This window comes from Hydractinia symbiolongicarpus, chromosome 4 (genome assembly GCF_029227915.1).
Source record: "Hydractinia symbiolongicarpus strain clone_291-10 chromosome 4, HSymV2.1, whole genome shotgun sequence".
Classification (NCBI taxonomy): Eukaryota; Metazoa; Cnidaria; class Hydrozoa; order Anthoathecata; family Hydractiniidae; genus Hydractinia; species Hydractinia symbiolongicarpus.
The window spans coordinates 33,568,841-33,640,929 of record NC_079878.1 but is presented as its reverse complement, the minus strand read 5'-3'; positions in this window follow the sequence as shown (position 1 = coordinate 33,640,929).

The window sequence follows — 72,089 nt, the reverse complement described above, 5'->3', positions numbered from 1 at the left end:
ATTGGACTCCAAGAAATAATATTTTTCTTAATTTGACATGATTGCCGGACCTCAGGGATTACACTGGGCGCTGTGGTAGCGCTTCATTTTACAATTTAGATTTATAAGTCATTTTTTACTGTGGGACCAATCCTACCCGTTATCGCGCGCTGAAGAAATAGCGTCAGTTTCAAAAACTACATTTCATTGACTTTCTAACGGTGTCAGTCTGTTTGAGTTACAACGGTTGAGTCACATATTCGTACCAACATGTAATTAGCGATAATTTTCTGATATTACTAGGCTGCATCGCTTTTAACAATGAAACGATTGACTGTGGGACTTAATTGAACTAACTTTGGACTGTGACCTGATAAATGTGATAAATGAGACAATTGAACTCCAAGAAATAACATTCGTCTTAATTTGACGTGATTGCCGGAACTCAGCGATTACACTAGGCGCTGTGGTAGCGCTTCATTTAGAAGTTCAGATTTATAAGTCATTCTTTACTGTGGGACCAATCCTAGCCGTTATCGTCCGCTGAAAAATAGCAACAGTTTCAAAAGCTACATTTCATTGACTTTCTAATGGTGTCTGTCTGTTTGAGTTACAACGGTTGGGTCACATATTCGTACCAACATGTGGGTAGCGATATTGCCTGATATTACTAGGTTGCATCGCTTTTAACAGTGAAACGATTGACTGTGGGACTTAATTGAACTAACTTTGGAGTGTGACATGATAGATTGGATAAATGAGAAAATTGGACTCCAAGAAATAACATTCTTCTTAATTTGACATAATTGCCGGAACTCAGCGATTACACTGGGCGCTGTGGTACCGCTTCATTTAGAAGTTCAGATTTATAAGTCATTTTTTACTGTGGACCAATCCTATCCGTTATTGCCCGCTGAAGAAATAGCGATAGTTTCAAAAACTACATTTCATTGACTTTCTAACGGTGTCTGTCCATTTGAGTTACAACGGTTGGGTCACATATTCGTACCAACATGTGTGTAGTGATATTGCCTGATATTACTAGGTTGCATCGCTTTTAACAGTGAAACGATTGACTGTGGGACTTAATTGAACTAACTTTGGACTGTGACCTGATAAATGTGATAAATGAGAAAATTGGACTCCAAGAAATAATATTTTTCTTAATTTGACATGATTGCCTGACCTCAGGGATTACACTGGGCGCTGTGGTAGCGCTTCATTTTACAATTTAGATTTATAAGTCATTTTTTACTCTGGGACCAATCCTAGCCGTTATCGCGCGCTGAAGAAATAGCGTCAGTTTCAAAAACTACATTTCATTGACTTTCTAACGGTGTCAGTCTGTTTGAGTTACAACGGTTGGGTCACATATTTGTACCAACATGTAATTAGCGATAATTTTCTGATATTACTAGGCTGCATCGCTTTTAACAGTGAAACGATTGACTGTGGGACTTAAATGAACTAACTTTGGACTGTGACCTGATAAATGTGATAAATGAGAAAATTGGACTCCAAGAAATAATATTTTTCTTAATTTGACATGATTGCCGGACCTCAGGGATTACACTGGGCGCTGTGGTAGCGCTTCATTTTACAATTTAGATTTATAAGTCATTTTTTACTGTGGGACCAATCCTACACGTTATCGCGCGCTGAAGAAATAGCGTCAGTTTCAAAAACTACATTTCATTGACTTTCTAACGGTGTCAGTCTGTTTGAGTTACAACGGTTGGGTCACATATTCGTACCAACATGTAATTAGCGATAATTTTCTGATATTACTAGGCTGCATCGCTTTTAACAATGAAACGATTGACTGTGGGACTTAATTGAACTAACTTTGGACTGTGACCTGATAAATGTGATAAATGAGACAATTGAACTCCAAGAAATAACATTCGTCTTAATTTGACGTGATTGCCGGAACTCAGCGATTACACTGGGCGCTGTGGTAGCGCTTCATTTAAAAATTTATATAAATAAATCATTCTTTACTGTGGGACCAATCCTATCCGTTATCGCCCGCTGAAAAAATAGCAACAGTTTCAAAAACTACATTTCATTGACTTTCTAATGGTGTCTGTCCGTTTGAGTTTCAACGGTTGGGTCACATATTCGTACCAAAATGTGGGTAGCGATATTGCCTGATATTACTAGGTTGCATCGCTTTTAACAGTGAAACGATTGACTGTGGGACTTAATTGAACTAACTTTGGAGTGTGACCTGATAGATTGGATAAATGAGAAAATTGGACTCCACGAAATAACATTCTTCTTAATTTGACATAATTGCCGCAACTCAGCGATTACACTGGGCGCTGTGGTAGCGCTTCATTTAGAAGTTCAGATTTATAAGTCATTTTTTACTGTGGGACCAATCCTAGCCGTTATCGTCCGCTGAAAAATAGCAACAGTTTCAAAAGCTACATTTCATTGACTTTCTAATGGTGTCTGTCTGTTTGAGTTACAACGGTTGGGTCACATATTCGTACCAACATGTGGGTAGCGATATTGCCTGATATTACTAGGTTGCATCGCTTTCAACAGTGAAACGATTGACTGTGGGACTTAATTGAACTAACTTTGGAGTGTGACCTGATAGATTGGATAAATGAGAAAATTGGACTCCAAGAAATAACATTCTTCTTAATTTGACATAATTGCCGGAACTCAGCGATTTCACTGGGCGCTGTGGTACCGCTTCATTTAGAAGTTCAGATTTATAAGTCATTTTTTACTGTGGGACCAATCCTATCCGTTATCGCCCGCTGAAGAAATAGCGATAGTTTCAAAAACTACATTTCATTGACTTTCTAACGGTGTCTGTCCATTTGAGTTACAACGGTTGGGTCACATATTCGTACCAACATGTGTGTAGTGATATTGCCTGATATTACTAGGTTGCATCGCTTTTAACAGTGAAACGATTGACTGTGGGACTTAATTGAACAAATTTTGGACTGTGACCTGAAAAATGTGATAAATGAGAAAATTGGACTCCAAGAAATAACATTCTTCTTAATTTGACATAATTACCGGAAATCAGCGATTACACTGGGCGCTGTGGTAGCGCTTCATTTAAAAATTCAGATTTATAAGTCATTTTTTACTGTGGGACCAATCCTATCCGTTATCGCCCGCTGAAGAAATAGCGACAGTTTCAAAAACTACATTTCATTGACTTTCTAACGGTGTCTGTCCATTTGAGTTAAAACGGTTAGGTCATATATTCGTACCAACATGTGTGTAGTGATATTGCCTGATATTACTAGGTTGCATCGCTTTTAACAGTGAAACGATTGACTGTGGGATTTAATTGAACTAACTTTGGACTGTGACCTGATAAATGTGATAAATGAGAAAATTGGACTCCAAGAAATAACATTCTTCTTAATTTGACATAATTGCCGGAACTCAGCGATTACACTAGGCGCTGTGGTAGCGCTTCATTTAAAAATTCAGATTTATAAGTCATTTTTTACTGTGGGACCAATCCTATCCGTTATCGCGCGCTGAAGAAATAGCGACAGTTTCAAAAACTACATTTCATTGACATTCTAACGGTGTCTGTCCGTTTGAGTTACAACGGTTGGGTCACATATTCGTACCAACATTTATTTAGCGATATTTATCTGATATTACTAGGTTGCGTCGCTTTTAACAGTGAAACGATTGACTGTGGGACTTAAATGAACTAACTTTGAACTGTGACCTGATAAATGTGATAAATGAGACAATTGAACTCCAAGAAATAACATTCCTCTTAATTTGACGTGATTGCCGGAACTCAGCGATTACACTGGGCGCTGTGGTAGCGCTTCATTTAAAAATTTAGATAAATAAATCATTCTTTATTGAGGGACCAATCCTATCCGTTATCGCCCGCTGAAGAAATAGCGACAGTTTCAAAAATTACATTTCATTGACTTTCTAACGGTGTCAGTCCGTTTGAGTTACAACGGTTGGGTCACATATTCGTACCAACATGTATTTAGCAATAATTTTGTGATATTACTAGGCTGCATCGCTTTTAACGATGAAACGATTGACTGTGGGACTTAATTGAACTAACTTTGGACTGTGACCTGATAAATGTGATAAATGAGACAATTCAACTCCAAGAAATAACATTCGTCTTAATTTGACGTGATTGCCGGAACTCAGCGATTACACTGGGCGCTGTGGTAGCGCTTCATTTAAAAATTTAGATTAATAAATCATTCTTTATTGAGGGACCAATCCTATCCGTTATCGCCCGCTGAAGAAATAGCGACAGTTTCAAATACTACATTTCATTGACTTTCTAACGGTGTCAGTCCGTTTGAGTTACAACCGTTGGGTCACATATTCGTGCAAACATGTATTTAGCGATATTTTTCTCTTATTACTAGGTTGCATCGCTTCTAACAATGAAACGATTGACTGTGGGACTTAATTGAGCTAACTTTGGACCGTGACCTGATAAATGTGATAAATGAGACAATTGGACTCCAAGAAAAAACAGTCTTCTTCACTTGAAGTGATTGTCGGAACTCAGCGATAACACTGGGCGCTGTGGTTGCGCTTCGATTTAAAATTTAGATAAATAAGTCATTTTTTACTGTGGGACCAATCCTATCCGTTATTGCGCGCTGAAGAAACAGCGACAGTTTCAAAAACTACATTTCAATGACTTTTTAACGGTGTCAGTCCGCTTAAGGTACAACGGTTTGGTCACATATTCGTACCAACATGTATTTAGCGATATTTTTCTGATATTACTAGGTTGAATCAATTTAAAAATGAATCGACTGACTGTAGGACTTAATTGAGCTAACTTTGGACCGTGACCTAATAAATGTGATAAATGAGACAATTGGACACCAAGAAAAAACAGTCTTCTTCACTTGACGTGATTGCCGGAACTCAGCGATTACACTGGGCCGTGTGGTTGCGCTTCATTTAAAAATTTAGATTAATAAGTCATTTTTTACTGTGGGACCAATCCTATCCATTATAACGCGCTGAAGAAATAGCGACAGTTTCAAAAAATACATTTCAATGACTTTTTAACGGTGTCAGTCCGTTTGAGTTGCAACGATTGGGTCACTTATTCGTACCAACATGTAATTAGCGATATTTATCTGATATTACTAGGTTGCGTCGCTTTTAACAGTGAAACGATTGACTGTGGGACTTAAATGAACTAACTTTGAACTGTGACCTGATAAATGTTATAAAGGAGACAATTGGACTAAAAAAAAAACATTCTTCTTAAATTGACGTGATTGCCGGAACTCAGCGATTACGCTGGGCGCTGTGGTAGCGCTTCATATAAAAATTTAGATAAATAAGTCATTCTTTACTGTGGAACCAATCCTATCCGTTCTCGCACTGTGAAGAAATAGCGACAGCTTCAAAAACTACATTTCATTGACTTTCTAACGGTGTCAGTCTGTTTGAGTTACAACGGTTGGGTCACATATTCGTACCAACATGTAATTAACGATAATTTTCTGATATTACTAGGCTGCATCGCTTTTAACAATGAAACGATTGACTGTGGGACTTAATTGAACTAACTTTGGACTGTGACCTGATAAATGTGATAAATGAGACAATTGAACTCCAAGAAATAACATTCCTCCTAATTTGACGTGATTGCCGGAACTCAGCGATTACACTGGGCGCTGTGGTAGCGCTTCATTTAAAAATTTAGATAAATAAATCATTCTTTATTGAGGGACCAATCCTATCCGTTATCGCCCGCTGAAGAAATAGCGACAGTTTCAAAAATTACATTTCATTGACTTTCTAACGGTGTCAGTCCGTTTGAGTTACAACGGTTGGGTCACATATTCGTACCAACATGTATTTAGCGATAATTTTGTGATATTACTAGGCTGCATCGCTTTTAACGATGAAACGATTGACTGTGGGACTTAATTGAACTAACTTTGGACTGTGACCTGATAAATGTGATAAATGAGACAATTCAACTCCAAGAAATAACATTCGTCTTAATTTGACGTGATTGCCGGAACTCAGCGATTACACTGGGCGCTGTGGTAGCGCTTCATTTAAAAATTTAGATTAATAAATCATTCTTTATTGAGGGACCAATCCTATCCGTTATCGCCCGCTGAAGAAATAGCGACAGTTTCAAAAACTACATTTCATTGACTTTCTAACGGTGTCAGTCCGTTTGAGTTACAACCGTTGGGTCACATATTCGTGCCAACATGTATTTAGCGTTATTTTTCTCATATTACTAGGTTGCATCGCTTCTAACAATGAAACGATTGACTGTGGGACTTAATTGAGCTAACTTTGGACAGTGACCTGATAAATGTGATAAATGAGACAATTGGACTCCAAGAAAAAACAGTCTTCTTCACTTGACGTGATTGCCGGAACTTAGCGATAACACTGGGCGCTGTGGTTGCGCTTCAATTTAAAATTTAGATAAATAGGTCATTTTTTACTGTGGGACCAATCCTATCCGTTATTGCGCGCTGAAGAAATAGCGACAGTTTCAAGAACTACATTTCAATGACTTTTTAACGGTGTCAGTCCGCTTAAGGTACAACGGTTTGGTCACATATTCGTACCAACATGTATTTAGCGATATTTTTCTGATATTACTAGGTTGAATCACTTTAAAAATGAATCGATTGACTGTAGGACTTAATTGAGCTAACTTTGGACCGTGACCTAATAAATGTGATAAATGAGACAATTGGACTCCAAGAAAAAACAGTCTTCTTCACTTGACGTGATTGCCGGAACTCAGCGATTACACTGGGCCGTGTGGTTGCGCTTCATTTAAAAATTTAGATTAATAAGTCATTTTTTACTGTGGGACCAATCCTATCCATTATAACGCGCTGAAGAAATAGCGGCAGTTTCAAAAACTACATTTCAATGACTTTTTAACGGTGTCAGTCCGTTTGAGTTGCAACGATTGGGTCACTTATTCGTACCAACATGTAATTAGCGATATTTATCTGATATTACTAGGTTGCATCGCTTTTAACAGTGAAACGATTGACTGTTGGACTTAAATGAACTAACTTTGAACTGTGACCTGATAAATGTGATATAAAGGAGACAATTGGACTCAAGAAAACAAACATTCTTCTTAAATTGACGTGATTGCCGGAACTCAGCGATTACACTGGGCGCTGTGTTAGCGCTTCATTTAAAAATTTAGATAAATAAGTCATTCTTTACTGTGGAACCAATCATATCCGTACCGCGCTGTGAAGAAATAGCGACAGCTTCAAAAACTACATTTCATTGACTTTCTAACGGTGTCAGTCCGCTTAAGGTACAACGGTTTGGTCACATATTCGTACCAACATGTATTTGGCGATGTTTTTCTGATATTACTAGGTTGCATCACTTTAAAAATGAATCGATTGACTGTAGGACTTATTTGAACTAACTTTGGACTGTGCCCTGATAAATGTGATAAATGAGACAATTGGACTCCAAGAAATAACATTCAGCTTAATTTGACACGATTGCCGGAACTCAGCGATTACACTGCGCGCTGTGGTAGCGCTTTATTTAAAAATTTAGATTAATAAGTCACTTTTTACTGTGGGACCAATCCTAGCCGTTATTGCGCGCTAAAGAAATAGCAACAGTTTCAAAGACTACATTTCATTGACTTTCTAACGATGTCAGTCCGTTTGAGTTACAACGGTTGGGTCACATATTCGTACCAACATGTATTTAGCGATATTTATCTGATATTACTAGGTTGCGTGGCTTTTAACAGTGAAACGATTGACTGTGGGACTTAAATGAACTAACTTTGAACTGTGACCTGATAAATGTTATAAAGGAGACAATTGGACTAAAAAAGAAACATTCTTCTTAAATTGACGTGATTGCCGGAACTCAGCGATTACGCTGGGCGCTGTGGTAGCGCTTCATTTAAAAATTTAGATAAATAAGTCATTCTTTACTGTGGAACCAATCCTATCCGTTCTCGCACTGTGAAGTAATAGCGACAGCTTCGAAAACTACATTTCTTTGTCTTTCTAACGGTGTCAGTCCGCTTAAGGTACAACGGTTTGGTCACATATTCGTACCAACATGTATTTAGCGATATTTTTCTGATATTACTAGGTTGCATCACTTTAAAAATGAATCGATTGACTGTAGGACTTATTTGAACTAACTTTGGACTGTGCCCTGATAAATGTGATAAATGAGACAATTGGACTCCAAGAAAAAACAGTCTTCTTCACTTGACGTGATTGCCGGAACTCAGCGATTACACTGGGCGCTGTGGTAGCGCTTCATTTAAAAATTTAGATAAATAAGTCATTCTTTACTGTGGAACCAATCATATCCGTACCGCGCTGTGAAGAACAAGCGACAACTTCAAAAACTACATTTCATTGACTTTCTAACGGTGTCAGTCCGCTTAAGGTACAACGGTTTGGTCACATATTCGTACCAACATGTATTTGGCGATGTTTTTCTGATATTACTAGGTTGCATCACTTTAAAAATGAATCGATTGACTGTAGGACTTATTTAAACTAACTTTGGACTGTGCCCTGATAAATGTGATAAATGAGACAATTGGACTCCAAGAAATAACATTTAGCTTAATTTGACACGATTGCCGGAACTCAGCGATTACACTGGGCGCTGTGGTAGCGCTTTATTTCAAAATTTAGATTAATAAGTCATTTTTTACTGTGGGACCAATCCCAGCCGTTATTGCGCGCTGAAGAAATAGCAACAGTTTCAAATACTAAATTTCATTGACTTTCTAACGGTGTCAGTCCGTTTGAGTTACAACGGTTGGGTCACATATTCGTACCAACATGTATTTAGCGATATTTATCTGATATTACTAGGTTGCGTCGCTTTTAACAGTGAAACGATTGACTGTGGGACTGAAATGAACTAACTTTGAACTGTGACCTGATAAATGTTATAAAGGAGACAATTGGACTAAAAAAAAAACATTCTTCTTAAATTGACGTAATTGCCGGAACTCAGCGATTACGCTGGGCGCTGTGGTAGCGCTTCATATAAAAATTTAGATAAATAAGTCATTCTTTACTGTGGAACCAATCCTATCCGTTCTCGCACTGTGAAGAAATAGCAACAGCTTCGAAAACTACATTTCTTTGACTTTCTAACGGTGTCAGTCCGCTTAAGGTACAACGGTTTGGTCACATATTCGTACCAAAATGTATTTAGCGATATTTTTCTGATATTACTAGGTTGCATCACTTTAAAAATGAATCGATTGACTGTAGGACTTATTTGAACTAACTTTGGACTGTGCCCTGATAAATGTGATAAATGAGACAATTGGACTCCAAGAAAAAACAGTCTTCTTCACTTGACGTGATTGCCGGAACTCAGCGGTTACACTGGGCGCTGTGGTAGCGCTTCATTTAAAAATTTAGATAAGTAAGTCATACTTTACTGTGGGACCAATCCTAACCGTTATCGCGCGCTGAAGAAGTAGCAACAGTTTCAAAAACCGCATTTCATTGACTTTCTAACGGTATCAATCTGCTTCAGTTACAACGGTTGCGTCACATATTCGTACCAACATGTATTTAGCGATATTTTTTATATATTAATAGGTTGCATCGCTTGTAACAATGAAACGATTGACTGTGGGATTTAATTGAAGTAACTTTCGACTGTGACCTGATAAATGTGATAAATGAGACAATTGGACTCCAAGAAAAAACATTTTTCTTAATTTCACGTGATTGCCGGAACTCAGCGATTACACTGGGCGCTGTGGTAGCGCTTTATTTAAAAATTTAGATAAATAAGTCATTCTTTACTGTGGAACCAATCATATCCGTACCGCGCTGTGAAGAAATAGCGACAGCTTCAAAAACTACATTTCATTGACTTTCTAACGGTGTCAGTCCGCTTAAGGTACAACGGTTTGGTCACATATTCGTACCAACATGTATTTGGCGATGTTTTTCTGATATTACTAGGTTGCATCACTTTAAAAATGAATCGATTGACTGTAGGACTTATTTGAACTAACTTTGGACTGTGCCCTGATAAATGTGATAAATGAGACAATTGGACTCCAAGAAAAAACAGTCTTCTTCACTTGACGTGATTGCCGGAACTCAGCGGTTACACTGGGCGCTGTGGTAGCGCTTCATTTAAAAATTTAGATAAGTAAGTCATACTTTACTGTGGGACCAATCCTAACCGTTATCGCGCGCTAAAGAAATAGCAACAGTTTCAAAGACTACATTTCATTGACTTTCTAACGGTGTCAGTCCGTTTGAGTTACAACGGTTGGATCACATATTGGTATCAACATGTATTTAGCGATATTTTTCTGAGATTACTAGGTTGCATCGCTATTAACAATGAAACGATTGACTGTGGGACTTGATTGAGCTAACTTTGGACCGTGACCTGATAAATGTGATAAATGAGACAATTGGACTCCAAGAAAAAACATTCTTCTTAACTTGACGTGATTGCCGAAACTCAGCGATTACACTGGGCGCTGTGGTTAGGGTACTTTCTTTGTATACATTCGACTATACGTGCCAAGCCCGGGATTTACGGGAAATCGCGGGTTTTCGTTTGCCGGCGATTAAACTGCTTTTAATTAGCGTCTGATCAAAAATGAAAACATTCTTGAAAACTACAAGTCTCATGCGTTTTAGTGGTGAAATAATAATTTAAAAAATCGTTTGGGAAATGAGTTTACTCCCTGGGTACTTTCTTTGTATACTTTTGACTATACGGGCCGAGTCCAGGATTTACGGGAAATCGCAGGTTTTCGTTTGCCGACGATTAAACTTCTTTTATTCAGCGTCTCATCAAAAATGAAAACATTTTTAAAAACTACAAGTCTCATGCGTTTTAGTGGTGAAAAAATAATTTAAAAAATCGTTCTGGAAATGAGTTTACTCACAGGGTACTTTCTTTGTATACATTCGACTATACGGGCCAAGCCCGGGATTTACGGGAAATAGCGGGTTTTCGTTTGCCGGCGATTAAACTTCTTTTATTCAGCGTCTCATCAAAAATGAAAACATTTTTGAAAACTACAAGTCTCATGCGTTTTAGTGGTGAAAAATAATTTAAAAAATCGTTCGGGAAATGAGTTTACTCCCTGGGTACTTTCTTTGTATACTTTTGACTATACGGGCCAAGCCCGGGATTCACGGGAAATCGCGGGTTTTCGTTTGCCGGCGATTAAACTTCTTTTATTCAGCGTCTCATCAAAAATGAAAACATTTTTGAAAACTACAAGTCTCATGCGTTTTAGTGTTGAAAAAATAATTTAAAAAATCGTTCGGGAAATGAGTTTACTCCCTGGGTACTTTCTTTGTATACTTTTGACTATACGGGCCAAGCCGGGATTTACGGGAAATCGCGGGTTTTCGTTTGCCAGCGATTAAACTTCTTTTATTTAGCGTCTCATCAAAAATGAAAACATTTTTAAAAACTACAAGTCTTATGCGTTTTAGTGGTGAAAAAATAATTTAAAAAATCGTTCTGGAAATGAGTTTACTCACAGGGTACTTTCTTTGTATACATTCGACTATACGGGCCAAGCCCGGGATTTACGGGAAATCGCGGGTTTTCGTTTGCCGGCGATTAAACTTCTTTTATTCAGCGTCTCATCAAAAATGAAAACATTTTTGAAAACTACAAGTCTCATGCGTTTTAGTGTTGAAAAAATAATTTAAAAAATCGTTCGGGAAATGAGTTTACTCCCTGGGTACTTTCTTTGTATACTTTTGACTCTGCGGGCCAAGCCGGGATTTACGGGAAATCGCGGGTTTTCGTTTGCCGGCGATTAAACTTCTTTTATTCAGCGTCTCATCAAAAATGAAAACATTTTTAAAAACTACAAGTCTTATGCGTTTTAGTGGTGAAAAAATAATTTAAAAAATCGTTCTGGAAATGAGTTTACTCACAGGGTACTTTCTTTGTATACATTCGACTATACGGGCCAAGCCCGGGATTTACGGGAAATCGCGGGTTTTCGTTTTCCGGCGATTAAACCTCTTTCATTAAGCGTCTCATCAAAAATGAAAACATTTTTGAAAACTACAAGTCTCATGCGTTTTAGTGGTGAAAAAAAAATTTAAAAAATCGTTCGGGAAATGAGTTTACTCCCTGGGTACTTTCTTTGTATACATTCGACTATACGGGCCAAGCCCCGGATTTACGGGAAAACGCGGGATTTCGTTTGCCGGCGATTAAACTGCTCTTATTCAGCATCTCATCAAAAATAAAAACAATTTTGAAAACTACAAGTCTCATGCGTTTTAGTGGTGAAAAAGTAATTTAAAAAATCGTTCGGGAAATGAGTTTACTCCCTGGGTACTTTCTTTGTATACTTTTGACTATACGGGCCAAGCCCGGGATTCACGGGAAATCGCGGTTTTTCGTTTGCCGGCGATTAAACTTCTTTTATTCAGCGTCTCATCAAAAATGAAAACATTTTTGATAACTACAAGTCTCATGCGTTTTAGTGGTGAAAAAATAATTTAAAAAATCGTTCTGGAAATGAGTTTACTCCCTGGGTACTTTCTTTGTATACTTTTGACTATACGGGCCAAGCCGGGATTTACGGGAAATCGCGGGTTTTCGTTTGCCGGCGATTATACTGCTTTTATTCAGCGTCTCATCAAAAAAGAAAAAATTCTTGAAAACTACAAGTCTCGTGCGTTTTAGTGGTGAAATAATAATTTAAAAAATCGTTTGGGAAATGGGTTTACTCCCTGGGTACTTTCTTTGTATACTTTTGACTATACGGGCCGAGTCCAGGATTTACGGGAAATCGCAGGTTTTCGTTTGCCGGCGATTAAACTTCTTTTATTCAGCGTCTCATCAAAAATGAAAACATTTTTAAAAACTACAAGTCTCATACGTTTTAGTGGTGAAATAATAATTTAAAAAATCGTTCGGGAAATGAGTTTACTCCCTGGGTACTTTCTTTGTATACTTTTGACTATACGGGCCAAGCCCGGGATTTAAGGGAAATCGCGGGTTTTCGTTTGCCGGCGATTAAACTTCTTTTATTCAGCGTCTCATCAAAAATGAAAACATTTTTGAAAACTACAAGTCTCATGCGTTTTAGTGGTGAAAAAATAATTTAAAAAATCGTTCGGGAAATGAGTTTACTCCCTGGGTACTTTCTTTGTATACTTTTGACTCTGCGGGCCAAGCCGGGATTTACAGGAAATCGCGGGTTTTCGTTTGCCGGCGATTAAACTTCTTTTATTCAGCGTCTCATCAAAAATGAAAACATTTTTAAAAACTACAAGTCTTATGCGTTTTAGTGGTGAAAAAATAATTTAAAAAATCGTTCTGGAAATGAGTTTACTCACAGGGTACTTTCTTTGTATACATTCGACTATACGGGCCAAGCCCGGGATTTACGGGAAATCGCGGGTTTTCGTTTGCCGGCGATTAAACTTCTTTTATTCAGCGTCTCATCAAAAATGAAAACATTTTTGAAAACTACAAGTCTCATGCGTTTTAGTGTTGAAAAAATAATTTAAAAAATCGTTCGGGAAATGAGTTTACTCCCTGGCTACTTTCTTTGTATACTTTTGACTGTGCGGGCCAAGCCGGGATTTACGGGAAATCGCGGGTTTTCGTTTGCCGGCGATTAAACTTCTTTTATTCAGCGTCTCATCAAAAATGAAAACATTTTTAAAAACTACAAGTCTTATGCGTTTTAGTGGTGAAAAAATAATTTAAAAAATCGTTCTGGAAATGAGTTTACTCACAGGGTACTTTCTTTGTATACATTCGACTATACGGGCCAAGCCCGGGATTTACGGGAAATCGCGGGTTTTCGTTTGCCGGCGATTAAACTTCTTTTATTCAGCGTCTCATCAAAAATGAAAACATTTTTGAAAACTACAAGTCTCATGCGTTTTAGTGTTGAAAAAATAATTTAAAAAATCGTTCGGGAAATGAGTTTACTCCCTGGGTACTTTCTTTGTATACTTTTGACTATACGGGCCAAGCCGGGATTTACGGGAAATCGCGGGTTTTCGTTTGCCGGCGATTAAACTTCTTTTATTTAGCGTCTCATCAAAAATGAAAACATTTTTAAAAACTACAAGTCTTATGCGTTTTAGTGGTGAAAAAATAATTTAAAAAATCGTTCTGGAAATGAGTTTACTCACAGGGTACTTTCTTTGTATACATTCGACTATCCGGGCCAAGCCCGGGATTTACGGGAAATCGCGAGTTTTCGTTTTCCGGCGATTAAACCTCTTTCATTAAGCTTCTCATCAAAAATGAAAACATTTTTGAAAACTACAAGTCTCATGCGTTTTAGTGGTGAAAAAAAAATTTAAAAAATCGTTCGGGAAATGAGTTTACTCCCTGGGTACTTTCTTTGTATACATTCGACTATACGGGCCAAGCCCCGGATTTACGGGAAAACGCGGGATTTCGTTTGCCGGCGATTAGCTGCTCTTATTCAGCGTCTCATCAAAAATAAAAACATTTTTGAAAACTACAAGTCTCATGCGTTTTAGTGGTGAAAAAGTAATTTAAAAAATCGTTCGGGAAATGAGTTTACTCCCTGGGTACTTTCTTTGTATACATTCGACTTTCCACTTGTAGTTTTCAAAAATGTTTTCATTTTTGATGAGACGCTGAATAAAAGCAGTTTAATCGTCGGCAAACGAAATCCCGCGTTTTCCCGTAAATCCGGGGCTTGGCCCGTATAGTCGAATGTATACAAAGAAAGTACCCAGGGAGTAAACTCATTTCCCGAACGATTTTTTAAATTTTTTTTTTCACCACTAAAACGCATGAGACTTGTAGTTTTCAAAAATGTTTTCATTTTTGATGAGACGCTGAATAAAAGAAGTTTAATAGCCGGCAAACGAAACCCGCGATTTCCCGTAAATCCCGGGCTTGGCCCGTATAGTCAAAAGTATACAAAGAAAGTACCCAGGGAGTAAACTCATTTCCCGAACGATTTTTTAAATTACTTTTTCATCACTAAAATGCATGAGACTTGTAGTTTTCAAAAATGTTTTCATTTTGGATGAGACGCTAAATAAAAGCAGTTTAATCGCCGGCAAACGAAATCCCGCGTTTTCCCGTAAATCCGGGGCTTGGCCCGTATAGTCGAATGTAAACAAAGAAAGTACCCAGGGAGTAAACTCATTTCCCGAACGATTTTTTAAATTTTTTTTTCACCACTAAAACGCATGAGACTTGTAGTTTTCAAAAATGTTTTCATTTTTGATGAGACGCTTGATGAAAGAGGTTTAATCGCCGGAAAACGAAAACCCGCGATTTCCCGTAAATCCCGGCTTGGCCCGTATAGTCAAAAGTGTATAAAGAAAGTACCCAGGGAGTAAACTCATTTCCCGAACGATTTTTTGAATTATTTTTTCACCACTAAAACGCATGAGACTTGTAGTTTTCAAAAATGTTTTCATTTCTGACGAGACGCTGAATAAAAGAAGTTTAATCGCCGGCAAACGAAAACCCGCGATTTCCCGTAAATCCCGGGCTTGGCCCGTATAGTCAAAAGTAAACAAAGAAAGTACCCAGGGAGTAAACTCATTTCCCGAACGATTTTTTAAATTACTTTTTCACCACTAAAACGCATAAGACTTGTAGTTTTTAAAAATGTTTTCATTTTTGATGAGACGCTGAATAAAAAAAGTTTAATCGCCGGCAAACGAAAACCTGCGATTTACCGTAAATCCTGGACTCGCCCCGTATAGTCAAAAGTATACAAAGAAAGTACCCAGGGAGTAAACTCATTTCCCAAACGATTTTTTAAATTATTATTTCACCACTAAAACGCATGAGACTTGTAGTTTTCAAGAATGTTTTCATTTTTGATGAGACGCTGAATAAAAGCAGTTTAATCGCCGGCAAACGAAAACCCGCGATTTCCCGTAATTACCGGGCTGGGCACGTATAGGCGAATGTATACAAAGAAAGTACCCTGTGAGTAAACTCATTTACAGAACGACTTTTTAAATTATTTTTTCACCACTAAAACGCATAAGACATGTAGTTTTTAAAAATGTTTTCATTTTTGATGAGACGCTGAATAAAAGAAGTTTAATCGCCGGCAAACGAAAACCCGCGATTTCCCGTAAATCCCGGCTTGGCCCGTATAGTCAAAAGTATACAAAGAAAGTACCCAGGGAGTAAACTCATTTTCCGAACGATTTTTTAAATTATTTTTTCACCACTAAAACGCATGAGACTTGTAGTTTTCAAAAATGTTTTCATTTTTGATGAGACGCTGAATAAAAGCAGTTTAATCGCCGGCAAACGAAAACCTGCGATTTCCCTAAATCCAGGACTCGGCCCGTATAGTCAAAAGTATACAAAGAAAGTACCCAGGGAGTAAACTCATTTCCCAAACGATTTTTTAAATTATTATTTCACCACTAAAACGCATGAGACTTGTAGTTTTCAAGAATGTTTTCATTTTTGATGAGACGCTGAATAAAAGCAGTTTAATCGCCGGCAAACGAAAACCCGCGATTTCCCGTAAGTCCCGGGTTTGGCACGTATAGTCGAATGTATACAAAGAAAGTACCCTGTGAGTAAACTCATTTCAAGAACGATTTTTTAAATTATTTTTTCACCACTAAAACGCATAAGACTTGCAGTTTATAAAAATGTTTTCATTTTTGATAAGACGCTGAATAAAAGAAGTTTAATCGCCGGCAAACGAAAACCCGCGATTTCCCGTAAATCCCGGCTTGGCCCGTATAGTCAAAAGTATACAAAGAAAGTACACAGGGAGTAAACTCATTTCCCGAACGATTTTTTAAATTATTTTTTCACCACTAAAACGCATGAGACTTGTAGTTTTCAAAAATGTTTTCATTTTTGATGAGACGCTGAATAAAAGCAGTTTAATCGCCGGCAAACGAAAACCCGCGATTTCCCGTAAGTCCCGGGTTTGGCACGTATAGTCGAATGTATACAAAGAAAGTACCCTGTGAGTAAACTCATTTCAAGAACGATTTTTTAAATTATTTTTTCACCACTAAAACGCATAAGACTTGCAGTTTATAAAAATGTTTTCATTTTTGATGAGACGCTGAATAAAAGAAGTTTAATCGCCGGCAAACGAAAACCCGCGATTTCCCGTAAATCCCGGCTTGGCCCGTATAGTCAAAAGTATACAAAGAAAGTACCCAGGGAGTAAACTCATTTCCCGAACGATTTTTTAAATTATTTTTTCACCACTAAAACGCATGAGACTTGTAGTTTTCAAAAATGTTTTCATTTTTGATGAGACGCTGAATAAAAGCAGTTTAATCGCCGGCAAACGAAAATCCGCGATTTCCCGTAAATCTCACACTCGGCCCGTGTAGTCAAAAGTATACAAAAAAAGTACCCAGGGAGTAAACTCATTTCCCGAACGATTTTTTAAATTATTTTTTCACCACTAAAACGCATGAGACTTGTTGTTTTCAAAAATGTTTTCATTTTTGATGAGACGCTTAATGAAAGAGGGTTAATCGCCGGCAAACGAAATCCCGCGTTTTCCCGTAAATCCGGGGCTTGGCCCGTATAGTCGAATGTATACAAAGAAAGTACCCAGGGAGTAAACTCATTTCCCGAACGATTTTTTAAATTTTTTTTTCACCACTAAAACGCATGAGACTTGTAGTTTTCAAAAATGTTTTCATTTTTGATGAAACGCTGAATAAAAGAAGTTTAATCGCTGGCAAACGAAAACCCGCGATTTCCCGTAAATCCCGGGCTTGGCACGTATAGTCGAATGTATACAAAGAAAGTACCCTGTGAGTAAACTCATTTCCAGAACGATTTTTTAAAGTATTTTTTCACCACTAAAACGCATGAGACTTGTAGTTTTCAAAAATGTTTTCATTTTTGATGAGACGCTGAATAAAAGAAGTTTAATCGCTGGCAAACAAAAACCCGCGATTTCTCGTAAATCCCGGGCTTGGCACGTATAGTCGAATGTATACAAAGAAAGTACCCTGTGAGTAAACTCATTTCCTGAACGATTTTGTAAATTATTATTTCACAACTAAAGCCCATGAGACTTGTAGTTTTTAAAAATGTTTTCATTTTTGATGAGACGCTGAATAAAAGAAGTTTATTCGCCGCCAAACGAAAACCCGCGATTTCCCGTAAATCCCTGCTTGGCACGTATAGTCGAATGTATACAAAGAAAGTAACCTGTGAGTAAACTCATTTCCTGAACGATTTTGTAAATTATTATTTCACCACTAAAGCCCATGAGACTTGTAGTTTTTAAAAATGTTTTCATTTTTGATGGGACGCTGAATAAAAGAAGTTTATTCGCCGGCAAACGAAAACCCGCGATTTCCCGTAAATCCCTGCTTGGCCCGTATAGTCAAAAGTATATAAAGAAAGTACCCAGGGAGTAAAATCATTTCCCGAACGATTTTTTAAATTATTTTTTCACCACTAAAACGCATGAGACTTGTAGTTTTTAAAAATATTTTCATTTTTAATGAGACGCTGAATAAAAGCAGTTTAATCGCCGGCAAACGAAAACCTGCAATTTCCCTAAATCCCGGACTCGGCCCGTATAGTCAAAAGTATACAAAGAAAGTACCCTGGAAGTAAAGTCATTTCCAGAACGATTTTTTAAATTATATTTTCCCCACTAAAACGCATAAGACTTGTAGTTTTTAAAAATGTTTTCATTTTTGATGAGACGCTGAATAAAAGAAGTTTAATCGCCGGCAAACGAAAACCCGCGATTTCCCGTAAATCCCGGCTTGGCCCGTATAGTCAAAAGTATACAAAGAAAGTACCCAGGGAGTAAAATCATTTCCCGAACGATTTTTTAAATTATTTTTTCACCACTAAAACGCATGAGACTTGTAGTTTTCAAAAATGTTTTCATTTTTGATGAGACGCTGAATAAAAGCAGTTTAATCGCCGGCAAACGAAAACCTGCGATTTCCCTAAATCCCGGACTCGGCCCGTATAGTCAAAAGTATACAAAGAAAGTACCCAGGGAGTAAACTCATTTCCCGAACGATTTTTTAAATTATATTTTCCCTAATAAAACGCATAAGACTTGTAGTTTTCAAAAATGTTTTCATTTTTGATGAGACGCTTAATGAAAGAGGTTTAATCGCCGGAAAACGAAAACTCGCGATTTCCCGTAAATCCCGGGCTTGGCCCGTATAGTGGAATGTATACAAAGAAAGTACCATGTGAGTAAACTCATTTCCAGAACGATTTTTTGAATTATTTTTTCACCACTAAAACGCATCACACTAGTAGTTTTCAAAAATGTTTTCATTTTTGATGAGACGTTGAATAAAAGAGGTTTAATCGCCGGAAAACGAAAACTCGCGATTTCCCGTAAATCCCGGGCTTGGCCCGTATAGTCGAATGTATACAAAGAAAGTACCCTGTGAGTAAACTCCTTTCCAGAACGATTTTTTAAATTATTTTTTCACCACTAAAACGCACGAGACTTGTAGTTTTCAAAAATGTTTTCATTTTTGATGAGACGCAGAATAAAAGAAGTTTAATCGCCGGCAAACAAAAACCCGCGATTTCTCGTAAATCCCGGGCTTGGCACGTATAGTCGAATGTATACAAAGAAAGTACCCTGTGAGTAAACTCATTTCCTGAACGATTTTTTAAATTATTTTTTCACCACTAAAATGCATAAGACTTGTAGTTTTTAAAAATGTTTTCATTTTTGATGAGACGCTGAATAAAAGAAGTTTAATCGCCGGCAAACGAAAACCCGCGATTTCTTGTAAATCCCGGGCTTGGCACGTATAGTCGAATGTATACAAAGAAAGTACCCTGTGAGTAAACTCATTTCCAGAACGATTTTTTAAATTATTTTTTCACCACTAAAACGCATGAGACTTGTAGTTTTTAAAAATGTTTTCATTTTTGATGAGACGCTGAATAAAAGAAGTTTAATCGCCGGCAAACGAAAACCCGTGATTTCCCGTAAATCCCGGCTTGGCCCGTATAGTCAAAAGTATACAAAGAAAGTGCCCAGGGAGTAAACTCATTTCCCGAACGATTTTTTATATTATTTTTTTACCACTAAACGCATGAGACTTGTAGTTTTCAAAAATATTTTCATATTTGATGGGACGCTGAATTAAAGAAGTTTAATCGCCGGGAAACGAAAATCCGCGATTTCCCGTAAATCTCGGACTCGGCCCGTATAGTCAAATGTATACAAAGAAAGTACCCTGTGAGTAAACTCATTTCCAGAACGATTTTTTAAATTATTTTTTCACCACTAAAACGCATAAGACTTGTAGTTTTCAAAAATGTTTTCATTTTTGATGAGACGCAGAATAAATGAAGTTTAATCGCCGGCAAACGAAAACCCGCGATTTCTTGTAAATCCCGGGCTTGGCACGTATAGTCAAAAGTATACAAAGAAAGTACCCAGGGAGTAAACTCATTTCCCGAACGATTTTTTAAACTACTTTTTCACCACTAAAACGCATGAGACTTGTAGTTTTTAAAAATGTTTTCATTTTTGATGAGACGCTGAATAAAAGAAGTTTAATCGCCGGCAAACGAAAACCCGCAATTTCCCGTAAATCCCGGCTTGGCCCGTATAGTCAAAAGTATACAAAGAAAGTACCCAGGGAGTAAACTCATTTCCCGAACGATTTTTTATATTATTTTTTTACCACTAAACGCATGAGACTTGTAGTTTTCAAAAATATTTTCATATTTGATGGGACGCTGAATAAAAGAAGTTTAATCGCCGGGAAACGAAAATCCGCGATTTCCCGTAAATCCCGGACTCGGCCCGTATAGTCAAAAGTATACAAAGAAAGTTCCCAGGGAGTAAACTCATTTCCCGAACGATTTTTTAAATTACTTTTTCACCACTAAAACGCATGAGACTTGTAGTTTTCAAAAATATTTTCATTTTGGATGAAACGCTGAATAAAAGCAGTTTAATCGCCGGCAAACGAAAACCCGCGATTTCCCGTAAATACCGGGCTGGGCACGTATAGGCGAATGTATACAAAGAAAGTACCCTGTGAGTAAACTCATTTCCAGAACGATTTTTTAAATTATTTTTTCACCACTAAAACGCATAAGACTAGTAGTTTTTAAAAATGTTTTCATTTTTGATGAGACGCTGAATAAAAGAAGTTTAATCGCCGGCAAACGAAAACCCGCGATTTTCCGTAAATCCCGGCTTGGCCCGTATAGTCAAAAGTATACAAAGAAAGTACCCTGTGAGTAAACTCCTTTCCAGAACGATTTTTTAAATTATTTTTTCACCACTAAAACGCACGAGACTTGTAGTTTTCAAAAATGTTTTCATTTTTGATGAGACGCAGAATAAAAGAAGTTTAATCGCCGGCAAACAAAAACCCGCGATTTCTCGTAAATCCCGGGCTTGGCACGTATAGTCGAATGTATACAAAGAAAGTACCCTGTGAGTAAACTCATTTCCTGAACGATTTTTTAAATTATTTTTTCACCACTAAAATGCATAAGACTTGTAGTTTTTAAAAATGTTTTCATTTTTGATGAGACGCTGAATAAAAGAAGTTTAATCGCCGGCAAACGAAAACCCGCGATTTCTTGTAAATCCCGGGCTTGGCACGTATAGTCGAATGTATACAAAGAAAGTACCCTGTGAGTAAACTCATTTCCAGAACGATTTTTTAAATTATTTTTTCACCACTAAAACGCATGAGACTTGTAGTTTTTAAAAATGTTTTCATTTTTGATGAGACGCTGAATAAAAGAAGTTTAATCGCCGGCAAACGAAAACCCGTGATTTCCCGTAAATCCCGGCTTGGCCCGTATAGTCAAAAGTATACAAAGAAAGTGCCCAGGGAGTAAACTCATTTCCCGAACGATTTTTTATATTATTTTTTTACCACTAAACGCATGAGACTTGTAGTTTTCAAAAATATTTTCATATTTGATGGGACGCTGAATTAAAGAAGTTTAATCGCCGGGAAACGAAAATCCGCGATTTCCCGTAAATCTCGGACTCGGCCCGTATAGTCAAATGTATACAAAGAAAGTACCCTGTGAGTAAACTCATTTCCAGAACGATTTTTTAAATTATTTTTTCACCACTAAAACGCATAAGACTTGTAGTTTTCAAAAATGTTTTCATTTTTGATGAGACGCAGAATAAATGAAGTTTAATCGCCGGCAAACGAAAACCCGCGATTTCTTGTAAATCCCGGGCTTGGCACGTATAGTCAAAAGTATACAAAGAAAGTACCCAGGGAGTAAACTCATTTCCCGAACGATTTTTTAAACTACTTTTTCACCACTAAAACGCATGAGACTTGTAGTTTTTAAAAATGTTTTCATTTTTGATGAGACGCTGAATAAAAGAAGTTTAATCGCCGGCAAACGAAAACCCGCAATTTCCCGTAAATCCCGGCTTGGCCCGTATAGTCAAAAGTATACAAAGAAAGTACCCAGGGAGTAAACTCATTTCCCGAACGATTTTTTATATTATTTTTTTACCACTAAACGCATGAGACTTGTAGTTTTCAAAAATATTTTCATTTTGGATGAGACGCTGAATAAAAGCAGTTTAATCGCCGGCAAACGAAAACCCGCGATTTCCCGTAAATACCGGGCTGGGCACGTATAGGCGAATGTATACAAAGAAAGTACCCTGTGAGTAAACTCATTTCCAGAACGATTTTTTAAATTATTTTTTCACCACTAAAACGCATAAGACTAGTAGTTTTTAAAAATGTTTTCATTTTTGATGAGACGCTGAATAAAAGAAGTTTAATCGCCGGCAAACGAAAACCCGCGATTTTCCGTAAATCCCGGCTTGGCCCGTATAGTCAAAAGTATACAAAGAAAGTACCCAGGGAGTAAACTCATTTTCCGAACGATTTTTTAAATTATTTTTTCACCACTAAAACGCATGAGACTTGTAGTTTTCAAAAATGTTTTCATTTTTGATGAGACGCTGAATAAAAGCAGTTTAATCGCCGGCAAACGAAAACCCGCGATTTCCCGTAAATCCCGGGCTTGGCCCGTATAGTCAAAAGTATACAAAGAAAGTACCCAGGGAGTAAACTCTTTTCCCAAACGATTTTTTAAATTATTATTTCACCACTAAAACGCATGAGACTTGTAGTTTTCAAGAATGTTTTCATTTTTGATGAGACGCTGAATAAAAGCAGTTTAATCGCCGGCAAACGAAAACCCGCGATTTCCCGTAAGTCCCGGGTTTGGCACGTATAGTCGAATGTATACAAAGAAAGTACCCTGTGAGTAAACTCATTTCAAGAACGATTTTTTAAATTATTTTTTCACCACTAAAACGCATAAGTCTTGCAGTTTTTAAAAATGTTTTCATTTTTGATGAGACGCTGAATAAAAGAAGTTTAATCGCCGGCAAACGAAAACCCGCGATTTCCCGTATATCCCGGCTTGGCCCGTATAGTCAAAAGTATACAAAGAAAGTACCCAGGGAGTAAACTCATTTCCTGAACGATTTTTTAAATTATTTTTTCACCACTAAAACGCATGAGACTTGTAGTATGTTTTCATTTTTGATGAGACGCTGAATAAAAGCAGTTTAATCGCCGGCAAACGAAAATCCGCGATTTCCCGTAAATCCCGGACTCGGCCCGTATAGTCAAAAGTATACAAAGAAAGTACCCAGGGAGTAAACTCATTTCTAGAACGATTTTTTAAATTATTTTTTCACAACTAAAACGCATAAGATTTGTAGTTTTTAAAAATGTTTTCATTTTTGATGAGACGCTGAATAAAAGAAGTTTAATCGCCGGCAAACGAAAACCCGCGATTTCCCGTAAATCTCGGCTTGGCCCGTATAGTCAAAAGTATACAAAGAAAGTACCCAGGGAATAAACTCATTTCCCGAACGATTTTTTAAATTATTTTTTCACCACTAAAACGCATGAGACTTGTAGTTTTCAAAAATGTTTTCATTTTTGATGAGACGCTGAATAAAAGCAGTTTAATCGCCGGCAAACGAAAACCCGCGATTTCCCGTAAATACCGGGCTGGGCACGTATAGGCGAATGTATACAAAGAAAGTACCCTGTGAGTAAACTCATTTCCAGAACGATTTTTTAAATTATTTTTTCACCACTAAAACGCATAAGACTAGTAGTTTTTAAAAATGTTTTCATTTTTGATGAGACGCTGAATAAAAGAAGTTTAATCGCCGGCAAACGAAAACCCGCGATTTCCCGTAAATCCCGGCTTGGCACGTATAGTCGAATGTATACAAAGAAAGTACCCTGTGAGTAAACTCATTTCCCAAACGATTTTTTAAATTATTATTTCACCACTAAAACGCATGAGACTTGTAGTTTTCAAGAATGTTTTCATTTTTTATGAGACGCTGAATAAAAGAAGTTTAATCGCCGGCAAACGAAAACCCGCGATTTCCCGTATATCCCGGCTTGGCCCGTATAGTCAAAAGTATACAAAGAAAGTACCCAGGGAGTAAACTCATTTCCAGAACGATTTTTTAAATTATTTTTTCACCACTAAAACGCATAAGACTTGTAGTTTTCAAAAATGTTTTCATTTTTGATGAGACGCAGAATAAATGAAGTTTAATCGCCGGCAAACGAAAACCCGCGATTTCTTGCAAATCCCGGGCTTGGCACGTATAGTCAAAAGTATACAAAGAAAGTACCCAGGGAGTAAACTCATTTCCCGAACGATTTTTTAAACTACTTTTTCACCACTAAAACGCATGAGACTTGTAGTTTTTAAAAATGTTTTCATTTTTGATGAGACGCTGAATAAAAGAAGTTTAATCGCCGGCAAACGAAAACCCGCAATTTCCCGTAAATCCCGGCTTGGCCCGTATAGTCAAAAGTATACAAAGAAAGTACCCAGGGAGTAAACTCATTTCCCGAACGATTTTTTATATTATTTTTTTACCACTAAATGCATGAGACTTGTAGTTTTCAAAAATATTTTCATATTTGATGGGACGCTGAATAAAAGAAGTTTAATCGCCGGGAAACGAAAATCCGCGATTTCCCGTAAATCCCGGACTCGGCCCGTATAGTCAAAAGTATACAAAGAAAGTTCCCAAGGAGTAAACTCAATTCCCGAACGATTTTTTAAATTACTTTTTCACCACTAAAACGCATGAGACTTGTAGTTTTCAAAAATAATTTCATTTTGGATGAGACGCTGAATAAAAGCAGTTTAATCGCCGGCAAACGAAAACCCGCGATTTCCCGTAAATACCGGGCTGGGCACGTATAGGCGAATGTATACAAAGAAAGTACCCTGTGAATAAACTCATTTCCAGAACGATTTTTTAAATTATTTTTTCACCACTAAAACGCATAAGACTAGTAGTTTTTAAAAATGTTTTCATTTTTGATGAGACGCTGAATAAAAGAAGTTTAATCGCCGGCAAACGAAAACCCGCGATTTTCCGTAAATCCCGGCTTGGCCCGTATAGTCAAAAGTATACAAAGAAAGTACCCTGTGAGTAAACTCCTTTCCAGAACGATTTTTTAAATTATTTTTTCACCACTAAAACGCACGAGACTTGTAGTTTTCAAAAATGTTTTCATTTTTGATGAGACGCAGAATAAAAGAAGTTTAATCGCCGGCAAACAAAAACCCGCGATTTCTCGTAAATCCCGGGCTTGGCACGTATAGTCGAATGTATACAAAGAAAGTACCCTGTGAGTAAACTCATTTCCTGAACGATTTTTTAAATTATTTTTTCACCACTAAAATGCATAAGACTTGTAGTTTTTAAAAATGTTTTCATTTTTGATGAGACGCTGAATAAAAGAAGTTTAATCGCCGGCAAACGAAAACCCGCGATTTCTTGTAAATCCCGGGCTTGGCACGTATAGTCGAATGTATACAAAGAAAGTACCCTGTGAGTAAACTCATTTCCAGAACGATTTTTTAAATTATTTTTTCACCACTAAAACGCATGAGACTTGTAGTTTTTAAAAATGTTTTCATTTTTGATGAGACGCTGAATAAAAGAAGTTTAATCGCCGACAAACGAAAACCCGTGATTTCCCGTAAATCCCGGCTTGGCCCGTATAGTCAAAAGTATACAAAGAAAGTGCCCAGGGAGTAAACTCATTTCCCGAACGATTTTTTATATTATTTTTTTACCACTAAACGCATGAGACTTGTAGTTTTCAAAAATATTTTCATATTTGATGGGACGCTGAATTAAAGAAGTTTAATCGCCGGGAAACGAAAATCCGCGATTTCCCGTAAATCTCGGACTCGGCCCGTATAGTCAAATGTATACAAAGAAAGTACCCTGTGAGTAAACTCATTTCCAGAACGATTTTTTAAATTATTTTTTCACCACTAAAACGCATAAGACTTGTAGTTTTCAAAAATGTTTTCATTTTTGATGAGACGCAGAATAAATGAAGTTTAATCGCCGGCAAACGAAAACCCGCGATTTCTTGTAAATCCCGGGCTTGGCACGTATAGTCAAAAGTATACAAAGAAAGTACCCAGGGAGTAAACTCATTTCCCGAACGATTTTTTAAACTACTTTTTCACCACTAAAACGCATGAGACTTGTAGTTTTTAAAAATGTTTTCATTTTTGATGAGACGCTGAATAAAAGAAGTTTAATCGCCGGCAAACGAAAACCCGCAATTTCCCGTAAATCCCGGCTTGGCCCGTATAGTCAAAAGTATACAAAGAAAGTACCCAGGGAGTAAACTCATTTCCCGAACGATTTTTTATATTATTTTTTTACCACTAAACGCATGAGACTTGTAGTTTTCAAAAATATTTTCATTTTGGATGAGACGCTGAATAAAAGCAGTTTAATCGCCGGCAAACGAAAACCCGCGATTTCCCGTAAATACCGGGCTGGGCACGTATAGGCGAATGTATACAAAGAAAGTACCCTGTGAGTAAACTCATTTCCAGAACGATTTTTTAAATTATTTTTTCACCACTAAAACGCATAAGACTAGTAGTTTTTAAAAATGTTTTCATTTTTGATGAGACGCTGAATAAAAGAAGTTTAATCGCCGGCAAACGAAAACCCGCGATTTTCCGTAAATCCCGGCTTGGCCCGTATAGTCAAAAGTATACAAAGAAAGTACCCAGGGAGTAAACTCATTTTCCGAACGATTTTTTAAATTATTTTTTCACCACTAAAACGCATGAGACTTGTAGTTTTCAAAAATGTTTTCATTTTTGATGAGACGCTGAATAAAAGCAGTTTAATCGCCGGCAAACGAAAACCCGCGATTTCCCGTAAATCCCGGGCTTGGCCCGTATAGTCAAAAGTATACAAAGAAAGTACCCAGGGAGTAAACTCTTTTCCCAAACGATTTTTTAAATTATTATTTCACCACTAAAACGCATGAGACTTGTAGTTTTCAAGAATGTTTTCATTTTTGATGAGACGCTGAATAAAAGCAGTTTAATCGCCGGCAAACGAAAACCCGCGATTTCCCGTAAGTCCCGGGTTTGGCACGTATAGTCGAATGTATACAAAGAAAGTACCCTGTGAGTAAACTCATTTCAAGAACGATTTTTTAAATTATTTTTTCACCACTAAAACGCATAAGTCTTGCAGTTTTTAAAAATGTTTTCATTTTTGATGAGACGCTGAATAAAAGAAGTTTAATCGCCGGCAAACGAAAATCCGCGATTTCCCGTATATCCCGGCTTGGCCCGTATAGTCAAAAGTATACAAAGAAAGTACCCAGGGAGTAAACTCATTTCCTGAACGATTTTTTAAATTATTTTTTCACCACTAAAACGCATGAGACTTGTAGTATGTTTTCATTTTTGATGAGACGCTGAATAAAAGCAGTTTAATCGCCGGCAAACGAAAATCCGCGATTTCCCGTAAATCCCGGACTCGGCCCGTATAGTCAAAAGTATACAAAGAAAGTACCCAGGGAGTAAACTCATTTCTAGAACGATTTTTTAAATTATTTTTTCACAACTAAAACGCATAAGATTTGTAGTTTTTAAAAATGTTTTCATTTTTGATGAGACGCTGAATAAAAGAAGTTTAATCGCCGGCAAACGAAAACCCGCGATTTCCCGTAAATCCCGGGCTTGGCCCGTATAGTCAAAAGTATACAAAGAAAGTACCCAGGGAGTAAACTCATTTCCCAAACGATTTTTTAAATTATTATTTCACCACTAAAACGCATGAGACTTGTAGTTTTCAAGAATGTTTTCATATTTGATGAGACGCTGAATAAAAGCAGTTTAATCGCCGGCAAACGAAAACCCGCGATTTCCCGTAAGTCCCGGGTTTGGCACGTATAGACGAATGTATACAAAGAAAGTACCCAGGGAGTAAACTCATTTCAAGAACGATTTTTTAAATTATTTTTTCACCACTAAAACGCATAAGACTTGCAGTTTTTAAAAATGTTTTCATTTTTGATGAGACGCTGAATAAAAGAAGTTTAATCGCCGGCAAACGAAAACCCGCGATTTCCCGTAAATCCCAACTTGGCCCGTATAGTCAAAAGTATACAAAGAAAGTACCCAGGGAATAAACTCATTTCCCGAACGATTTTTTAAATTATTTTTTCACCACTAAAACGCATGAGACTTGTAGTTTTCAAAAATGTTTTCATTTTTGATGAGACGCTGAATAAAAGCAGTTTAATCGCCGGCAAACGAAAACCCGCGATTTCCCGTAAATACCGGGCTGGGCACGTATAGGCGAATGTATACAAAGAAAGTACCCTGTGAGTAAACTCATTTCCAGAACGATTTTTTAAATTATTTTTTCACCACTAAAACGCATAAGACTAGTAGTTTTTAAAAATGTTTTCATTTTTGATGAGACGCTGAATAAAAGAAGTTTAATCGCCGGCAAACGAAAACCCGCGATTTCCCGTAAATCCCGGCTTGGCACGTATAGTCGAATGTATACAAAGAAAGTACCCTGTGAGTAAACTCATTTCCCAAACGATTTTTTAAATTATTATTTCACCACTAAAACGCATGAGACTTGTAGTTTTCAAGAATGTTTTCATTTTTGATGAGACGCTGAATAAAAGAAGTTTAATCGCCGGCAAACGAAAACCCGCGATTTCCCGTATATCCCGGCTTGGCCCGTATAGTCAAAAGTATACAAAGAAAGTACCCAGGGAGTAAACTCATTTCCCGAACGATTTTTTAAATTATTTTTTCACCACTAAAACGCATGAGACTTGTAGTTTTCAAAAATGTTTTCATTTTTGATGAGACGCTGAATAAAAGAAGTTTAATCGCCGGCAAACGAAAACCCGCGATTTCCCGTAAATCCCGGCTTGGCACGTATAGTCGAATGTATACAAAGAAAGTACCCTGTGAGTAAACTCATTTCCCAAACGATTTTTTAAATTATTATTTCACCACTAAAACGCATGAGACTTGTAGTTTTCAAGAATGTTTTCATTTTTGATGAGACGCTGAATAAAAGAAGTTTAATCGCCGGCAAACGAAACCACGCGATTTCCCGTATATCCCGGCTTGGCCCGTATAGTCAAAAGTATACAAAGAAAGTACCCAGGGAGTAAACTCATTTCCCGAACGATTTTTTAAATTATTTTTTCACCACTAAAACGCATGAGACTTGTAGTTTTCAAAAATGTTTTCATTTTTGATGAGACGCTGAATAAAAGCAGTTTAATCGCCGGCAAACGAAAATCCGCGATTTCCCGTAAATCCCGGACTCGGCCCGTATAGTCAAAAGTATACAAAGAAAGTACCCAGGGAGTAAACTCATTTCTAGAACGATTTTTTAAATTATTTTTTCACAACTAAAACGCATAAGACTTGTAGTTTATAAAAATGTTTTCATTTTTGATGAGACGCTGAATAAAAGAAGTTTAATCGCCGGCAAACGAAAACCCGCGATTTCCCGTAAATCCCGGGCTTGGCCCGTATAGTCAAAAGTATACAAAGAAAGTACCCAGGGAAAAAACTCATTTCCCAAACGATTTTTTAAATTATTATTTCACCACTAAAACGCATGAGACTTGTAGTTTTCAAGAATGTTTTCATATTTGATGAGACGCTGAATAAAAGCAGTTTAATCGCCGGCAAACGAAAACCCGCGATTTCCCGTAAGTCCCGGGTTTGGCACGTATAGTCGAATGTATACAAAGAAAGTACCCAGGGAGTAAACTCATTTCAAGAACGATTTTTTAAATTACTTTTTCACCACTAAAACGCATAAGACTTGCAGTTTTTAAAAATGTTTTCATTTTTGATGAGACGCTGAATAAAAGAAGTTTAATCGCCGGCAAACGAAAACCCGCGATTTCCCGTAAATCCCAACTTGGCCCGTATAGTCAAAAGTATACAAAGAAAGTACCCAGGGAATAAACTCATTTCCCGAACGATTTTTTAAATTATTTTTTCACCACTAAAACGCATGAGACTTGTAGTTTTCAAAAATGTTTTCATTTTTGATGAGACGCTGAATAAAAGCAGTTTAATCGCCGGCAAACGAAAATCCGCGATTTCCCGTAAATCCCAGACTCGGCCCGTATAGTCAAAAGTATACAAAAAAAGTACCCAGGGAGTAAACTCATTTCCCGAAAGATTTTTTAAATTATTTTTTCACCACTAAAATGCATGAGACTTGTAGTTTTCAAAAATGTTTTCATTTTTGATGAGACGCTTAATGAAAGAGGGTTAATCGCCGGCAAACGAAATCCCGCGTTTTCCCGTAAATCCGGGGCTTGGCCCGTATAGTCGAATGTATACAAAGAAAGTACCCAGGGAGTAAACTCATTTCCCGAACGATTTTTTAAATTTTTTTTTCAACACTAAAACGCATGAGACTTGTAGTTTTCAAAAATGTTTTCATTTTTGATGAGACGCTGAATAAAAGAAGTTTAATCGCTGGCAAACGAAAACCCGCGATTTCCCGTAAATCCCGGGCTTGGCACGTATAGTCGAATGTATACAAAGAAAGTACCCTGTGAGTAAACTCATTTCCAGAACGATTTTTTAAATTATTTTTTCACCACTAAAGCCCATGAGACTTGTAGTTTTTAAAAATGTTTTCATTTTTGATGAGACGCTGAATAAAAGAAGTTTAATCGCCGGCAAACGAAAACCCGCGATTTCCCGTAAATCCCGGCTTGGCCCGTATAGTCAAAAGTATACAAAGAAAGTACCCAGGGAGTAAAATCATTTCCCGAACGATTTTTTAAATTATTTTTTCACCACTAAAACGCATGAGACTTGTAGTTTTCAAAAATGTTTTCATTTTTGATGAGACGCTGAATAAAAGAAGTTTAATCGCCGGCAAACGAAAACCCTTGATTTCCCGTAAATCCAGGGCTTGGCACGTATAGTCGAATTTATACAAAGAAAGTACCCTGTGAGTAAACTCCTTTCCAGAACGATTTTGTAAATTATTTTTTCACCACTAAAGCCCATGAGACTTGTAGTTTTTAAAAATGTTTTCATTTTTGATGAGACGCTGAATAAAAGAAGTTTATTCGCCGGCAAACGAAAACCCGCGATTTCCCGTAAATCCCTGCTTGGCCCGTATAGTCAAAAGTATACAAAGAAAGTACCCAGGGAGTAAAATCATTTCCCGAACGATTTTTTAAATTATTTTTTCACCATTAAAACGCATGAGACTTGTAGTTTTCAAAAATGTTTTCATTTTTAATGAGACGCTGAATAAAAGCAGTTTAATCGCCGGCAAACGAAAACCTGCAATTTCCCTAAATCCCGGACTCGGCCCGTATAGTCAAAAGTATACAAAGAAAGTACCCAGGGAGTAAACTCATTTCCAGAACGATTTTTTGAATTATATTTTCCCCACTAAAACGCACAAGACTTGTAGTTTTTAAAAATGTTTTCATTTTTGATGAGACGCTGAATAAAAGAAGTTTAATCGCCGGCAACCGAAAACCCGCGATTTCCCGTAAATCCCGGGCTTGGCCCGTATAGTCAAAAGTATACAAAGAAAGTACCCAGGGAGTAAAATCATTTCCCGAACGATTTTTTAAGTTATTTTTTCACCACTAAAACGCATGAGACTTGTAGTTTTCAAAAATGTTTTCATTTTTGATGAGACGCTGAATAAAAGCAGTTTATTCGCCGGCAAACGAAAACCTGCGATTTCCCTAAATCCCGGACTCGGCCCGTATAGTCAAAAGTATACAAAGAAAGTACCCAGGGAGTAAACTCATTTCCAGAACGATTTTTTAAATTATATTTTCCCCACTAAAACGCATAAGACTTGTAGTTTTTAAAAATGTTTTCATTTTTGATGAGACGCTGAATAAAAGAAGTTTAATCGCCGGCAAACGAAAACCCGCGATTTCCCGTAAATCCCGGGCTTGGCCCGTATAGTCGAATGTATACAAAGAAAGTACCCTGTGAGTAAACTCATTTCCAGAATGATTTTTTAAATTATTTTTTCACCACTAAAACGCATGAGACTTGTAGTTTTCAAAAATGTTTTCATTTTTGATGAGACGCAGAATAAAAGAAGTTTAATCGTCGGCAAACGAAAACCCGAGATTTCCCGTAAATCCCGGCTTGGCCCGTATAGTCAAAAGTATACAAAGAAAGTACCCAGGGAGTAAACTCATTTCCCGAACGATTTTTTAAATTATTTTTTCACCACTAAAACGCATGAGACTTGTAGTTTTCAAAAATGTTTTCATTTTTGATGAGACGCTGAATAAAAGAAGTTTAATCGCTGGCAAACGAAAACCCGCGATTTCCCGTAAATCCCGGGCTTGGCACGTATAGTCGAATGTATACAAAGAAAGTACCCTGTGAGTAAACTCATTTCCAGAACGATTTTTTAAATTATTTTTTCACCACTAAAGCCCATGAGACTTGTAGATTTTAAAAATGTTTTCATTTTTGATGAGACGCTGAATAAAAGAAGTTTAATCGCCGGCAAACGAAAACCCGCGATTTCCCGTAAATCCCGGCTTGGCCCGTATAGTCAAAAGTATACAAAGAAAGTACCCAGGGAGTAAAATCATTTCCCGAACGATTTTTTAAATTATTTTTTCACCACTAAAACGCATGAGACTTGTAGTTTTCAAAAATGTTTTCATTTTTGATGAGACGCTGAATAAAAGCAGTTTAATCGCCGGCAAACGAAAACCTGCGATTTCCCTAAATCCCGGACTCGGCCCGTATAGTCAAAAGTATACAAAGAAAGTACCCAGGGAGTAAACTCATTTCCCGAACGATTTTTTAAATTATTTTTTCACCACTAAAACGCATGAGACTTGTAGTTTTCAAAAATGTTTTCATTTTTGATGAGACGCTGAATAAAAGAAGTTTAATCGCTGGCAAACGAAAACCCGCGATTTCCCGTAAATCCCGGGCTTGGCACGTATAGTCGAATGTATACAAAGAAAGTACCCTGTGAGTAAACTCCTTTCCAGAACGATTTTGTAAATTATTTTTTCACCACTAAAGCCCATGAGACTTGTAGTTTTTAAAAATGTTTTCAGTTTTGATGAGACGCTGAATAAAAGAAGTTTATTCGCCGGCAAACGAAAACCCGCGATTTCCCGTAAATCCCTGCTTGGCCCGTATAGTCAAAAGTATACAAAGAAAGTACCCAGGGAGTAAAATCATTTCCCGAACAATTTTTTAAATTACTTTTTTCACCACTAAAACGCATGAGACTTGTAGTTTTCAAAAATGTTTTCATTTTTAATGAGACGCTGAATAAAAGCAGTTTAATCGCCGGCAAACGAAAACCTGCAATTTCCCTAAATCCCGGACTCGGCCCGTATAGTCAAAAGTATACAAAGAAAGTACCCAGGGAGTAAACTCATTTCCAGAACGATTTTTTGAATTATATTTTCCCCACTAAAACGCACAAGACTTGTAGTTTTTAAAAATGTTTTCATTTTTGATGAGACGCTGAATAAAAGAAGTTTAATCGCCGGCAACCGAAAACCCGCGATTTCCCGTAAATCCCGGGCTTGGCCCGTATAGTCAAAAGTATACAAAGAAAGTACCCAGGGAGTAAAATCATTTCCCGAACGATTTTTTAAATTATTTTTTCACCACTAAAACGCATGAGACTTGTAGTTTTCAAAAATGTTTTCATTTTTGATGAGACGCTGAATAAAAGCAGTTTAATCGCCGGCAAACGAAAACCTGCGATTTCCCTAAATCCCGGACTCGGCCCGTATAGTCAAAAGTATACAAAGAAAGTACCCAGGGAGTAAACTCATTTCCAGAACGATTTTTTAAATTATATTTTCCCCACTAAAACGCATAAGACTTGTAGTTTTTAAAAATGTTTTCATTTTTGATGAGACGCTGAATAAAAGAAGTTTAATCGCCGGCAAACGAAAACCCGCGATTTCCCGTAAATCCCGGGCTTGGCCCGTATAGTCGAATGTATACAAAGAAAGTACCCTGTGAGTAAACTCATTTCCAGAACGATTTTTTAAATTATTTTTTCACCACTAAAACGCATGAGACTTGTAGTTTTCAAAAATGTTTTCATTTTTGATGAGACGCAGAATAAAAGAAGTTTAATCGTCGGCAAACGAAAACCCGAGAGTTCCCGTAAATCCCGGCTTGGCCCGTATAGTCAAAAGTATACAAAGAAAGTACCCAGGGAGTAAACTCATTTCCCGAACGATTTTTTAAATTATTTTTTCACCACTAAAACGCATGAGACTTGTAGTTTTCAAAAATGTTTTCATTTTTAATGAGACGCTGAATAAAAGCAGTTTAATCGCCGGCAAACGAAAACCTGCAATTTCCCTAAATCCCGGACTCGGCCCGTATAGTCAAAAGTATACAGAGAAAGTACCCAGGGAGAAAACTCATTTCCAGAACGATTTTTTAAATTATATTTTCCCCACTAAAACGCATAAGACTTGTAGTTTATAAAAATGTTTTCATTTTTGATGAGACGCTGAATAAAAGAATTTTAATCGCCGGCAAACGAAAACCCGCGATTTCCCGTAAATCCCGGGCTTGGCCCGTATAGTCAAAAGTATACAAAGAAAGTACCCAGGGAGTAAAATCATTTCCCGAACGATTTTTTAAATTATTTTTTCACCACTAAAACGCATGAGACTTGTAGTTTTCTAAAATGTTTTCATTTTTGATGAGACGCTGAATAAAAGCAGTTTAATCGCCGGCAAACGAAAACCTGCGATTTCCCTAAATCCCGGACTCGGCCCGTATAGTCAAAAGTATACAAAGAAAGTACCCAGGGAGTAAACTCATTTCCAGAACGATTTTTTAAATTATATTTTCCCCACTAAAACGCATAAGACTTGTAGTTTTTAAAAATGTTTTCATTTTTGATGAGACGCTGAATAAAAGAAGTTTAATCGCCGGCAAACGAAAACCCGCGATTTCCCGTAAATCCCGGGCTTGGCCCGTATAGTCAAAAGTATACAAAGAAAGTACCCAGGGAGTAAAATCATTTCCCGAACGATTTTTTAAATTATTTTTTCACCACTAAAACGCATGAGACTTGTAGTTTTCTAAAATGTTTTCATTTTTGATGAGACGCTGAATAAAAGCAGTTTAATCGCCGGCAAACGAAAACCTGCGATTTCCCTAAATCCCGGACTCGGCCCGTATAGTCAAAAGTATACAAAGAAAGTACCCAGGGAGTAAACTCATTTCCAGAACGATTTTTTAAATTATATTTTCCCCACTAAAACGCATAAGACTTGTAGTTTTTAAAAATGTTTTCATTTTTGATGAGACGCTGAATAAAAGAAGTTTAATCGCCGGCAAACGAAAACCCGCGATTTCCCGTAAATCCCGGGCTTGGCCCGTATAGTCGAATGTATACAAAAAAAGTACCCTGTGAGTAAACTCATTTCCAGAACGATTTTTTAAATTATTTTTTCACCACTAAAACGCATGAGACTTGTAGTTTTCAAAAATGTTTTCATTTTTGATGAGACGCAGAATAAAAGAAGTTTAATCGCCGGCAAACGAAAACCCGCGATTTCCCGTAAATCACGGGCTTGGCCCGTATAGTCAAAAGTATACAAAGAAAGTACCCAGGGAGTAAAATCATTTCCCGAACGATTTTTTAAATTATTTTTTCACCACTAAAACGCATGAGACTTGTAGTTTTCTAAAATGTTTTCATTTTTGATGAGACGCTGAATAAAAGCAGTTTAATCGCCGGCAAACGAAAACCTGCGATTTCCCTAAATCCCGGACTCGGCCCGTATAGTCAAAAGTATACAAAGAAAGTACCCAGGGAGTAAACTCATTTCCAGAACGATTTTTTAAATTATATTTTCCCCACTAAAACGCATAAGACTTGTAGTTTTTAAAAATGTTTTCATTTTTGATGAGACGCTGAATAAAAGAAGTTTAATCGCCGGCAAACGAAAACCCGCGATTTCCCGTAAATCCCGGGCTTGGCCCGTATAGTCGAATGTATACAAAGAAAGTACCCTGTGAGTAAACTCATTTCCAGAACGATTTTTTAAATTATTTTTTCACCACTAAAACGCATGAGACTTGTAGTTTTCAAAAATGTTTTCATTTTTGATGAGACGCAGAATAAAAGAAGGTTAATCACCGGCAAACGAAAACCCGAGATTTCCCGTAAATCCCGGCTTGGCCCGTATAGTCAAAAGTATACAAAGAAAGTACCCAGGGAGTGAACTCATTTCCCGAACGATTTTTTAAATTATTTTTTCACCACTAAAACGCATGAGACTTGTAGTTTTCAAAAATGTTTTCATTTTTGATGAGACGCTGAATAAAAGAAGTTTAATCGCCGGCAAACGAAAACCCGCGATTTCTCGAAAATCCCGGGCTTGGCACGTATAGTCGAATGTATACAAAGAAAGTACCCTGTGAGTAAACTCATTTCCAGAACGATTTTTTAAATTATTTTTTCACCACTAAAACGCATAAGACTTGTAGTTTTTAAAAATGTTTTCATTTTTGATGAGACGCTGAATAAAAGAAGTTTAATCGCCGGCAAACGAAAACCCGCGATTTCCCGTAAATCCCGGCTTGGCCCGTATAGTCAAAAGTATACAAAGAAAGTACCCAGGGAGTAAACTCATTTCCCGAACGATTTTTTATATTATTTTTTTACCACTAAACGCATGAGACTTGTAGTTTTCAAAAATATTTTCATATTTGATTGGACGCTGAATAGAAGAAGTTTAATCGCCGGGAAACGAAAATCCGCAATTTCCCGTAAATCCCGGACTCGGCCCGTATAGTCAAAAGTATACAAAGAAAGTACCCAGGGAGTAAACTCATTTCCAGAACGATTTTTTAAATTATATTTTCCCCACTAAAACGCATAAGACTTGTAGTTTTTAAAAATGTTTTCATTTTTGATGAGACGCTGAATAAAAGAAGTTTAATCGCCGGCAAACGAAAACCCGCGATTTCCCGTAAATCCCGGGCTTGGCCCGTATAGTCGAATGTATACAAAGAAAGTACCCTGTGAGTAAACTCATTTCCAGAACGATTTTTTAAATTATTTTTTCACCACTAAAACGCATGAGACTTGTAGTTTTCAAAAATGTTTTCATTTTTGATGAGACGCAGAATAAAAGAAGTTTAATCGTCGGCAAACGAAAACCCGCGATTTCCCGTAAATCCCGGGCTTGACCCGTATAGTCGAATGTATACAAAGAAAGTACCCTGTGAGTAAACTCATTTCCAAAACGATTTTTTAAATTATATTTTTACCACTAAAACGCATGAGACTTGTAGTTTTCAAAAATGCTTTCATTCTTGATGAGACGCTGAATAAAAGAAGTTTAATCGCCGGCAAACGAAAACCTGCGATTTCCCTAAATCCCTGACTCGGCCCGTATAGTCAAAAGTATACAAAGAAAGTACCCAGGGAGTAAACTCATTTCCAGAACGATTTTTTAAATTATATTTTCCCCACTAAAACGCATAAGACTTGTAGTTTTTAAAAATGTTTTCATTTTTGATGAGACGCTGAATAAAAGAAGTTTAATCGCCGGCAAACGAAAACCCGCGATTTCCCGTAAATCCCGGGCTTGGCCCGTATAGTCGAATGTATACAAAGAAAGTACCCTGTGAGTAAACTCATTTCCAGAACGATTTTTTAAATTATTTTTTCACCACTAAAACGCATGAGACTTGTAGTTTTCAAAAATGTTTTCATTTTTGATGAGGCGCAGAATAAAAGAAGTTTAATCGTCGGCAAACGAAAACCCGCGATTTCCCGTAAATCCCGGGCTTGACCCGTATAGTCGAATGTATACAAAGAAAGTACCCTGTGAGTAAACTCATTTCCAAAACGATTTTTTAAATTATATTTTTACCACTAAAACGCATGAGACTTGTAGTTTTCAAAAATGCTTTCATTCTTGATGAGACGCTGAATAAAAGAAGTTTAATCGCCGGCAAACGAAAACCTGCGATTTCCCTAAATCCCTGACTCGGCCCGTATAGTCAAAAGTATACAAAGAAAGTACCCAGGGAGTAAACTCATTTCCAGAACGATTTTTTAAATTATATTTTCCCCACTAAAACGCATAAGACTTGTAGTTTTTAAAAATGTTTTCATTTTTGATGAGACGCTGAATAAAAGAAGTTTAATCGCCGGCAAACGAAAACCCGCGATTTCCCGTAAATCCCGGGCTTGGCCCGTATAGTCGAATGTATACAAAGAAAGTACCCTGTGAGTAAACTCATTTCCAGAACGATTTTTTAAATTATTTTTTCACCACTAAAACGCATGAGACTTGTAGTTTTCAAAAATGTTTTCATTTTTGATGAGACGCAGAATAAAAGAAGTTTAATCGTCGGCAAACGAAAACCCGAGATTTCCCGTAAATCCCGGCTTGGCCCGTATAGTCAAAAGTATACAAAGAAAGTACCCAGGGAGTAAACTCATTTCCCGAACGATTTTTTAAATTATTTTTTCACCACTAAAACGCATGAGACTTGTAGTTTTCAAAAATGTTTTCATTTTTGATGAGACGCTGAATAAAAGAAGTTTAATCGCTGGCAAACGAAAACCCGCGATTTCCCGTAAATCTCGGGCTTGGCACGTATAGTCGAATGTATACAAAGAAAGTACCCTGTGAGTAAACTCATTTCCAGAACGATTTTTTAAATTATTTTTTCACCACTAAAGCCCATGAGACTTGTAGTTTTTAAAAATGTTTTCATTTTTGATGAGACGCTGAATAAAAGAAGTTTAATCGCCGGCAAACGAAAACCCGCGATTTCCCGTAAATCCCGGCTTGGCCCGTATAGTCAAAAGTATACAAAGAAAGTACCCAGGGAGTAAAATCATTTCCCGAACGATTTTTTAAATTATTTTTTCACCACTAAAACGCATGAGACTTGTAGTTTTCAAAAATGTTTTCATTTTTGATGAGACGCTGAATAAAAGCAGTTTAATCGCCGGCAAACGAAAACCTGCAATTTCCCTAAATCCCGGACTCGGCCCGTATAGTCAAAAGTATACAAAGAAAGTACCCAGGGAGTAAACTCATTTCCCGAACGATTTTTTAAATTATTTTTTCACCACTAAAACGCATGAGACTTGTAGTTTTCAAAAATGTTTTCATTTTTGATGAGACGCTGAATAAAAGAAGTTTAATCGCTGGCAAACGAAAACCCGCGATTTCCCGTAAATCCCGGGCTTGGCACGTATAGTCGAATGTATACAAAAAAAGTACCCTGTGAGTAAACTCCTTTCCAGAACGATTTTGTAAATTATTTTTTCACCACTAAAGCCCATGAGACTTGTAGTTTTTAAAAATGTTTTCATTTTTGATGAGACGCTGATTAAAAGAAGTTTATTCGCCGGCAAACGAAAACCCGCGATTTCCCGTAAATCCCTGCTTGGCCCGTATAGTCAAAAGTATACAAAGAAAGTACCCAGGGAGTAAAATCATTTCCAAAACGATTTTTTAAATTATATTTTTACCACTAAAACGCATGAGACTTGTAGTTTTCAAAAATGCTTTCATTCTTGATGAGACGCTGAATAAAAGAAGTTTAATCGCCGGCAAACGAAAACCTGCGATTTCCCTAAATCCCGGACTCGGCCCGTATAGTTAAAAGTATACAAAGAAAGTACCCAGGGATTAAACTCATTTCCAGAACGATTTTTTAAATTATATTTTCCCCACTAAAACGCATAAGACTTGTAGTTTTTAAAAATGTTTTCATTTTTGATGAGACGCTGAATAAAAGAAGTTTAATCGCCGGCAAACGAAAACCCGCGATTTCCCGTAAATCCCGGGCTTGGCCCGTATAGTCGAATGTATACAAAGAAAGTACCCTGTGAGTAAACTCATTTCCAGAACGATTTTTTAAATTATTTTTTCACCACTAAAACGCATGAGACTTGTAGTTTTCAAAAGTGTTTTCATTTTTGATGAGACGCAGAATAAAAGAAGTTTAATCGTCGGCAAACGAAAACCCGAGATTTCCCGTAAATCCCGGCTTGGCCCGTATAGTCAAAAGTATACAAAGAAAGTACCCAGGGAGTAAACTCATTTCCCGAACGATTTTTTAAATTATTTTTTCACCACTAAAACGCATGAGACTTGTAGTTTTCAAAAATGTTTTCATTTTTGATGAGACGCTGAATAAAAGAAGTTTAATCGCTGGCAAACGAAAACCCGCGATTTCCCGTAAATCCCGGGCTTGGCACGTATAGTCGAATGTATACAAAGAAAGTACCCTGTGAGTAAACTCATTTCCAGAACGATTTTTTAAATTATTTTTTCACCACTAAAGCCCATGAGACTTGTAGTTTTTAAAAATGTTTTCATTTTTGATGAGACGCTGATTAAAAGAAGTTTATTCGCCGGCAAACGAAAACCTGCGATTTCCCTAAATCCCGGACTCGGCCCGTATAGTCAAAAGTATACAAAGAAAGTACCCAGGGAGTAAACTCATTTCCAGAACGATTTTTTAAATTATATTTTCCCCACTAAAACGCATAAGACTTGTAGTTTTTAAAAATGTTTTCATTTTTGATGAGACGCTGAATAAAAAAATTTAATCGCCGGCAAACGAAAACCCGCGATTTCCCGTAAATCCCGGGCTTGGCCCGTATAGTCAAATGTATACAAAGAAAGTACCCTGTGAGTAAACTCATTTCCAGAACGATTTTTTAAATTATTTTTTCACCACTAAAACGCATGAGACTTGTAGTTTTCAAAAATGTTTTCATTTTTGATGAGACGCTGAATAAAAGAAGTTTAATCGCCGGCAAACGAAAACCCGCGATTTCTCGTAAATCCCGGGCTTGGCACGTATAGTCGAATGTATACAAAGAAAGTACCCTGTGAGTAAACTCATTTCCAGAACGATTTTTTAAATTATTTTTTCACCACTAAAACGCATAAGACTTGTAGTTTTTAAAAATGTTTTCATTTTTGATGAGACGCTGAATAAAAGAAGTTTAATCGCCGGCAAACGAAAACCCGCGATTTCCCGTAAATCCCGACTTGGCCCGTATAGTCAAAAGTATACAAAGGAAGTACCCAGGGAGTAAACTCATTTCCAGAACGATTTTTTAAATTATTTTTTCACCACTAAACGCATGAGACTTGTAGTTTTCAAAAATATTTTCATATTTGATGGGACGCTGAATAGAAGAAGTTTAATCGCCGGGAAACGAAAATCCGCGATTTCCCGTAAATCCCGGCTTGGCCCGTATAGTCAAAAGTATACAAAGAAAGTACCCAGGGAGTAAACTCATTTCCCGAACGATTTTTTATATTATTTTTTTACCACTAAACGCATGAGACTTGTAGTTTTCAAAAATATTTTCATATTTGATGGGACGCTGAATAAAAGAAGTTTAATCGCCGGCAAACGAAAACCCGCGATTTCTCGTAAATCCCGGGCTTGGCACGTATAGTCGAATGTATACAAAGAAAGTACCCTGTGAGTATTCTCATTTCCAGAACGATTTTTTAAATTATTTTTTCACCACTAAAACGCATAAGACTTGTAGTTTTTAAAAATGTTTTCATTTTTGATGAGACGCTGAATAAAAGAAGTTTAATCGCCGGCAAACGAAAACCCGCGATTTCCCGTAAATCCCGGCTTGGCCCGTATAGTCAAAAGTATACAAAGAAAGTACCCAGGGAGTAAACTCATTTCCCGAACGATTTTTTATATTATTTTTTTACCACTAAACGCATGAGACTTGTAGTTTTCAAAAATATTTTCATATTTGATGGGACGCTGAATAAAAGAAGTTTAATCGCCGGCAAACGAAAACCCGCGATTTCTCGTAAATCCCGGGCTTGGCCCGTATAGTCGAATGTATACAAAGAAAGTACCCAGGGAGTAAAATCATTTCCCGAACGATTTTTTAAATTATTTTTTCACCACTAAAACGCATGAGACTTGTAGTTTTCAAAAGTGTTTTCATTTTTGATGAGACGCAGAATAAAAGAAGTTTAATCGTCGGCAAACGAAAACCCGAGATTTCCCGTAAATCCCGGCTTGGCCCGTATAGTCAAAAGTATACAAAGAAAGTACCCAGGGAGTAAACTCATTTCCCGAACGATTTTTTAAATTATTTTTTCACCACTAAAACGCATGAGACTTGTAGTTTTCAAAAATGTTTTCATTTTTGATGAGACGCTGAATAAAAGAAGTTTAATCGCTGGCAAACGAAAACCCGCGATTTCCCGTAAATCCCGGGCTTGGCACGTATAGTCGAATGTATACAAAGAAAGTACCCTGTGAGTAAACTCATTTCCAGAACGATTTTTTAAATTATTTTTTCACCACTAAAGCCCATGAGACTTGTAGTTTTTAAAAATGTTTTCATTTTTGATGAGACGCTGATTAAAAGAAGTTTATTCGCCGGCAAACGAAAACCTGCGATTTCCCTAAATCCCGGACTCGGCCCGTATAGTCAAAAGTATACAAAGAAAGTACCCAGGGAGTAAACTCATTTCCAGAACGATTTTTTAAATTATATTTTCCCCACTAAAACGCATAAGACTTGTAGTTTTTAAAAATGTTTTCATTTTTGATGAGACGCTGAATAAAAAAATTTAATCGCCGGCAAACGAAAACCCGCGATTTCCCGTAAATCCCGGGCTTGGCCCGTATAGTCAAATGTATACAAAGAAAGTACCCTGTGAGTAAACTCATTTCCAGAACGATTTTTTAAATTATTTTTTCACCACTAAAACGCATGAGACTTGTAGTTTTCAAAAATGTTTTCATTTTTGATGAGACGCTGAATAAAAGAAGTTTAATCGCCGGCAAACGAAAACCCGCGATTTCTCGTAAATCCCGGGCTTGGCACGTATAGTCGAATGTATACAAAGAAAGTACCCTGTGAGTAAACTCATTTCCAGAACGATTTTTTAAATTATTTTTTCACCACTAAAACGCATAAGACTTGTAGTTTTTAAAAATGTTTTCATTTTTGATGAGACGCTGAATAAAAGAAGTTTAATCGCCGGCAAACGAAAACCCGCGATTTCCCGTAAATCCCGACTTGGCCCGTATAGTCAAAAGTATACAAAGGAAGTACCCAGGGAGTAAACTCATTTCCAGAACGATTTTTTAAATTATTTTTTCACCACTAAACGCATGAGACTTGTAGTTTTCAAAAATATTTTCATATTTGATGGGACGCTGAATAGAAGAAGTTTAATCGCCGGGAAACGAAAATCCGCGATTTCCCGTAAATCCCGGCTTGGCCCGTATAGTCAAAAGTATACAAAGAAAGTACCCAGGGAGTAAACTCATTTCCCGAACGATTTTTTATATTATTTTTTTACCACTAAACGCATGAGACTTGTAGTTTTCAAAAATATTTTCATATTTGATGGGACGCTGAATAAAAGAAGTTTAATCGCCGGCAAACGAAAACCCGCGATTTCTCGTAAATCCCGGGCTTGGCCCGTATAGTCGAATGTATACAAAGAAAGTACCCAGGGAGTAAAATCATTTCCCGAACGATTTTTTAAATTATTTTTTCACCACTAAAACGCATGAGACTTGTAGTTTTCAAAAATGTTTTCATTTTTGATGAGACGCTGAATAAAAGCAGTTTAATCGCCGGCAAACGAAAACCCGCGATTTCCCGTAAATCCCTGCTTGGCCCGTATAGTCAAAAGTATACAAAGAAAGTACCCAGGGAGTAAAATCATTTCCAAAACGATTTTTTAAATTATATTTTTACCACTAAAACGCATGAGACTTGTAGTTTTCAAAAATGCTTTCATTCTTGATGAGACGCTGAATAAAAGAAGTTTAATCGCCGGCAAACGAAAACCTGCGATTTCCCTAAATCCCGGACTCGGCCCGTATAGTCAAAAGTATACAAAGAAAGTACCCAGGGAGTAAACTCATTTCCAGAACGATTTTTTAAATTATATTTTCCCCACTAAAACGCATAAGACTTGTAGTTTTTAAAAATGTTTTCATTTTTGATGAGACGCTGAATAAAAAAATTTAATCGCCGGCAAACGAAAACCCGCGATTTCCCGTAAATCCCGGGCTTGGCCCGTATAGTCAAATGTATACAAAGAAAGTACCCTGTGAGTAAACTCATTTCCAGAACGATTTTTTAAATTATTTTTTCACCACTAAAACGCATGAGACTTGTAGTTTTCAAAAATGTTTTCATTTTTGATGAGACGCTGAATAAAAGAAGTTTAATCGCCGGCAAACGAAAACCCGCGATTTCTCGTAAATCCCGGGCTTGGCACGTATAGTCGAATGTATACAAAGAAAGTACCCTGTGAGTAAACTCATTTCCAGAACGATTTTTTAAATTATTTTTTCACCACTAAAACGCATAAGACTTGTAGTTTTTAAAAATGTTTTCATTTTTGATGAGACGCTGAATAAAAGAAGTTTAATCGCCGGCAAACGAAAACCCGCGATTTCCCGTAAATCCCGACTTGGCCCGTATAGTCAAAAGTATACAAAGGAAGTACCCAGGGAGTAAACTCATTTCCAGAACGATTTTTTAAATTATTTTTTCACCACTAAACGCATGAGACTTGTAGTTTTCAAAAATATTTTCATATTTGATGGGACGCTGAATAGAAGAAGTTTAATCGCCGGGAAACGAAAATCCGCGATTTCTCGTAAATCCCGGCTTGGCCCGTATAGTCAAAAGTATACAAAGAAAGTACCCAGGGAGTAAACTCATTTCCCGAACGATTTTTTATATTATTTTTTCACCACTAAAACGCATGAGACTTGTAGTTTTCAAAAATGTTTTCATTTTTGATGAGACGCTGAATAAAAGCAGTTTAATCGCCGGCAAACGAAAACCCGCGATTTCTCGTAAATCCCGGGCTTGGCACGTATAGTCGAATGTATACAAAGAAAGTACCCTGTGAGTAATCTCATTTCCAGAACGATTTTTTAAATTATTTTTTCACCACTAAAACGCATAAGACTTGTAGTTTTTAAAAATGTTTTCATTTTTGATAAGACGCTGAATAAAAGAAGTTTAATCGCCGGCAAACGAAAACCCGCGATTTCCCGTAAATCCCGGCTTGGCCCGTATAGTCAAAAGTATACAAAGAAAGTACCCAGGGAGTAAACTCATTTCCCGAACGATTTTTTATATTATTTTTTTACCACTAAACGCATGAGACTTGTAGTTTTCAAAAATATTTTCATATTTGATGGGACGCTGAATAAAAGAAGTTTAATCGCCGGCAAACGAAAACCCGCGATTTCCCGTAAATCCCGACTTGGCCCGTATAGTCAAAAGTATACAAAGGAAGTACCCAGGGAGTAAACTCATTTCCAGAACGATTTTTTAAATTATTTTTTCACCACTAAACGCATGAGACTTGTAGTTTTCAAAAATATTTTCATATTTGATGGGACGCTGAATAGAAGAAGTTTAATCGCCGGGAAACGAAAATCCGCGATTTCCCGTAAATCCCGGCTTGGCCCGTATAGTCAAAAGTATACAAAGAAAGTACCCAGGGAGTAAACTCATTTCCCGAACGATTTTTTATATTATTTTTTTACCACTAAACGCATGAGACTTGTAGTTTTCAAAAATATTTTCATATTTGATGGGACGCTGAATAAAAGAAGTTTAATCGCCGGCAAACGAAAACCCGCGATTTCTCGTAAATCCCGGGCTTGGCACGTATAGTCGAATGTATACAAAGAAAGTACCCTGTGAGTAATCTCATTTCCAGAACGATTTTTTAAATTATTTTTTCACCACTAAAACGCATAAGACTTGTAGTTTTTAAAAATGTTTTCATTTTTGATAAGACGCTGAATAAAAGAAGTTTAATCGCCGGCAAACGAAAACCCGCGATTTCCCGTAAATCCCGGCTTGGCCCGTATAGTCAAAAGTATACAAAGAAAGTACCCAGGGAGTAAACTCATTTCCCGAACGATTTTTTATATTATTTTTTTACCACTAAACGCATGAGACTTGTAGTTTTCAAAAATATTTTCATATTTGATGGGACGCTGAATAAAAGAAGTTTAATCGCCGGCAAACGAAAACCCGCGATTTCTCGTAAATCCCGGGCTTGGCACGTATAGTCGAATGTATACAAAGAAAGTACCCTGTGAGTAAACTCATTTCCAGAACGATTTTTTAAATTATTTTTTCACCACTAAAACGCATAAGACTTGTAGTTTTTAAAAATGTTTTCATTTTTGATGAGACGCTGAATAAAAGAAGTTTAATCGCCGGCAAACGAAAACCCGCGATTTCCCGTAAATCCCGGCTTGGCCCGTATAGTCAAAAGTATACAAAGAAAGTACCCAGGGAGTAAACTCATTTCCCGAACGATTTTTTATATTATTTTTTTACCACTAAACGCATGAGACTTGTAGTTTTCAAAAATATTTTCATATTTGATGGGACGCTGAATAGAAGAAGTTTAATCGCCGGGAAACGAAAATCCGCGATTTCCCGTAAATCCCGGACTCGGCCCGTATAGTCAAAAGTATACAAAGAAAGTACCCAGGGAGTAAACTCATTTCCAGAACGATTTTTTAAATTATATTTTCCCCACTAAAACGCATAAGACTTGTAGTTTTTAAAAATGTTTTCATTTTTGATGAGACGCTGAATAAAAGAAGTTTAATCGCCGGCAAACGAAAACCCGCGATTTCCCGTAAATCCCGGGCTTGGCCCGTATAGTCGAATGTATACAAAGAAAGTACCCTGTGAGTAAACTCATTTCCAGAACGATTTTTTAAATTATTTTTTCACCACTAAAACGCATGAGACTTGTAGTTTTCAAAAATGTTTTCATTTTTGATGAGACGCAGAATAAAAGAAGTTTAATCGTCGGCAAACGAAAACCCGAGATTTCCCGTAAATCCCGGGCTTGGCCCGTATAGTCAAAAGTATACAAAGAAAGTACCCAGGGAGTAAAATCATTTCCCGAAGGATTTTTTAAATAATTTTTTCACCACTAAAACGCATGAGACTTGTAGTTTTCTAAAATGTTTTCATTTTTGATGAGACGCTGAATAAAAGCAGTTTAATCGCCGGCAAACGAAAACCTGCCATTTCCCTAAATCCCGGACTCGACCCGTATAGTCAAAAGTATACAAAGAAAGTACCCAGGGAGTAAACTCATTTCCAGAACGATTTTTTAAATTATATTTTCCCCACTAAAACGCATAAGACTTGTAGTTTTTAAAAATGTTTTCATTTTTGATGAGACGCTGAATAAAAGAAGTTTAATCGCCGGCAAACGAAAACCCGCGATTTCCCGTAAATCCCGGGCTTGGCCCGTATAGTCGAATGTATACAAAGAAAGTACCCTGTGAGTAAACTCATTTCCAGAACGATTTTTTAAATTATTTTTTCACCACTAAAACGCATGAGATTTGTAGTTTTCAAAAATGTTTTCATTTTTGATGAGACGCAGAATAAAAGAAGTTTAATCGCCGGCAAACGAAAACCCGAGATTTCCCGTAAATCCCGGCTTGGCCCGTATAGTCAAAAGTATACAAAGAAAGTACCCAGGGAGTGAACTCATTTCCCGAACGATTTTTTAAATTATTTTTTCACCACTAAAACGCATGAGACTTGTAGTTTTCAAAAATGTTTTCATTTTTGATGAGACGCTGAATAAAAGAAGTTTAATCGCCGGCAAACGAAAACCCGCGATTTCTCGTAAATCCCGGGCTTGGCACGTATAGTCGAATGTATACAAAGAAAGTACCCTGTGAGTAAACTCATTTCCAGAACGATTTTTTAAGTTATTTTTTCACCACTAAAACGCATAAGACTTGTAGTTTTTAAAAATGTTTTCATTTTTGATGAGACGCTGAATAAAAGAAGTTTAATCGCCGGCAAACGAAAACCCGCGATTTCCCGTAAATCCCGGCTTGGCCCGTATAGTCAAAAGTATACAAAGAAAGTACCCAGGGAGTAAACTCATTTCCCGAACGATTTTTTATATTATTTTTTTACCACTAAACGCATGAGACTTGTAGTTTTCAAAAATATTTTCATATTTGATGGGACGCTGAATAGAAGAAGTTTAATCGCCGGGAAACGAAAATCCGCGATTTCCCGTAAATCCCGGACTCGGCCCGTTTAGTCAAAAGTATACAAAGAAAGTACCCAGGGAGTAAACTCATTTCCCGAACGATTTTTTATATTATTTTTTTACCACTAAACGCATGAGACTTGTAGTTTTCAAAAATATTTTCATATTTGATGGGACGCTGAATAAAAGAAGTTTAATCGCCGGCAAACGAAAACCCGCAATTTCCCGTAAATCCCGGCTTGGCCCGTTTAGTCAAAAGTATACAAAGAAAGTACCCAGGGAGTAAACTCATTTCCCGAACGATTTTTTAAATTATTTTTTCACCACTAAAACGCATGAGATTTGTAGTTTTCAAAAATGTTTTCATTTTTGATGAGACGCTGAATAAAAGCAGTTTAATCGCCGGCAAACGAAAATCCGCGATTTCCCGTAAATCCCGGACTCGGCCAGTATAGTCAAAAGTATACAAATAAAGTACCCAGGTAGTAAACTCATTTCCCGAACGATTTTATAAATTATTTTTTCACCACTAAAACGCATGAGACTTGTAGTTTTTAGAAATGTTTTCATTTTTGATGAAACGCTGATTAAAAGGAGTTCAATCGCCGGCAAACGAAAACCCGCGATTTCCCGTAAATCCCGGGCTTGGCCCGTATAGTCAAAAGTATACAAAGAAAGTACCCAGGGAGTAAACTCATTTCTCGAACGATTTTTTATATTATTTTTTTACCACTAAACGCATGAGACTTGTAGTTTTCAAAAATATTTTCATATTTGATGGGACGCTGAATAGAAGAAGTTTAATCGCCGGGAAACGAAAATCCGCGATTTCCCGTAAATCCCGGACTCGGCCCGTATAGTCGAATGTATACAAAGAAAGTACCCTGTGAGTAAACTCATTTCCAGAACGATTTTTTAAATTATTTTTTCACCACTAAAACGCATGAGACTTGTAGTTTTCAAAAATGTTTTCATTTTTGATGAGACGCAGAATAAAAGAAGTTTAATCGCCGGCAAACGAAAACCCGAGATTTCCCGTAAATCCCGGCTTGGCCCGTATAGTCAAAAGTATACAAAGAAAGTACCCAGGGAGTGAACTCATTTCCCGAACGATTTTTTAAATTATTTTTTCACCACTAAAACGCATGAGACTTGTAGTTTTCAAAAATGTTTTCATTTTTGATGAGACGCTGAATAAAAGAAGTTTAATCGCCGGCAAACGAAAACCCGCGATTTCTCGTAAATCCCGGGCTTGGCACGTATCGTCGAATGTATACAAAGAAAGTACCCTGTGAGTAAACTCATTTCCAGAACGATTTTTTAAATTATTTTTTCACCACTAAAACGCATAAGACTTGTAGTTTTTAAAAATGTTTTCATTTTTGATGAGACGCTGAATAAAAGAAGTTTAATCGCCGGCAAACGAAAACCCGCGATTTCCCGTAAATCCCGGCTTGGCCCGTATAGTCAAAAGTATACAAAGAAAGTACCCAGGGAGTAAACTCATTTCCCGAACGATTTTTTATATTATTTTTTTACCACTAAACGCATGAGACTTGTAGTTTTCAAAAATATTTTCATATTTGATGGGACGCTGAATAGAAGAAGTTTAATCGCCGGGAAACGAAAATCCGCGATTTCCCGTAAATCCCGGACTTGGCCCGTATAGTCAAAAGTATACAAAGAAAGTACCCAGGGAGTAAACTCATTTCCCGAACGATTTTTTATATTATTTTTTTACCACTAAACGCATGAGACTTGTAGTTTTCAAAAATATTTTCATATTTGATGAGACGCAGAATAAAAGAAGTTTAATCGCCGGCAAACGAAAACCCGAGATTTCCCGTAAATCCCGGCTTGGCCCGTATAGTCAAAAGTATACAAAGAAAGTACCCAGGGAGTGAACTCATTTCCCGAACGATTTTTTAAATTATTTTTTCACCACTAAAACGCATGAGACTTGTAGTTTTCAAAAATGTTTTCATTTTTGATGAGACGCTGAATAAAAGAAGTTTAATCGCCGGCAAACGAAAACCCGCGATTTCTCGTAAATCCCGGGCTTGGCACGTATCGTCGAATGTATACAAAGAAAGTACCCTGTGAGTAAACTCATTTCCAGAACGATTTTTTAAATTATTTTTTCACCACTAAAACGCATAAGACTTGTAGTTTTTAAAAATGTTTTCATTTTTGATGAGACGCTGAATAAAAGAAGTTTAATCGCCGGCAAACGAAAACCCGCGATTTCCCGTAAATCCCGGCTTGGCCCGTATAGTCAAAAGTATACAAAGAAAGTACCCAGGGAGTAAACTCATTTCCCGAACGATTTTTTATATTATTTTTTTACCACTAAACGCATGAGACTTGTAGTTTTCAAAAATATTTTCATATTTGATGGGACGCTGAATAGAAGAAGTTTAATCGCCGGGAAACGAAAATCCGCGATTTCCCGTAAATCCCGGACTTGGCCCGTATAGTCAAAAGTATACAAAGAAAGTACCCAGGGAGTAAACTCATTTCCCGAACGATTTTTTATATTATTTTTTTACCACTAAACGCATGAGACTTGTAGTTTTCAAAAATATTTTCATATTTGATGGGACGCTGAATAAAAGAAGTTTAATCGCCGGCAAACGAAAACCCGCAATTTCCCGTAAATCCTGGCTTGGCCCGTTTAGTCAAAAGTATACAAAGAAAGTACCCAGGGAGTAAACTCATTTCCCGAACGATTTTTTAAATTATTTTTTCACCACTAAAACGCATGAGACTTGTAGTTTTTAAAAATGTTTTCATTTTTGATGAGACGCTGAATAAAAGAAGTTTAATCGCCGGCAAACGAAAACCCGCGATTTCCCGTAAATCCCGGCTTGGCCCGTATAGTCAAAAGTATACAAAGAAAGTACCCAGGGAGTAAACTCATTTCCCGAACGATTTTTTATATTATTTTTTTACCACTAAACGCATGAGACTTGTAGTTTTCAAAAATATTTTCATATTTGATGGGACGCTGAATAGAAGAAGTTTAATCGCCGGGAAACGAAAATCCGCGATTTCCCGTAAATCCCGGACTTGGCCCGTATAGTCAAAAGTATACAAAGAAAGTACCCAGGGAGTAAACTCATTTCCCGAACGATTTTTTATATTATTTTTTTACCACTAAACGCATGAGACTTGTAGTTTTCAAAAATATTTTCATATTTGATGGGACGCTGAATAAAAGAAGTTTAATCGCCGGCAAACGAAAACCCGCAATTTCCCGTAAATCCTGGCTTGGCCCGTTTAGTCAAAAGTATACAAAGAAAGTACCCAGGGAGTAAACTCATTTCCCGAACGATTTTTTAAATTATTTTTTCACCACTAAAACGCATGAGACTTGTAGTTTTCAAAAATGTTTTCATTTTTGATGAGACGCTGAATAAAAGCAGTTTAATCGCCGGCAAACGAAAATCCGCGATTTCCCGTAAATCCAGGACTCGGCCAGTATAGTCAAAAGTATACAAAGAAAGTACCCAGGGAGTAAACTCATTTCCCGAACGATTTTTTATATTATTTTTTCACCACTAAAACGCATGAGACTTGTAGTTTTCAAAAATGTTTTCATTTTTGATGAGACGCTGAATAAAAGCAGTTTAATCGCCGGCAAACGAAAATCCGCGATTTCCTGTAAATCCCGGACTCGGCCAGTATAGTCAAAAGTATACAAATAAAGTACCCAGGTAGTAAACTCATTTCCCGAACGATTTTTTAAATTATTTTTTCACCACTAAAACGCATGAGATTTGTAGTTTTCAAAAATGTTTTCATTTTTGATGAGACGCTGAATAAAAGCCGTTTAATCGCCGGCAAACGAAAATCCGCGATTTCCCGTAAATCCCGGACTCGGCCAGTATAGTCAAAAGTATACAAATAAAGTACCCAGGTAGTAAACTCATTTCCCGAACGATTTTTTAAATTATTTTTTCACCACTAAAACGCATGAGACTTGTAGTTTTTAGAAATGTTTTCATTTTTGATGAAACGCTGATTAAAAGGAGTTCAATCGCCGGCAAACGAAAACCCGCGATTTCCCGTAAATCCCGGGCTTGGCCCGTATAGTCAAAAGTATACAAAGAAAGTACCCAGGGAGTAAACTCATTTCTCGAACGATTTTTTATATTATTTTTTTACCACTAAACGCATGAGACTTGTAGTTTTCAAAAATATTTTCATATTTGATGGGACGCTGAATAGAAGAAGTTTAATCGCCGGGAAACGAAAATCCGCGATTTCCCGTAAATCCCGGACTCGGCCCGTATAGTCGAATGTATACAAAGAAAGTACCCTGTGAGTAAACTCATTTCCAGAACGATTTTTTAAATTATTTTTTCACCACTAAAACGCATGAGACTTGTAGTTTTCAAAAATGTTTTCATTTTTGATGAGACGCAGAATAAAAGAAGTTTAATCGCCGGCAAACGAAAACCCGAGATTTCCCGTAAATCCCGGCTTGGCCCGTATAGTCAAAAGTATACAAAGAAAGTACCCAGGGAGTGAACTCATTTCCCGAACGATTTTTTAAATTATTTTTTCACCACTAAAACGCATGAGACTTGTAGTTTTCAAAAATGTTTTCATTTTTGATGAGACGCTGAATAAAAGAAGTTTAATCGCCGGCAAACGAAAACCCGCGATTTCTCGTAAATCCCGGGCTTGGCACGTATCGTCGAATGTATACAAAGAAAGTACCCTGTGAGTAAACTCATTTCCAGAACGATTTTTTAAATTATTTTTTCACCACTAAAACGCATAAGACTTGTAGTTTTTAAAAATGTTTTCATTTTTGATGAGACGCTGAATAAAAGAAGTTTAATCGCCGGCAAACGAAAACCCGCGATTTCCCGTAAATCCCGGCTTGGCCCGTATAGTCAAAAGTATACAAAGAAAGTACCCAGGGAGTAAACTCATTTCCCGAACGATTTTTTATATTATTTTTTTACCACTAAACGCATGAGACTTGTAGTTTTCAAAAATATTTTCATATTTGATGGGACGCTGAATAGAAGAAGTTTAATCGCCGGGAAACGAAAATCCGCGATTTCCCGTAAATCCCGGACTTGGCCCGTATAGTCAAAAGTATACAAAGAAAGTACCCAGGGAGTAAACTCATTTCCCGAACGATTTTTTATATTATTTTTTTACCACTAAACGCATGAGACTTGTAGTTTTCAAAAATATTTTCATATTTGATGGGACGCTGAATAAAAGAAGTTTAATCGCCGGCAAACGAAAACCCGCAATTTCCCGTAAATCCTGGCTTGGCCCGTTTAGTCAAAAGTATACAAAGAAAGTACCCAGGGAGTAAACTCATTTCCCGAACGATTTTTTAAATTATTTTTTCACCACTAAAACGCATGAGACTTGTAGTTTTTAAAAATGTTTTCATTTTTGATGAGACGCTGAATAAAAGAAGTTTAATCGCCGGCAAACGAAAACCCGCGATTTCCCGTAAATCCCGGCTTGGCCCGTATAGTCAAAAGTATACAAAGAAAGTACCCAGGGAGTAAACTCATTTCCCGAACGATTTTTTATATTATTTTTTTACCACTAAACGCATGAGACTTGTAGTTTTCAAAAATATTTTCATATTTGATGGGACGCTGAATAGAAGAAGTTTAATCGCCGGGAAACGAAAATCCGCGATTTCCCGTAAATCCCGGACTTGGCCCGTATAGTCAAAAGTATACAAAGAAAGTACCCAGGGAGTAAACTCATTTCCCGAACGATTTTTTATATTATTTTTTTACCACTAAACGCATGAGACTTGTAGTTTTCAAAAATATTTTCATATTTGATGGGACGCTGAATAAAAGAAGTTTAATCGCCGGCAAACGAAAACCCGCAATTTCCCGTAAATCCTGGCTTGGCCCGTTTAGTCAAAAGTATACAAAGAAAGTACCCAGGGAGTAAACTCATTTCCCGAACGATTTTTTAAATTATTTTTTCACCACTAAAACGCATGAGACTTGTAGTTTTCAAAAATGTTTTCATTTTTGATGAGACGCTGAATAAAAGCAGTTTAATCGCCGGCAAACGAAAATCCGCGATTTCCCGTAAATCCAGGACTCGGCCAGTATAGTCAAAAGTATACAAAGAAAGTACCCAGGGAGTAAACTCATTTCCCGAACGATTTTTTATATTATTTTTTCACAACTAAAACGCATGAGACTTGTAGTTTTCAAAAATGTTTTCATTTTTGATGAGACGCTGAATAAAAGCAGTTTAATCGCCGGCAAACGAAAATCCGCGATTTCCTGTAAATCCCGGACTCGGCCAGTATAGTCAAAAGTATACAAATAAAGTACCCAGGTAGTAAACTCATTTCCCGAACGATTTTTTAAATTATTTTTTCACCACTAAAACGCATGAGACTTGTAGTTTTTAGAAATGTTTTCATTTTTGATGAAACGCTGAATAAAAGAAGTTCAATCGCCGGCAAACGAAAACCCGCGATTTCCCGTAAATCCCGGGCTTGGCCCGTATAGTCAAAAGTATACAAAGAAAGTACCCAGGGAGTAAACTCATTTCTCGAACGATTTTTTATATTATTTTTTTACCACTAAACGCATGAGACTTGTAGTTTTCAAAAATATTTTCATATTTGATGGGACGCTGAATAGAAGAAGTTTAATCGCCGGGAAACGAAAATCCGCGATTTCCCGTAAATCCCGGACTCGGCCCGTATAGTCAAAAGTATACAAAGAAAGTACCCAGGGAGTAAACTCATTTCCCGAACGATTTTTTATATTATTTTTTTACCACTAAACGCATGAGACTTGTAGTTTTCAAAAATATTTTCATATTTGATGGGACGCTGAATAAAAGAAGTTTAATCGCCGGCAAACGAAAACCCGCAATTTCCCGTAAATCCCGGCTTGGCCCGTTTAGTCAAAAGTATACAAAGAAAGTACCCAGGGAGTAAACTCATTTCCCGAACGATTTTTAAAATTTTTTTTTCACCACTAAAACGCATGAGACTTGTAGTTTTCAAAAATGTTTTCATTTTTGATGAGACGCTGAATAAAAGCAGTTTAATCGCCGGCAAACGAAAATCCGCGATTTCCCGTAAATCCCGGACTCGGCCAGTATAGTCAAAAGTATACAAATAAAGTACCCAGGTAGTAAACTCATTTCCCGAACGATTTTTTAAATTATTTTTTCACCACTAAAACGCATGAGACTTGTAGTTTTCAAAAATATTTTCATATTTGATGGGACGCTGAATAGAAGAAGTTCAATCGCCGGGAAACGAAAATCCGCGATTTCCCGTAAATCCCGGACTCGGCCCGTATAGTCAAAAGTATACAAAGAAAGTACCCAGGGAGTAAACTCATTTCCCGAACGATTTTTTATATTATTTTTTTACCGCTAAACGCATGAGACTTGTAGTTTTCAAAAATATTTTCATATTTGATGAGACGCTGAATAAAAGAAGTTTAATCGCCGGCAAACGAAAACCTGCAATTTCCCGTAAATCCCGGCTTGGCCCGTTTAGTCAAAAGTATACAAAGAAAGTACCCAGGGAGTAAACTCATTTCCCGAACGATTTTTTAAATTATTTTTTCACCACTAAAACGCATGAGACTTGTAGTTTTCAAAAATGTTTTCATTTTTGATGAGACGCTGAATAAAATCAGTTTAATCGCCGGCAAACGAAAACCCGCGATTTCCCGTAAATCCCGGGCTTGGCCCGTATAGTCAAAAGTATACAAAGAAAGTACCCAGGGAGTAAACTCATTTCTCGAACGATTTTTTATATTATTTTTTTACCACTAAACGCATGAGACTTGTAGTTTTCAAAAATATTTTCATATTTGATGGGACGCTGAATAGAAGAAGTTTAATCGCCGGGAAACGAAAATCCGCGATTTCCCGTAAATCCCGGACTCGGCCCGTATAGTCAAAAGTATACAAAGAAAGTACCCAGGGAGTAAACTCATTTCCCGAACGATTTTTTATATTATTTTTTTACCACTAAACGCATGAGACTTGTAGTTTTCAAAAATATTTTCATATTTGATGGGACGCTGAATAAAAGAAGTTTAATCGCCGGCAAACGAAAACCCGCAATTTCCCGTAAATCCCGGCTTGGCCCGTTTAGTCAAAAGTATACAAAGAAAGTACCCAGGGAGTAAACTCATTTCCCGAACGATTTTTTAAATTATTTTTTCACCACTAAAACGCATGAGACTTGTAGTTTTTAAAAATGTTTTCATTTTTGATGAGACGCTGAATAAAAGCAGTTTAATCGCCGGCAAACGAAAATCCGCGATTTCCCGTAAATCCCGGACTCGGCCAGTATAGTCAAAAGTATACAAATAAAGTACCCAGGTAGTAAACTCATTTCCCGAACGATTTTTTAAATTATTTTTTCACCACTAAAACGCATGAGACTTTTAGTTTTAAACAATGTTTTCATTTTTGATGAGACGCTTAATGAAAGAGGTTTAATCGCCGGCAAACGAAATCCCGCGTTTTCCCGTAAATCCGGGGCTTGGCCCGTATAGTCGAATGTATACAAAGAAAGTACCCAGGGAGTAAACTCATTTCCCAAACGATTATTTAAATTTTTTTTTCAACACTAAAATGCATCAGACTTGTAGTTTTTAAAAATGTTTACATTTTTGATGAGACGCTGAATAAAAGAGGTTTAATCGCCGGAAAACGAAAACTCGCGATTTCCCGTAAATCCCGGGCTTGGCCCGTATAGTCGAATGTATACAAAGAAAGTACCCTGTGAGTAAACTCATTTCCAGAACGATTTTTTAAACTATTTTTTCGCCACTAAAACGCATCAGACTTGTAGTTTTTAAAAATGTTTACATTTTTGATGAGACGCTGAATAAAAGAAGTTTAATCGCCGGCAAACGAAAACCCGCGATTTCCCGTAAATCCCGGCTTGGCCCGTATAGTCAAAAGTATACAAAGAAAGTACCCAGGGAGTAAACTCATTTCCCGAACGATTTTTTAAATTATTTTTTCACCACTAAAACGCATGAGACTTGTAGTTTTAAAAAATGTTTTCATTTTTGATGAGACGCTTAATGAAGAAGGTTTAATCGCCGGCAAACGAAATCCCGCGTTTTTCTTTAAATCCGGGGCTTGGCCCGTATAGTCGAATGTTTACAAAGAAAGTACCCAGGGAGTAAACTCATTTCCCGAACGATTTTTTAAATTTTTTTTTCAACACTAAAACGCATGAGACTTGTAGTTTTCAAAAATGTTTTCATTTTTGATGAGACGCTTAATGAAAGAGGTTTAATCGCCGGAAAACGAAAACTCGCGATTTCCCGTAAATCCCGGGCTTGGCCCGTATAGTCGAATGTATACAAAGAAAGTACCCTGTGAGTAAACTCATTTCCAGAACGATTTTTTAAACTATTTTTTCACCACTAAAACGCATCTGACTTGTAGTTTTTAAAAATGTTTACATTTTTGATGAGACGCTGAATAAAAGAAGTTTAATCGCCGGCAAACGAAAACCCGCGATTTCCCGTAAATCCCGGCTTGGCCCGTATAGTCAAAAGTATACAAAGAAAGTACCCAGGGATTAAACTCATTTCCCGAACGATTTTTTAAATTATTTTTTCACCACTAAAACGCATGAGACTTGTAGTTTTAAAAAATGTTTTCATTTTTGATGAGACGCTTAATGAAGAAGGTTTAATCGCCGGCAAACGAAATCCCGCGTTTTCCCGTAAATCCGGGGCTTGGCCCGTATAGTCGAATGTTTACAAAGAAAGTACCCAGGGAGTAAACTCATTTCCCGAACGATTTTTTAAATTTTTTTTTCAACACTAAAACGCATGAGACTTGTAGTTTTCAAAAATGTTTTCATTTTTGATGAGACGCTTAATGAAAGAGGTTTAATCGCCGGAAAACAAAAACTCGCGATTTCCCGTAAATCCCGGGCTTGGCCCGTATAGTCGAATGTATACAAAGAAAGTACCCTGTGAGTAAACTCATTTCCCGAACGATTTTTTAAATTATTTTTTCTCCACTAAAACGCATCAGACTTGTAGTTTTCAAAAATGTTTTCATTTTTGATGAGACGCTGAATAAAAGCAGTTTAATCACCGGCAAACTAAAATCCGCGATTTCCCGTAAATCCCTGACTCGGCCCGTATAGTCAAAAGTATACAAATAAAGTACCCAGGGAGTAAACTCATTTCCCGAACGATTTTTTAAATTATTTTTTCACCACTAAAACGCATGAGACTTGTAGTTTTAAAAAATGTTTTCATTTTTGATGAGACGCTTAATGAAGAAGGTTTAATCGCCGGCAAACGAAATCCCGCGTTTTCCCGTAAATCCGGGGCTTGGCCCGTATAGTCGAATGTTTACAAAGAAAGTACCCAGGGAGTAAACTCATTTCCCGAACGATTTTTTAAATTTTTTTTCAACACTAAAACGCATGAGACTTGTAGTTTTCAAAAATGTTTTCATTTTTGATGAGACGCTGAATAAAAGAAGTTTAATCGCCGGCAAACGAAAACCCGCGATTTCCCGTAAATCCCGGCTTGGCCCGTATAGTCAAAAGTATACAAAGAAAGTACCCAGGGATTAAACTCATTTCCCGAACGATTTTTTAAATTATTTTTTCACCACTAAAACGCATGAGACTTGTAGTTTTAAAAAATGTTTTCATTTTTGATGAGACGCTTAATGATAGAGGTTTATTCGCCCGCAAAAGAAATCCCGCGTTTTCCCGTAAATCCGGGGCTTGGCCCGTATAGTCGAATGTATACAAAGAAAGTACGCAGGGAGTAAACTCATTTCCCGAACGATTTTTTAAATTTTTTTTTCAACACTAAAACGCATGAGACTTGTAGTTTTCAAAAATGTTTTCATTTTTGATGAGACGCTTAATGAAAGAGGTTTAATCGCCGGAAAACGAAAACTCGCGATTTCCCGTAAATCCCGGGCTTGGCCCGTATAGTGGAATGTATACAAAGAAAGTACCCTGTGAGTAAACTCATTTCCAGAACGATTTTTTGAATTATTTTTTCACCACTAAAACGCATCACACTAGTAGTTTTCAAAAATGTTTTCATTTTTGATGAGACTTTGAATAAAAGAGGTTTAATCGCCGGAAAACGAAAACTCGCGATTTCCCGTAAATCCCGGGCTTGGCCCGTATAGTCGAATGTATACAAAGAAAGTACCCTGTGAGTAAACTCATTTCCAGAACGATTTTTTAAACTATTTTTTCACCACTAAAACGCATCAGACTTGTAGTTTTTAAAAATGTTTACATTTTTGATGAGACGCTTAATGATAGAGGTTTATTCGCCGGCAAAAGAAATCCCGCGTTTTCCCGTAAATCCGGGGCTTGGCCCGTATAGTCGAATGTATACAAAGAAAGTACCCAGGGAGTAAACTCATTTCCTGAACGATTTTTTAAATTTCTTTTTCAACACTAAAACGCATGAGACTTGTAGTTTTCAAAAATGTTTTCATTTTTGATAAGACGCTTAATGAAAGAGGTTTAATCGCCGGAAAACGAAAACTCGCGATTTCCCCTAAATCCCGGGCTTGGCCCGTATAGTCGAATGTATACAAAGAAAGTACCCTGTGAGTAAACTCATTTCCAGAACGATTTTTTGAATTATTTTTTCACCACTAAAACGCATCACACTTGTAGTTTTTAAAAATGTTTACATTTTTGATGAGACGTTGAATAAAAGAAGTTTAATCGCCGGCAAACGAAAACCCGCGATTTCCCGTAAATCCCGGCTTGGCCCGTATAGTCAAAAGTATACAAAGAAAGTACCCAGGGAATAAACTCATTTCCCGAACGATTTTTTAAATTATTTTTTCACCACTAAAACGCATGAGACTTGTAGTTTTCAAAAATGTTTTCATTTTTGATGAGACGCTGGATAAAAGCAGTTTAATCGTCGGCAAACTAAAATCCGCGATTTCCCGTAAATCCCGGACTCGGCCCGTATAGTCAAAAGTATACAAATACAGTACCCAGGGAGTAAACTCATTTCCCGAACGATTTTTTAAATTATTTTTTCACCACTAAAACGCATGAGACTTGTAGTTTTAAAAAATGTTTTCATTTTTGATGAGACGCTTAATGATAGAGGTTTAATCGCCGGCAAACAAAATCCCGCGTTTTCCCGTAAATCCGGGGCTTGGCCCGTATAGTCGAATGTATACAAAGAAAGTACCCAGGGAGTAAACTCATTTCCCGAACGATTTTTTAAATTTTTTTTTCAACACTAAAACGCATGAGACTTGTAGTTTTCAAAAATGTTTTCATTTTTGATGAGACGCTTAATGAAAGAGGTTTAATCGCCGGAAAACGAAAACTCGCGATTTCCCGTAAATCCCGGGCTTGGCCCGTATAGTCGAATGTATACAAAGAAAGTACCCTGTGAGTAAACTCATTTCCAGAACGATTTTTTGAATTATTTTTTCACCACTAAAACGCATCACACTTGTAGTTTTTAAAAATGTTTACATTTTTGATGAGACGCTGAATAAAAGAAGTTTAATCGCCGGCAAACGAAACCCGCGATTTCCCGTAAATGCCGGCTTGGCCCGTATAGTCAAAAGTATACAAAGAAAGTACCCAGGGAATAAACTCATTTCCCGAACGATTTTTTAAATTATTTTTTCACCACTAAAACGCATGAGACTTGTAGTTTTCAAAAATGTTTTCATTTTTAATGAGACGCTGAATAAAAGCAGTTTAATCGCCGGCAAACGAAAACCAGCAATTTCCCTAAATCCCGGACTCGGCCCGTACAAAAGTATACAAAGAAAGTACCCAGGGAGAAAACTCATTTTCAGAACGATTTTTTAAATTATATTTTCCCCACTAAAACGCATAAGACTTGTAGTTTTTAAAAATGTTTTCATTTTTGATGAGACGCTGAATAAAAGAAGTTTAATCGCCGGCAAACGAAAACCCGCGATTTCCCGTAAATCCCGGGCTTGGCCCGTATAGTCAAAAGTATACAAAGAAAGTACCCAGGGAGTAAAATCATTTCCCAAACGATTTTTTAAATTACTTTTTCACCACTAAAACGCATGAGACTTGTAGTTTTCAACAATGTTTTCATTTTTGATGAGACGCTGAATAAACGCAGTTTAATCGCCGGCAAACGAAAACCCGCGATTTCCCGTAAATCCCGGCTTGGCCCGTATAGTCAAAAGTATACAAAGAAAGTACCCAGGGAGTAAACTCATTTCCAGAACGATTTTTTAAATTATATTTTCCCCACTAAAACGCATAAGACTTGTAGTTTTTAAAAATGTTTTCATTTTTGATGAGACGCTGAATAAAAGAAGTTTAATCGCCGGCAAACGAAAACCCGCGATTTCCCGTAAATCCCGGGCTTGGCCCGTATAGTCGAATGTATACAAAGAAAGTACCCTGTGAGTAAACTCATTTCCAGAACGATTTTTTAAATTATTTTTTCACCACTAAAACGCATGAGACTTGTAGTTTTCAAAAATGTTTTTATTTTTGATGAGACGCAGAATAAAAGAAGTTTAATCGCCGGTAAACGAAAACCCGCGATTTCTCGTAAATCCCGGGCTTGGCACGTATAGTCGAATGTATACAAAGAAAGTACCCTGTGAGTAAAGTCATTTCCAGAACGATTTTTTAAATTATTTTTTCACCACTAAAACGCATAAGACTTGTAGTTTTTAAAAATGTTTTCATTTTTGATGAGACGCTGGATAAAAGAAGTTTAATCGCCGGCAAACGAAAACCCGAGATTTCCCGTAAATCCCGGCTTGGCCCGTATAGTCAAAAGTATACAAAGAAAGTACCCAGGGAGTAAACTCATTTCCCGAACGATTTTTTAAATTATTTTTTCACCACTAAAACGCATGAGACTTGTAGTTTTCAAAAATGTTTTCATTTTTGATGAGACGCTGAATAAAAGAAGTTTAATCGCCGGCAAACGAAAACCTGCGATTTCCCGTAAATCCCGGGCTTGGCCCGTATAGTCAAAAGTATACAAAGAAAGTACCCAGGGAGTAAACTCATTTCCCGAACGATTTTTTAAATTATTTTTTCACCACTAAAACGCATGAGACTTGTAGTTTTCAAAAATGTTTTCATTTTTGATGAGACGCTGAATAAAAGCAGTTTAATCGCCGGCAAACGAAAATCCGCGATTTCCCGTAAATCCCGGACTCGGCCCGTATAGTCAAAAGTATACAAAGAAAGTACCCAGGGAGTAAACTCATTTCTAGAACGATTTTTTAAATTATTTTTTCACCACTAAAACGCATAAGACTTGTAGTTTTTAAAAATGTTTTCATTTTTGATGAGACGCTGAATAAAAGAAGTTTAATCGCCGGCAAACGAAAACCCGCGATTTCCCGTAAATCCCGGGCTTGGCCCGTATAGTCAAAAGTATACAAAGAAAGTACCCAGGGAGTAAACTCATTTCCCAAACGATTTTTTAAATTATTATTTCACCACTAAAACGCATGAGACTTGTAGTTTTCAAGAATGTTTTCATTTTTGATGAGACACTGAATAAAAGCAGTTTAATCGCCGGCAAACGAAAACCCGCGATTTCCCGTAAGTCCCGGGTTTGGCACGTATAGTCGAATGTATACAAAGAAAGTACCCTGTGAGTAAACTCATTTCAAGAACGATTTTTTAAATTATTTTTTCACCACTAAAACGCATAAGACTTGCAGTTTTTAAAAATGTTTTCATTTTTGATGAGACGCTGAATAAAAGAAGTTTAATCGCCGGCAAACGAAAACCCGCGATTTCCCGTAAATCCCAACTTGGCCCGTTTAGTCAAAAGTATACAAAGAAAGTACCCAGGGAATAAACTCATTTCCCGAACGATTTTTTAAATTATTTTTTCACCACTAAAACGCATGAGACTTGTAGTTTTCAAAAATGTTTTCATTTTTGATGAGACGCGGAATAAAAGCAGTTTAATCGCCGGCAAACGAAAATCCGCGATTTCCTGTAAATCCCAGACTCGGCCCGTATAGTCAAAAGTATACAAAAAAAGTACCCAGGGAGTAAACTCATTTCCCGAACGATTTTTTAAATTATTTTTTCACCACTAAAACGCATGAGACTTGTAGTTTTCAAAAATGTTTTTATTTTTGATGAAACGCTTAATGAAAGAGGGTTAATCGCCGGCAAACGAAATCCCGCGTTTTCCCGTAAATCCGGGGCTTGGCCCGTATAGTCGAATGTATACAAAGAAAGTACCCAGGGAGTAAACTCATTTCCCGAACGATTTTTTAAATTTTTTTTTCACCACTAAAACGCATGAGACTTGTAGTTTTTAAAAATGTTTTCATTTTTGATGAGACGCTGAATAAAAGAAGTTTAATCGCCGGCAAACGAAAACCCGCGATTTCCCGTAAATCCCGGGCTTGGCCCGTATAGTCAAAAGTATACAAAGAAAGTACCCAGGGAGTAAAATCATTTCCCGAACGATTTTTTAAATTATTTTTTCACCACTAAAACGCATGAGACTTGTAGTTTTCAAAAATGTTTTCATTTTTGATGAGACGCTGAATAAAAGCAGTTTAATCGCCGGCAAACGAAAACCTGCGATTTCCCTAAATCCCGGACTCGGCCCGTATAGTCAAAAGTATACAAAGAAAGTACCCAGGGAGTAAACTCATTTCCAGAACGATTTTTTAAATTATATTTTCCCCACTAAAACGCATAAGACTTGTAGTTTTTAAAAATGTTTTCATTTTTGATGAGACGCAGAATAAAAGAAGTTTAATCGCCGGCAAACGAAAACCCGCGATTTCCCGTAAATCCCGGGCTTGGCCCGTATAGTCGAATGTATACAAAGAAAGTACCCTGTGAGTAAACTCATTTCCAGAACGATTTTTTAAATTATTTTTTCACCACTAAAACGCATGAGACTTGTAGTTTTCAAAAATGTTTTCATTTTTGATGAGACGCAGAATAAAAGAAGTTTAATCGCCGGCAAACGAAAACCCGAGATTTCCCGTAAATCCCGGCTTGGCCCGTATAGTCAAAAGTATCAAAGAAAGTACCCAGGGAGTAAACTCATTTCCCGAACGATTTTTTAAATTATTTTTTCACCACTAAAACGCATGAGACTTGTAGTTTTCAAAAATGTTTTCATTTTTGATGAGACGCTGAATAAAAGAAGTTTAATCGCCGGCAAACGAAAACCCGCGATTTCCCGTAAATCCCGGCTTGGCCCGTATAGTCAAAAGTATACAAAGAAAGTACCCTGTGAGTAAACTCATTTCCAGAACGATTTTTTAAATTATTTTTTCACCACTAAAACGCGTAAGACTTGTAGTTTTTAAAAATGTTTTCATTTTTGATGAGACGCTGAATAAAAGAAGTTTAATCGCCGGCAAACGAAAACCCGCGATTTCCCGTAAATCCCGGCTTGGCCCGTATAGTCAAAAGTATACAAAGAAAGTACCCTGTGAGTAAACTCATTTTCAGAACGATTTTTTAAATTATTTTTTCACCACTAAAACGCATAAGACTTGTAGTTTTTAAAAATGTTTTCATTTTTGATGAGACGCTGAATAAAAGAAGTTTAATCGCCGGCAAACGAAAACCCGCGATTTCTCGTAAATCCCGGGCTTGGCACGTATAGTCGAATGTATACAAAGAAAGTACCCTGTGAGTAAACTCATTTCCAGAACGATTTTTTAAATTATTTTTTCACCACTAAAACGCATAAGACTTGTAGTTTTTAAAAATATTTTCATTTTTGATGAGACGCTGAATAAAAGAAGTTTAATCGCCGGCAAACGAAAACCCGCGATTTCCCGTAAATTCCGGCTTGGCCCGTATAGTCAAAAGTATACAAAGAAAGTACCCAGGGAGTAAACTCATTTCCCGAACGATTTTTTATATTATTTTTTTACCACTAAACGCATGAGACTTGTAGTTTTCAAAAATATTTTCATATTTGATGGGACGCTGAATAAAAGAAGTTTAATCGCCGGGAAACGAAAATCCGCGATTTCCCGTAAATCCCGGACTCGGCCCGTATAGTCAAAAGTATACAAAGAAAGTACCCAGGGAGTAAACTCATTTCCCGAACGATTTTTTATATTATTTTTTTACCACTAAACGCATGAGACTTGTAGTTTTCAAAAATGTTTTCATTTTTGATGAGACGCTGAATAAAAGCAGTTTAATCGCCGGCAAACAAAAATCCGCGATTTCCCGTAAATCCCGGACTCGGCCCGTATAGTCAAAAGTATACAAATAAAGTACCCAGGTAGTAAACTCATTTCCCGAACGATTTTTTAAATTATTTTTTCACCACTAAAACGCATGAGACTTGTAGTTTTAAAAAATGTTTTCATTTTTGATGAGACGCTTAATGAAAGAGGTTTAATCGCCGGCAAACGAAATCCCGCGTTTTCCCGTAAATCCGGGGCTTGGCCCGTATAGTCGAATGTATACAAAGAAAGTACCCAGGGAGTAAACTCCTTTCCCGAACGATTTCTTAAATTTTTTTTTCAACACTAAAACGCATGAGACTTGTAGTTTTCAAAAAAGTTTTCATTTTTGATGAGACGCTTAATGAAAGAGGTTTAATCGCCGGAAAACGAAAACCCGCGATTTCCCGTAAATCCCGGGCTTGGCCCGTATAGTCGAATGTATACAAAGAAAGTACCCTGTGAGTAAACTCATTTCCAGAACGATTTTTTAAATTATTTTTTCACCACTAAAACGCATGAGACTTGTAGTTTTCAAAAATGTTTTCATTTTTGATGAGACGCTGAATAAAAGCAGTTTAATCACCGGCAAACTAAAATCCGCGATTTCCCGTAAATCCCGGACTCGGCCCGTATAGTCAAAAGTATACAAATAAAGTACCCAGGGAGTAAACTCATTTCCCGAACGATTTTTTAAATTATTTTTTCACCACTAAAACGCATAAGACTTGTAGTTTTTAAAAATATTTTCATTTTTGATGAGACGCTGAATAAAAGAAGTTTAATCGCCGGCAAACGAAAACCCGCGATTTCCCGTAAATCCCGGCTTGGCCCGTATAGTCAAAAGTATACAAATAAAGTACCCAGGTAGTAAACTCATTTCCCGAACGATTTTTTAAATTATTTTTTCACCACTAAAACGCATGAGACTTGTAGTTTTAAAAAATGTTTTCATTTTTGATGAGACGCTTAATGAAAGAGGTTTAATCGCCGGCAAACGAAATCCCGCGTTTTCCCGTAAATCCGGGGCTTGGCCCGTATAGTCGAATGTATACAAAGAAAGTACCCAGGGAGTAAACTCCTTTCCCGAACGATTTCTTAAATTTTTTTTTCAACACTAAAACGCATGAGACTTGTAGTTTTCAAAAAAGTTTTCATTTTTGATGAGACGCTTAATGAAAGAGGTTTAATCGCCGGAAAACGAAAACCCGCGATTTCCCGTAAATCCCGGGCTTGGCCCGTATAGTCGAATGTATACAAAGAAAGTACCCTGTGAGTAAACTCATTTCCAGAACGATTTTTTAAATTATTTTTTCACCACTAAAACGCATGAGACTTGTAGTTTTCAAAAATGTTTTCATTTTTGATGAGACGCTGAATAAAAGCAGTTTAATCACCGGCAAACTAAAATCCGCGATTTCCCGTAAATCCCGGACTCGGCCCGTATAGTCAAAAGTATACAAATAAAGTACCCAAGGAGTAAACTCATTTCCCGAACGATTTTTTAAATTATTTTTTCACCACTAAAACTTATAAGACTTGTAGTTTTTAAAAATATTTTCATTTTTGATGAGACGCTGAATAAAAGAAGTTTAATCGCCGGCAAACGAAAACCCGCGATTTCCCGTAAATCCCGGCTTGGCCCGTATAGTCAAAAGTATACAAAGAAAGTACCCAGGGAGTAAACTCATTTCCCGAACGATTTTTTATATTATTTTTTTACCACTAAACGCATGAGACTTGTAGTTTTCAAAAATATTTTCATATTTGATGGGACGCTGAATAAAAGAAGTTTAATCGCCGGGAAACGAAAATCCGCGATTTCCCGTAAATCCCGGACTCGGCCCGTATAGTCAAAAGTATACAAAGAAAGTACCCAGGGAGTAAACTCATTTCCCGAACGATTTTTTATATTATTTTTTTACCACTAAACGCATGAGACTTGTAGTTTTCAAAAATGTTTTCATTTTTGATGAGACGCTGAATAAAAGCAGTTTAATCGCCGGCAAACAAAAATCCGCGATTTCCCGTAAATCCCGGACTCGGCCCGTATAGTCAAAAGTATACAAATAAAGTACCCAGGTAGTAAACTCATTTCCCGAACGATTTTTTAAATTATTTTTTCACCACTAAAACGCATGAGACTTGTAGTTTTAAAAAATGTTTTCATTTTTGATGAGACGCTTAATGAAAGAGGTTTAATCGCCGGCAAACGAAATCCCGCGTTTTCCCGTAAATCCGGGGCTTGGCCCGTATAGTCGAATGTATACAAAGAAAGTACCCAGGGAGTAAACTCATTTCCCGAACGATTTTTTAAATTTTTTTTTCAACACTAAAACGCATGAGACTTGTAGTTTTCAAAAAAGTTTTCATTTTTGATGAGACGCTTAATGAAAGAGGTTTAATCGCCGGAAAACGAAAACCCGCGATTTCCCGTAAATCCCGGGCTTGGCCCGTATAGTCGAATGTATACAAAGAAAGTACCCTGTGAGTAAACTCATTTCCAGAACGATTTTTTAAATTATTTTTTCACCACTAAAACGCATGAGACTTGTAGTTTTCAAAAATGTTTTCATTTTTGATGAGACGCTGAATAAAAGCAGTTTAATCACCGGCAAACTAAAATCCGCGATTTCCCGTAAATCCCGGACTCGGCCCGTATAGTCAAAAGTATACAAATAAAGTACCCAGGGAGTAAACTCATTTCCCGAACGATTTTTTAAATTAATTTTTCACCACTAAAACGCATGAGACTTGTAGTTTTAAAAAATGTTTTCATTTTTGATGAGACGCTTAATGAAAGAGGTTTAATCGCCGGCAAACGAAATCCCGCGTTTTCCCGTAAATCCGGGGCTTGGCCCGTATAGTCGAATGTATACAAAGAAAGTACCCAGGGAGTAAACTCATTTCCCGAACGATTTTTTAAATTTTTTTTTCAACACTAAAACGCATGAGACTTGTAGTTTTCAAAAAAGTTTTCATTTTTGATGAGACGCTTAATGAAAGAGGTTTAATCGCCGGAAAACGAAAACCCGCGATTTCCCGTAAATCCCGGGCTTGGCCCGTATAGTCGAATGTATACAAAGAAAGTACCCTGTGAGTAAACTCATTTCCAGAACGATTTTTTAAATTATTTTTTCACCACTAAAACGCATGAGACTTGTAGTTTTCAAAAATGTTTTCATTTTTGATGAGACGCTGAATAAAAGCAGTTTAATCACCGGCAAACTAAAATCCGCGATTTCCCGTAAATCCCGGACTCGGCCCGTATAGTCAAAAGTATACAAATAAAGTACCCAGGGAGTAAACTCATTTCCCGAACGATTTTTTAAATTAATTTTTCACCACTAAAACGCATGAGACTTGTAGTTTTAAAAAATGTTTTCATTTTTGATGAGACGCTTAATGAAAGAGGTTTAATCGCCGGCAAACGAAATCCCGCGTTTTCCCGTAAATCCGGGGCTTGGCCCGTATAGTTGAATGTATACAAAGAAAGTACCCAGGGAGTAAACTCATTTCCAGAACGATTTTTTAAATTATATTTTCCCCACTAAAACGCATAAGACTTGTAGTTTTTAAAAATGTTTTCATTTTTGATGAGACGCTGAATAAAAGAAGTTTAATCGCCGGCAAACGAAAACCCGCAATTTCCCGTAAATCCCGGGCTTGGCCCGTAAAGTCGAATGTATACAAAGAAAGTACCCTGTGAGTAAACTCATTTCCAGAACGATTTTTTAAATTATTTTTTCACCACTAAAACGCATGAGACTTGTAGTTTTCAAAAATGTTTTCATTTTTGATGAGACGCAGAATAAAAGAAGTTTAATCGCCGGCAAACGAAAACCCGAGATTTCCCGTAAATCCCGGCTTGGCCCGTATAGTTAAAAGTATACAAAGAAAGTACCCAGGGAGTAAACTCATTTCCCGAACGATTTTTTAAATTATTTTTTCACCACTAAAACGCATGAGACTTGTAGTTTTCAAAAATGTTTTCATTTTTGATGAGACGCTGAATAAAAGAAGTTTAATCGCCGGCAAACGAAAACCCGCGATTTCTCGTAAATCCCGGGCTTGGCACGTATAGTCGAATGTATACAAAGAAAGTACCCTGTGAGTAAACTCATTTCCAGAACGATTTTTTAAATTATTTTTTCACCACTAAAACGCATAAGACTTGTAGTTTTTAAAAATGTTTTCATTTTTGATGAGACGCTGAATAAAAGAAGTTTAATCGCCGGCAAACGAAAACCCGCGATTTCCCGTAAATCCCGGCTTGGCCCGTATAGTCAAAAGTATACAAAGAAAGTACCCTGTGAGTAAACTCATTTCCAGAACGATTTTTTAAATTATTTTTCACCACTAAAACGCATAAGACTTGTAGTTTTTAAAAATGTTTTCATTTTTGATGAGACGCTGAATAAAAGAAGTTTAATCGCCGGCAAACGAAAACCCGCGATTTCCCGTAAATCCCGGCTTGGCCCGTATAGTCAAAAGTATACAAAGAAAGTACCCTGTGAGTAAACTCATTTCCAGAACGATTTTTTAAATTATTTTTTCACCACTAAAACGCATAAGACTTGTAGCTTTTAAAAATGTTTTCATTTTTGATGAGACGTTGAATAAAAGAAGTTTAATCGCCGGCAAACGAAAACCCGCGATTTCTCGTAAATCCCGGGCTTGGCACGTATAGTCGAATGTATACAAAGAAAGTACCCTGTGAGTAAACTCATTTCCAGAACGATTTTTTAAATTATTTTTTCACCACTAAAACGCATAAGACTTGTAGTTTTTAAAAATGTTTTCATTTTTGATGAGACGCTGAATAAAAGAAGTTTAATCGCCGGCAAACGAAAACCCGCGATTTCCCGTAAATCCCGGCTTGGCCCGTATAGTCAAAAGTATACAAATAAAGTACCCAGGGAGTAAACTCATTTCCCGAACGATTTGTTATATTATTTTTTTACCACTAAAACGCATGAGACTTGTAGTTTTCAAAAATGTTTTCATTTTTGATGAGACGCTTAATGAAAGAGGTTTAATCGCCGGCAAACGAAATCCCGCGTTTTCCCGTAAATCCGGGGCTTGGCCCGTATAGTCGAATGTATACAAAGAAAGTACCCAGGGAGTAAACTCATTTCCCGAACGATTTTTTAAATTTTTTTTTCAACAATAAAACGCATTAGACTTGTAGTTTTCAAAAAAGTTTTCATTTTTGATGAGACGCTTAATGAAAGAGGTTTAATCGCCGGAAAACGAAAACCCGCGATTTCCCGTAAATCCCGGGCTTGGCCCGTATAGTCGAATGTATACAAAGAAAGTACCCTGTGAGTAAACTCATTTCCAGAACGATTTTTTAAATTATTTTTTCACCACTAAAACGCATAAGACTTGTAGTTTTTAAAAATGTTTTCATTTTTGATGAGACGCTGAATAAAAGAAGTTTTATCGCCGGCAAACGAAAACCCGCGATTTCCCGTAAATCCCGGCTTGGCCCGTATAGTCAAAAGTATACAAATAAAGTACCCAGGGAGTAAACTCATTTCCCGAACGATTTTTTATATTATTTTTTACCACTAAAACGCATGAGACTTGTAGTTTTCAAAAATGTTTTCATTTTTGATGAGACGCTTAATGAAAGAGGTTTAATCGCCGGCAAACGAAATCCCGCGTTTTCCCGTAAATCCGGGGCTTGGCTCGTATAGTCGAACGTATACAAAGAAAGTACCCAGGGAGTAAACTCATTTCCCGAACGATTTTTTAAATTTTTTTTTCAACACTAAAACGCATGAGACTTGTAGTTTTCAAAAAAGTTTTCATTTTTGATGAGACGCTTAATGAAAGAGGTTTAATCGCCGGAAAACGAAAACCCGCGATTTCCCGTAAATCCCGGGCTTGGCCCGTATAGTCGAATGTATACAAAGAAAGTACCCTGTGAGTAAACTCATTTCCTGAACGATTTTTTAAATTATTTTTTCACCACTAAAACGCATAAGACTTGTAGTTTTTTAAAATGTTTTCATTTTTGATGAGACGCTTAATGAAAGAGGTTTAATCGCCGGAAAACGAAAACCCGCGATTTCCCGTAAATCCCGGCTTGGCCCGTATAGTCAAAAGTATACAAATAAAGTACCCAGGGAGTAAACTCATTTCCCGAACGATTTTTTATATTATTTTTTTACCACTAAAACGCATGAGACTTGTAGTTTTCAAAAATGTTTTCATTTTTGATGAGACGCTTAATGAAAGAGGTTTAATCGCCGGCAAACGAAATCCCGCGTTTTCCCGTAAATCCGGGGCTTGGCCCGTATAGTCGAATGTATACAAAGAAAGTACCCAGGGAGTAAACTCATTTCCCGAACGATTTTTTAAATTTTTTTTTCAACACTAAAACGCATTAGACTTGTAGTTTTCAAAAAAGTTTTCATTTTTGAT